The 72,089-nt window shown below is 46.2% G+C and overlaps 1 long non-coding RNA gene across 2 annotated transcripts; it reads right to left on the bottom strand.

The window, feature by feature from the left end:
• Window positions 1-47,210: 47,210 nt before the first annotated feature.
• Window positions 47,211-48,627, bottom strand: LOC119289914. Of its 2 annotated transcripts, none has more exons than XR_005141656.1 (2): window positions 48,511-48,627; window positions 47,211-47,561 (listed from the first exon to the last, which is right to left on the bottom strand). It is a non-coding gene; the product is annotated as an uncharacterized LOC119289914 (long non-coding RNA). The 2 variants fall into 2 exon arrangements; XR_005141655.1 differs by having other exon boundaries at window positions 47,211-47,557; window positions 48,511-48,621.
• Window positions 48,628-72,089: the final 23,462 nt, after the last annotated feature.

Genomic DNA, 72,089 nt, shown 5'->3' with positions numbered 1-72,089 from the left:
CAGTACCCATCATAATAATTTTCAACGCGTTCCGAAACAATTCCGGTTTTAGTGATTTTCATCTGCGAAACGCATCTAAAGTGGCTCCGGCAGCTCTGGAACATTTCCGGTTTTTATCTCAGAAAATTCCAAAATGCTTCCAGAATGATTCTGGCACCATTCAAGAATTATCAGGCATTTGCCGAAACCAAATTGACTTAATGGTATATACCGAAACAACTTTTCGGTATCATCGAAACTCATCCGATGACCTCTCTCTACAGTACGATTCCGCTGTCCGAAACTTTTCCGGTGTCCGAAACTTTTCCGGTGATTTTCTCTCAGACTCCTTGTCTAGTATTCAACAGATAGATGACCCTTAAGCGTGTGACCCTATAGGTTCAGTGAAGTATAGACATGACCCGGAACCCCTTCCGATCAATGATCAACATCAGAGCCGTGGACACCCATATTGACCCCTATACCCACACGAATGAATATTTGAGTGAACCTCCAGTTGCCGTGTGCTATTCCTGTTGCTTCGCGATATGTTACAAAGACCCGAGGTGAGATTTACTTGCATCCCCGTGGATCAACAATTTGTCCACTATGCTAGTTACCTCGTTACTGGTTTTGTTCTCTTTTCTCGTTTCCGTGTTACGGCATCCCTGTGATCAAATCACACTGTGTCTGGCCAGACGATGATGGATACCGTAACACCGAGAGGGCCCGAGAATATCTCTCCATGGTTGGAGGAGCAAATCCCAATCTTGAGCTATCAAGTTACTTGACACACTTTTCCATGAACCCGTAAGCCACCATAATAGCCACCCATTTACGGATGACGTTTAACAAACCCCAAAGTTCATGAAGCAAGCATGAAGAAACTCGATACTCTCATGGTCTAAGGAATCATGCAAACGTTAACCATCTCTGTGTTATTTACCATTAACTTGTGACGAATGAATCTCATAGCATAACATCAAACCGGGTCGATTCAACACAAATGTTCTCTTAACATTGTGCCCTCAAAGTTGCTGGCATAGACATGCCCATGATCAGGAAAACGGAACCATCATGCAACACTTGAGCTAGTCTTAGAGGCCAAACTAGGAATACTTCTTACCGTTTATCATTCCACACGTGCATATGAGTCTTCCTTCGAGCCTCGTGGATATTGCAGACTCGAGAATCATTGCAGTTATAGCATGGAACATAAACATAATTATGAACTCAGAGATAAATAATCTCATTTATTATTGCCTCTAGGGCATATCTCCTACATTCGCCCAGCCAACCGCTTCAACCTTGTGAGAACATAAGAGCCATGGCACATTGCAAGGGCCATGATTAGCTAAGGACCACTGATGGAACCACACATCTTGGTCGACTATCTTACCACATGTTTTATCTTCCTATGGAAAACACATTGATGAAGAATTAGTGCACATTTGGCAAACTAGGTTTCTTGTGGTTGATACCTTCCGTTATTTGGCAGCTTAATTCCAATGTAGTTGTACATCAAGTATGCACTTTTGGTCGACTATCTTACTACATGTTTTATCTTCCTATGGAAAACACATTGATGAAGAATTAGTGCACATTTGGCAACCTAGGTTTCTTGTGGTTGATACCTTCCGTTATTTGGCAGCTTAATTCCAATGTAGTTGTACATCAAGTATGCATTTTTGGTCTCTCGTGCTTGTGTATTTGTATTTAGTGTACCTTGTCATTTCGTATTATTTTAGTAGTCTCCTACACTCGAGTACCTTTTTTGTGCAGAAGATATTACTTTATTAGTTACTATGATAACTTATGAATGTGTTCCACTATTAATTTTTTGTAATAATATCTTATATATTGCTTTCAATATATAATAGATAGATATGATGAACATACATTCCACCGATTAACATAGAAGTTTCGCCAAAAATGTTCTAACATTTGTTTTACATTGTGTATTGCTATTTACAAATATCTACATCATTGTGTCTTAGTGGAACAAACACGCAACATGGAACCATGTAGTTGTTCAATTTTAGAGAATTTCACTACTAATATAACCAAGTGTTTTAGTGTCATAATGGAAATCTTAAGAAGAGTCATACTCAACATAACCACCATGCTAAATTTTACTTCGTTTTGAAAGCAAGGCCATGCAGTCAGAAATTCTGATGCTTCCCAGTCCTAGGATGATTGTGAGTTCCGACAACATTGCAAAAGAAGTTCTATTAATCCAAGTCCTCTATGACGCATGATGGTTTTGTTCCAGTTATGATCCAGATCCATCGGTCATTTCATGCTTAATTAGGGACACAATTACAGTTCATTTCATACCATGCATGTGGTGCAACAACAATGAGAGGGATATTTTGATGCAAGCAGTGCAATACTGCCATAAGGAGCCAATGGATATTTTTGTGTTCTTGTGATCATCCTCTCCCTTAATGTAGTACATTTCTACAGAGCTAGGGCTAGCTGTTAACGACATAGAATCTGAGGAACATCACAACATTATAAATATTATTACATCACCCTTCCACAAAATTAACCACAACAAAAGATCCATTTCAGTTCTACATTGATCCATATTGTACCATATTCTGATTCATGCTATGAGAAATATGACATGTTGATTCTAAGGAAATTGGTGACATGGCTATCGGCAATGTTGCCATCAGACCATCTCATACAATTGTGAGGACGTACATATTCTTCATGATGGCAGACCCAAGGCTGCTCGCCATCTACTCAGTTACAGCCAGCATTACTTGGTCTTGTCAGAGGTCTGGAACTTCTTATCCATCTCCTTGACCTTCTCATTGACCACTTTAGTACCCAAGGTGAATTTTTTTTGCTAAGCTCAATCTTCTTGTTTATGGGGGTCACCTTGGCCCCAGTAGTGGATGTGAAGCCATCCTTCTCCTTGAAAGCATTCGCCCTGCCAACCGCTTCAACCTTGTGAGAACATAAGAGCCATGGCACATTGCAAGGGCCATGATTAGCTAAGGACCACTGATGGAACCACACATCTTGGTCGACTATCTTACTACATGATTTATCTTCCTATGGAAAACACATTGATGAAGAATTAGTGCACATTTGGCAACCTAGGTTTCTTGTGGTTGATACCTTCCGTTATTTGGCAGCTTAATTCCAATGTAGCTGTACATCAAGAATGCATTTTTGGTCTCTCGTGCTTGTTTATTTGTATTTAGTGTACCTTGTCATTTCGTATTATTTTCGTAGTCTCCTACACTCGAGTACCTTTTTTGTGCATAAGATATTACTTTATTAGTTACTATGATAACTTATGAATGTTTTCCATTATTAATTTTTTGTAATAATATCTTAAATATAAATTCCACTTGTTAAAAAAATATCATTTATAATGCTCTCATAGTCGTGGATATTATTGATTGCCAACATACAACAATGAACTGACTATTACCAAATGTTTAGTGTGTCTTAACAGAATTAAATAGAGTGAAGGAGACTGAGGTTATTCCACTTTGTAGATACTAAGAGGGTGCTTGGATACAAGGGACTATTTTTAGTCAGACTAAAAGTAGTCTCTTTTAGAGGCTAAAGTTCCAAGCACCCCTGACTAAAAAGAGGCTAGGACTAGTCTTGAGGCTAAAATTTTTAGTCATGGGAAACCTACTAAAATATGTATTAGCTCTCTCTCTCCTCATTTAATTCCTCTCCTTAGTTCTGGATTGGAGGGTTTGGAGGATAATAAATGCTCAATAACTAGATTTTAGTCTCTTTAGTATTTGGATCCAAGCATGGGTGAGACTAGCAAGTTTTAGTCCCACTACTTTTAGTCATGGGACTAAAACGTATCCAAGCATGCTCTAAGTAGCACTTAAATCAAGTGTGCTTGTTCTATGATGGTGCACACAAGAATTGTATTTATGAAGATAACCACGAAAGTGAATATGTCTTTGTCTAGAAAGCAAGGTCATGCAGTCAGAAATTCCGATGCTTCCAAGTCCAATGATGTTTGCGTGTTTCGACAACATTACAATCGAAATTCCAAGAGGGTGCTAAAATCACGTCCATTGCATATGCATGTGGTCTACATGTTTATATGCGGCATATCAGTACCTATTCCAACTAAATGTAAAGCATGTGTGCATTGCATATGTGGTGTATGCTACTATGAACCTAAAACTGACTATTTACGCCTTGCTTGCCTTTAGGTACACAAAATGGCTTTGTGGAGATCTATCATCATGTTTCGTCTCTCCTCTCAATGCTTAAATAGAAACATTATTGCATTACCATTTGATAGACACAACAACCATTCGGCGGATGCTTTCATGCATGCAATTCAATTTGGGCATAAGGAGCACATGGGTATTTTTTACTGATGACCATCCCCTCACTGAGTATAGTGCATTTCTACCGAGGCAGCGCCATTGTCAAAAAACACAATGCTAGCAACGGATCATCCCTACCCGCCGGCACGCAAGCAATCGACGAACCGCACCTAACCGCTAATCTCGTTAGCCAAGGACAACTCTAAGATGATGCCCCCAACGGGGAACACAATTCCTAGCGCCGCCATCATTCAATCTGCATGGACCCAGACCTAGGGTTTCCCCTAAAGTATTATGGGAGGGCAATCAAGGACTAGATGTTGGTGCCTTCAGAAGGTAGCGATGCCCGTAGTCGAAGTCTGGCTTTAGATGGTCGTATTCGCCCCTCCACTAAATGAGCCTAGATGCACCGCCATGTCCACCATCGTTTCCATAGGACCACCACGGCAGGAGGACTGGATCCTTGTAGGCTGGACAATCACGAGGCCCATCCCGATGAGATCTAAATAAAATCAGGGACTATGCCACCCGAAAAATACGCCATGCCGGAGCAATGGGTTGCCATCGCCTCGAGCACGACATCATGTCGCTTCCACGTGACGCATATGGGCCTCCTAGCACTCCCGGCACCATGCCGCCGCCCGCCAATGAGCACGACATCTCCACCACTGTTTGCCCCTAGATCCAGCCAAGGCATCCTATGGGAAGCTGTTGCTGGGATTGGATGCCAAGGCATCCCATGGGGTGTCGCTTAAGGGATCCAAGCAAGGGGAAGGCCAGCGAAGGGGAATGTAAGGTTCTGGTTGTGAATCACTCCATTACATAGAGATCAAGCTTAGACACAAGAGGTTGAGGAGGAGGAATGAGGAATACAAAGAGTACAAGAGGTTGGAGATGATAAGCCAAAGATGAAGATGTCGTTGCCATTCGTGATCCAAGCCCAGATGGATGTTCGCTATAGTTGGTTTGGATACTAGTAGTCTGTCCTCCTTCGATCACCCAGCCAGGCCCGACCAACAAACTGATGGGCTTGCTGCTTGGGCTGCCCGTGGTGGAAATTGGGTCGCTGACAGGGAACGCCCTGCTCCCGCCGTCCCTGGACCTGCTCGGTGTTTGCCGGTAGGGCCTTAGGTGGCAGCGCTATGGGATCATCCCTGCGCCACCAGAGAGAGCGATGCAGGAGGTCGTCGCCTGTTAGGAGCATTGGGACGCCAATGCACCAGTATCTGTAGCTTTGATTTACACTATATGAGAGTGACATGATGAATTTGAATGCTATTGGGCAGTTAAAATGGTCTATATACGTTTGTAGCATGCACTTGTTATTGCAGAATCTCTATATATGGCCCAATACACTAACACTACTGAACATTTCTGATTTTCTATGACATGTCCTCCTACACTATGGTGAATAGTTCATACAAAAAGCCTTAAACAACTCAAACTTAACATGCAGTTCATTCGATGAATAAAACAAGAACCCAAATGGCTAACTCAAGCTTAAATGGCTACACCGCATCTTTGCGTTAATTAGAGTCTTAACTTAATCTAATGCATCTACCTTAACATATGGGAAGATACTTGTTCTCACATCTTTCATATGATACTGCATTGCTTGAAAATTGTCTGAATCAGCGAGAATTAACAACATCCATGATCTATCGTGACTGCATTGGCTAATTATTATAATATTGAGTAGTATAGTCAGTATACAGAATCTGATAAACAAACCGGACCAAATCTTTGCATGATCCAATTGTTCACCACATGTCATTGTTAGGTTGTTACAGTTTGGTCACGATTGTGTCCAAGTTTGCACTACTTCACTTATGTGTTTGTGCTTATACTAGACACTAAATTAACAACCTAGACTGGGATTAATCGCAATTTGGGCATCACCACTAGTAGAAAATAGGGCTTTGGTTGAAGCCAGGATAAGGGCATTAATCCCGGTTCACTCACAAACCGGGACCAAAGTGTGCATTAGTCCCGGTTCGTGAGGCCAGGGCGCCGGCCAGGCCTCGGGGGCCATTGGTCCCGGTTTGTCTGACCCCTTTAGTCCCGGTTCTAGACACGAACCGAGACCAATGGGCCTCGCTCCTGGCCCAGCACCTTTAGTCCCGGTTGGTGCCTGGAACCGGGACCAAAGGTTGTCATTTAGTCCCGGTTTTAGCCACAAACCGGGACTAGAGAGAGGCCTATATATACCCCCGGCCCGGCCCGCGAACAGAGCCACTGCTCTGTTTTATTGCCCGGCCGTGGGAGAGGTTTGTGGTGCTCTAGCTCACCTCCTATGCACATGAGGTGTTCGATGAAATGTCCGAGCCACACTTAAGCTTTCAAATCTCGAAGCTCCGTGTCCAAACTCTGGTTTCTCAAGATTTGTCTAGGTTTGGCGGTCTGTCCTGTCCCGTCCCCGTCCTCACCGCCGTCGATAGCCGCGCTGATCTCGTCGCCGGCACCACCGTGGTGAGCCTCTTGTTCTGATCTTATTTCTAAAAGAAAAAAAATCTTACTTGTATTATTTAGATAGATACTTGTATAATTTTCATACTTTTATTATTGTTTGTTTTTATATAGTGCGATGGTTTTGGTATCCGCCTCCGTCGGCCCTCATCCTGTCTATGATTCGGATGTGGTATATATTATCTTTTATAACTATTTTTTTCATTTAGTGGTTATGACAATTATGCTGACCAATGTGACATAGATGTTTTTATCTAGGAGATATGTGAACCGGAAATTCCAACTGACCCTATTGTCGAGAGATTAAATTTAGTTGAAAAAGAAAACAATTACTTGAAGAAAAAATTGAAAAGAATTGAGGAGGAGGAGATGAAATTGGAGTTGCATGTTGCGGATGTCATCGATGATCACAAGATCAAGATGGATGCAACGCGCTTGAAGATTAGAAAGATTAAAAAATATGCCATTCATACTAAGGCTTGGTATCGTAAGCCGTTGGATCAATTGTTACCTTAGTTGCGATTATGATCGCATTTGTTGTTGCATTGAAATGTTTTACATAGTTTCTATGTATGGTTTAGATAGATGCTCTAGAGAGCTATATGTTGTTCAATGAGAACTATGTATGAACTTTACGTATTTATTTTTTCAGTAGTAACATTTGATCACTACTGTACTTTGGTTTTAATGTGATGATGAACTTCTATTAATTTGGTCACTTCTCTATTCATGATGTTCTGTAATGGTTTTTGACACACTTAATTATATATAGGGCCATTTGCATTTCTGCCCCTAACTCGAAGCACCTACTCAGATTTGCCCCTAATTTCAAAGCATGCTCAAATGTGCCCCTCTGCCGTTAAGTCACTACTCGGAAATGCCCTTCCGTCCAGTCAAAGGCCTTTGACCGTTAGAGGACCATGTGTACTGTAGCAGACGGAAAGTGCTACAGTATTGGATGGAAAGTGCTATAGTACTGTACGGAAGGGCATTTCTGAGTAGTGACTTAACGGCGGAGGGGCAAATTTGAGCATGCTTCAAAACTAGGGGCAAATATGAGTAGTGGGTTCGAGTTAGGGGCACAGATGTAAATGTGTTGAACCGACAATGGATGTACGGTGACGGACGCACCTCTGAGTACATGAAGGGCATGCATAATTTTCTCGAAGTGGCTGAGATAAACAAGCAGAATGGTTTGATGTGTTGTCCATGCCCTATTTGTGAGACTACGAAGTTTGACTCTAACCCGAAAATCCTTCACATCCGCCTGTTTGAAAAGGGTTTCATGCCACATTATAATGTTTGGACCAAGCACGGAGAAGGAGGGGTTATGATGGAAGACAACAAAGAAGAAGAGGATGACGACAACTATTTGCCCCTTGAATACGATGATGCAGCAATGGGGGAAGCTGGAGATCAAGAGGAACCAGACGATGTGCCCGATGATGATCTTCACCGGGTCATTGTTGATGCAAAGAGACAATGCCAAAGTGAAAAGGAGAAGTTGAAGTTTGATCGCATGTTAGAGGATCACAAAAAAGGATTGTACCCAAATTGCGAAGATGGCAGCACAAAGCTCGGTACCACACTAGAATTGCTGCAATGGAAGGTAGACGATGGTGTATCTGACAACGGATTTGAGAAGCTACTGAAAATATTGAAGAAGAAGCTTCCAAAGGATAACGAATTGCCCGCCAGTACGTACGGAGCAAAGAAGGTTCTATGTCCTCTAGGATTGGAGGTATAGAAGATACATGCATGCCCTAATGACTGGATGCTCTATCACGGTGCGTACGATGATTTGAACGCATGCCCGGTATGCGGTGAATTGCGGTATAAGATTAGACGAGATGACCTTGGTGATGTTGACGGCGAGCGCCATAGGAAGAGGGTTCCTGCCAAGGTGATGTGGTATGCTCCTATAATACCACGGTTGAAACGTCTGTTCGGAAACAAAGAGCATGCCAAGTTGATGCGATAGCACAAAGAGGACTGTAAGAAAGACCGGAAGTTGAGAGCACCTGCTGACGGGTCGCATTGGAGAAAAATCGAGAGAACGTGGGGGGGGGGGGACTTTGTAGTTGATGCAAGGAACGCATGGTTTGGTTTAAGAGCGGATGGCATTAATCCTTTTGGGGAGCAGAGCAGCAATCATAGAAGCTGGCCCGTGACTCTATGTATCTAAACCTTCCTCCTTGGTTGTGCATGAAGCGAAAGTTCATTATGATGCCAATGCTCATCCAAGGCCCTAAGCAACCCGGCAACGACATTGATGTGTACCTAAGGCAATTAGTTGAAGAACTTTTACAGCTATGGAATGGAAAAGGTGTACATGTGTGGGATCAGCACAGACAACATGAATTTGACCTACATGTGTTGCTGTTTGTAACCATCAATGATTGGCCTGCTCTCAGTAACCTTACAGGACAGACAAACAAGGGTTACCATCCATGCACACACCATTTAGATTACGCCAAAAATATATATTTGGACAAATGTAGGAAGAATGTATACCTGGGACATCGTCGATTTCTTCCGACCAACCATCAATGTCGAAAGAAAGGCAAGCATTTCAAAGGCGAGGCAGATCACCGGAAGAAGCTTGCCATCTGTACTCATGATCACATAGTTGCTATGGTCAATGATTTACATGTAATCTTCGGAAAGGGTCCCGGTGGGCTATCCGTTCCGAATGATGCTGAGGGACACACACCCATGTGGAAGAAGAAATCTATATTTTGGGACCTACCCTATTGGAAAGACCTAGAGGTTCACTCTGCAATTGACGTGATGCACGTGACAAAGAATCTTTGCGTGAACCTGCTAGGCTTCTTGGGCGTGTATGGTAAGACAAAAGATACATTGGAGGCACGGGAGGACCAGCAACGTGTGCACGAAAAAGATGACATGCCTCCAAAGCAGTATGAAGGTCATGCCAGCTACGCTCTTACCAAAGAAGAGAATGAAATCTTCTTTGAATGCCTGCTCAGTATGAATGTCCCGTTTGGCTTCTCATCGAATATAAAGGGAATAATAAATATGGCAGAGAAAAAGTTACAGAACCTAAAGTCTCATGACTGCCACGTGATTATGACGTAACTGCTTCCGGTTGCACTGAGGGGGCTTCTACCCAAAAATGTTTGATTAGCCATTGTGAAGCTATGCGCATTCCTCAATGCAATCTCTCAGAAGGTAATCGATCCAGAATTCCTACCAAGGTTAAAGAGTGATTTGGCGCAATGTCTTCTCAGTTTCGAACTAGTGTTCCAACCATCCTTCTTCAATATCATGACGCACGTCCTAGTTCATCTAGTCGACGAGATTGCCATTCTAGGCCTTGTATTTCTACACAATATGTTCCCCTTTGAGAGGTTCATGGGAGTCTTAAAGAAATATGTTCGTAGCCATGCTCGGCCAGAAGGAAGCATCTCCACGGGCCATCAAAGAGAATATTTCATTGGGTTTTGTGTTTACTTCCTTCCTGACTTTAAGAAGATTCGTCTCCCTCAATCGTGGTATGAGGGGAGACTGAGTGGAAAAGGCATGCTAGGAGGGGACTCAATAATATGTAGGGATGGGCATTCTTGGTCTCAAGCACACTACACAGTTCTACAAAATTCTACCTTGGTGACCCCGTATGTCAATGAACACAAGAATAATCTGCGCTCCAAACACCCGGAGTAGTGTGATGACTGGATTACATGTGAACACATCAAGACTTCCGGTAGTTGGTTGCAAACACATCTCATGGGTTACACCACTGTTTTTGATGAGTTGTACTCGCTGGCCAGGGGACCATCTTCGACTGTATTAACTTACAAAGGGTACGAGATAAATGGGAATACATTTTACATTGTCGCCCAAGATCAAAAGAGCACCAACCAAAACAGTGGTGTCCGCTTTGATGCAGCAACCAAGAGGGGAAATGACACATATTATGGTTACATAGTGGACATATGGGAACTTGACCATGGACATGATTTTAAGGTCCATTTATTTCAATGCAAATGGGTCAATCTGTCAGGAGGTGGGGTACAGGTAGACCCACAGTACGTAATGACAATAGTGGATTTGAACAATCTTGGGCACACAGCCGAACCATTCGTCCTAGCCAATGATGTGGCACAAGTTTTCATGGGAAGGACATGTCTACCAAACCGAGAAAAAGAAAAGATAAGGAAGCGAATACATCATACGATGAGCCAAAGCGCCACATAGTTCTTTCAGGGAAAAGAGACATCGTGGGAGTGGAGGGCAAGACAGACATATCTGAAGATTATGAAAAGTTTCATGAAATTCCTACCTTCAAAGTCAAGGCTGACCCCAGCACCCTGTTAAACGATGAATATTATCCATGGTTACGGTGCAATAAGCAAAGGACACATGCGAAGGAAAAGTGAAGACTTTCTCTCCACAACTATTATGATGATGCCTTTAATCTAGAATATCACTGCAGTTGTATGTCAAGTAATGAAATGCCTTTTGTAACAGATGAGTTTTTCGTTCGAAACCCCGATACTTCGAAAGAGATTGTCCATTTTTTACACGAAGTGCATCCAGTTTGTGCAGTAACCCTCTCAACTTTTTAGCACATGCTATGTGGGTGAAATGATGATGCCATGCAAACATTCAACCTTTTCAGACATCATTTCTAGTGCTTTTCAATTTCAGGGTCATTTAGCTAAAAAGATCAGTAAATGCATGACAAATACCAAATGAAGTCAGAAAGGGTTGAAAATTGATGATGTGGCTTTGAATGGTGCATTTTGAACACACAAAAAGTCTGCAGTTAAAATAAGTTCCAAAAATATGAAATCCCTTTGTAACAAATGAGTTTTCGTCCAAAACCCTGATACTTCGAAATATATTGTCCATTTTGTACACGAAGTGCATCCAGTTTTTACCGTAACCCTCTCAACTTTTTAGCACATGCTATATGGGCGAAATGATGATAGCATACCAACTTTCAACCTTTTCAGACTTCATTTGTAGTGCTTTTCAATTTCAGGGTCATTTAGCTCAAAAAATGTACTAATAGCAAAAAGAATGACCTAGAAAACTTTTATAAAACTCTAATAGCAAAAAGATGAACTAAAAATAATCAATTAAAATATTCTGTTATGATCAAACTAAACTATAATGTTCTTCAATAGAAAAAAGAATCAACTAAAAAGCTTTTATGAAACTCTAATAGCAAAAGGAATCAACTAAACAGAATCAATAAAAAATAAAATTAATGCAACTGAAATTATATAAAATTTATGCAACTAAAAAGAATCAATTAATATTTTTTATGATCAACTTAAACAAAACTATAATATTTTAAAGTAAAGTTATTCAAAAACTAGTGATTCACACAAATTTCATAGAATTCAAATTTAAACTATTCAAATTTGGAAACTAACGGCACTAACCGAGAGTTTATAATTTTTGTGACCTAAAGCAAAAAATAATCACTTAAAAACTCTGAAAAAATATTTAAAGCAAAAAAAATAATACTAAAAAGGTAAAAAAAACACTTATAGGGCCACCAGGGCCTGCATACGACTAGAAACCCAACTAGCTAGTTGGGCCAGGATGCAGGCCCGCGACAGACCCACTAGGCCCACAGGCCGAGGAGTGTGATTGGGCCCGTAGGCCTGCAGTTCAGAGGAGCTCGAGAGGGTTGGCGCAGGCCTCTCATCTAGCGAGGTGGCACTAAACAGCCAACCGCACCGCGGTTGTGCCAGGCACAGGCCTTTGGTCCCGGTTGGTGGCTCGAACCAGGAACAATGCCACCCTTTCGTCCCGGTTGGAGCCACCAACCGGGACCAATGCCACTCTTTTGTCCCGATTGGTTCCACCAACCGGGACTAAAGGTCTCTGCTTCCCGCCCTTTGGGCTGCTGAAAATTAACCTTTTAGTCCCGGCTGATGGCACAAACAGGGACTAAAGGTGGGCATTGGTCCCAGTTAGTGCAACGAACTAGGACCAATTCTTCGTGTATATAAGCAAACACTTAGAAATTTTCCAAAGGCATATGTGCAATTACTCCTCTCCTCCGACGGCACCTACAACGCCGCCAGGCTGGCCCGACGCCGTCCCCTGCTCCCGTCACCGCACCCTGTCCCGAGGTCGTTGTTGCAACCCTGTCCCGCTGTTGCCGTCGCCTCCCCGGGCCCTGCCTCGACATCAGCGTCGCCATCTACAGTCGACGACCTTGTATGTACCGTTACTGCGGTCGACATCTGCTCGTGGATCAGTGCAGGCTAGCTGTAGTGTGAAGAGCCACGACGTGCAATTTTCTTAGGATTCTGAATTTCAACAAGGTCGTCGCCCCTGACCACCTTCATCCTCTGTTGTAAATGAGATCCAGGACGGGTAGTAACTCACCGCGGCTTGGAGTTCACTGTTTTGTGTGTTTTCAGATTTTTGTTGTTGATCTAGTGAATTCATTGTAGTGAATTTTCTAATGTTGTTCGATTCCTTCGTGCAGTTCGCCGGATGATGTGTGCCTCGCACTGCTCGTCCCACATGAGTCCCCCTCTGTTTCACTTCCTCCGCCATGGAGCACTACATACAAAAATCGCAGGAGACGTACGAGGGAAGAGCGGTTCTATAGAGCTTTCCGGCGGCGCGGCATGCAGTGCACAACAAGTGGTTTGGCAGACACGTTATGTGCAGTGCGTTGGCATGGTCTTGCAGTGCGGGCATGTGTTCATAATGTGCACCCATGTTTCCTGTAATGGACGAGCACCCCGTCGGCCGAACCCGTGCGTGCTCATCTTAATGGCGAAAGCAGTACCAGATCTTTATTCTGGGCAGTACGAGATTATTGCAGAATTTTAATCTATCATCGATTGTAACTGATAGATTAATATTCTGCAATAATCTCGTACTGCCTGGAATAAAGATCTGGTACCGCTTCCGCATAACACTACCGTACTTTTTTTTCGTAAAGTCGGTACTGCTCTTCTGTACTTGCATAGTAATTCACTAATAAATTCTAAACCGCTTTGCTTCCTCTGCTTCTAAGCCCGAGCTTCCTATGCTTCTACGATTCCCTTTCAAAACCCTCTCCCCTTTCGCTTGCTAGGCTGCTAGCCACCCCTACCAGCCCACCACCACCAAATCGACCACCGCCGACTCCTCCAGCAAGATGCTTCTCCCGCTCCGTCGCCTCTTGGCCCCCCTCCGCCGCTCCCTCTCCACCGCCGCGTCGCGCATCACCTGGGCGATGGTCTACCGGATCTCCATGGCGGAGGAGTCCGCGGTCGAGCGGCGCGCGTCCGTCGTGCTCGCCCCGCCCCCGCTCGCCTTCCGCGTCTCCGTCCCCAGGCACGCCTTCGGCCTGGACCCGCTCCCAGACACGGCCAGCGCTGACGGCCGGCCGCCCGTCAACTTCTTCAGCTTCGGCGCCCCGGCCCGCGAGCGGGGCTCCAACCTGCCGGCGAGCTCCGGACACAACCTCATCAACGTCTTCGGCAGCGGCGTGCTCGCCGCGAGCGGCGACGGCCTCCTCCTGCTCGGCACTTTCAGGAACCGCGCCAGCGCCGCCAGCATCTTCCAGCACCAGGTCCCGTCCCCCGCCCCATTCGAGGTCCTCGACCAAGCGTACGCGCGCTCCTCCTGCTCCTTCTGTACTTGCCCAGAATAAAGAAGTTTTTGTACTGCTCAAAATGATTAAATTGTACTGCCCATAATTTCTTCCAGAGAACTCTAATTCCCTTCACATGTACCTTGTACTTCCGTGGAATGAGTTTCGTACTGCTTGATAATAATAATAATAATTGTACTGCTCAAAGTGAATAAATTGTACTGCTCGGATTTATTTTAAAAGAACACAAATTTGCCTTGTACTTCTGTGGAATACGGGTTTCATAATGCCCCGCAATAAAAAAGTTTTTGTACTGCTCAAAATGATTAAATTGTACTGCCCATAATTTCTTCCAGAGAACTCAAATTCCCTTCACATGTACCTTGTACTTCGGTGGAATATGAGTTTCGTACTGCCCGATAATAATAATAATAATAATAATAATAATAATAATAATAATAATAATTGTACTGCTCAAAGTGAATAAATTGTACTGCTCAGATTTATTTTAAAAGAACACAAATTTGCCTTGTACTTCTGTGGAATACGGGTTTCGTACTGCCCGGCAATAAAGCAGTTTTAGTACTGCTCAAAATGATTAAATTGTACTGCCCATAATTTCTTCCAGAGAACTCAAATTCCCTTCACATGTACCTTGTTCTTCCATGGAATATGAGTTTTGTACTGCCCGATAATAATAATAATAATAATTGTACTGCCCAAAGTGAATAAATTGTACTGCTCGGATTTATTTTAAAAGAACAGAAATTTGCCTTGTACTGCCTGGTAATAAAATGATTAAATATAAGTTTCGTACTGCCTGGTAATAAAATGTTTTTGTACTGGATAAAATACATGAATTGTATTGCCTAGAGTGATTCAATAGTACCACCATGTAATAACAATGTTTTGTATTGCTCAAGTTATATAAACGATACTGCTCATAATGAATCAGTAGTACTTCCCATAATTGTTTTATGGCACTGCCTGATAATAAAAATAAACATGTTATTTAATCGCTTCTTTTAACCCTCGGATAATTGTTGATAAATGTTGATACTACAATGGGTTGCCCCCAAAATGAATAAATAGTAATACTGCATCTTTTTTTAAATATGTAGTTTGTACTTCTTTATATATATGTTATGCACTATTGATGGCAATATATTTTGTATTTCTTTCTATGAGGTTCTTGTACTGCTTATGATTTACTTATAACAAGTATAAAAGAATATAGGAGCTTGTGCAGGTACGATGCCGATAGGGCAGGTACGATGTTTTTGTGTTGGCCGTCCTCTCGCCGCCGGGGCCGCGGCTCCGGGCTTGCTGTAGAAGAGCCTGTGCGTGGTGGCCATGTCCATCTCTGTCGGAGCGGCGACCGCCCCCTTCTTCTTGCTCTGCTTCTACTGCGGCTGCGCCTGTGTTTTCTTGGCGGCGCGCTTGTCTCCTCCGGTGGCGGCGCATAATGCGCTGGTCCTGGGCTTGGGCTTGGCAGGGGTCGGCTGGAGGAAGAGGAACTTCTCCTTGCCGTCGTTGTGGGAGCGGCCGCCGGAGCAGAGGATGTCGCGCAGGCGGAACCGGAGCGCGGCCTTGCCCGTGCCCATGGACGCGCTCTTGGGGAAGGCGGCCGGCTCGCGCGCGGGCGACTTCGGCTGTATGTGTTCGGCGAGGGCGGCGCCGTCGCGGAGGTGGCCGAGGCCGAGGCGTCGTAGTCGTGGGCCTAGCGACGGTGGAAGACCGGTTTAGGCCGGGAGGATGCGGCCGTGCGCGAAGAGGTCGTCGGCCAGCGCCTCCCCGCCCGCCGGCGCCAGCGGCTGCGCGAACACAAACTCGAAGCTATCGCCGCTGGCATCCGACGTCGCGTCGTCGTCGTCGTCATGTTTTTGCTGGTAGTCCTCCTGTGCCTCCGGGAAGGCACCGGCGCCCTCCTTGGTGTGGTCCCCGAAGCTCAGGATGGTGGCGAGGCACGCCATTGATGCGGCTGTGGGCTGCATGGCGGTGGCGCTGGACTAGCTAGCTGGTGGTGGCGAACAGCGGGCCGAGGAGGGAGAGTACGGGATCGGGGTGGGGAGGTGGCGGCGGGATCGGGGGATCTGTTTTCGGGATCTTTATATAGGGGCTTGCCTATTGTAGAATATTATTCTACAATCAATTGTAGAATAGACCCACCATATATATAGCCGGTCTATTCTACTAATATTAGCAGAATAACTATTCTGATAACACTTCCGCACTGCATGCTTAACGCAAGTGCACGTCATTGTTTGAAGCAAGTGTGCTGCAGTACTCAGGCGAGTGAACTTCCCGTCATAAAAAACTGCACGCAGTGTTTTTTCGGTACTGTTTTTGCTCTAGTTTTTAACCGTTAATCAAAACGAGGCGTGTAATATACTGTTGAAAAGATGTGGATTAGGCGCAACTTCGCAATGTTGAACACTTTTCGAGATTTCTCGCGATTTAAGAGCAGTTTCAAAAACGGTGCGGCGAACAACGAGTGGCAGCGAGCGTATTTTCGCGATTTTTTCTAAATTGCTTGTCGAAATAAAGTAAATGATACGCCGTTGGAAAGATATCGTCGAGCTGCATCTTTTGCATATCTATTTTACCATGAATTGCAATGTTTAGTCAGTCCTTGATCTTTAAAGTTGCTCTGCATTTATATTTTGCGGTCTCGGAAATGACTAGCGAGATACCATTTTTTTATATCATGTTATAATTGTTTTTGAGAAAGTGTTGTCATCTGAGTTTTATTATTATGGCTCGTTAGCTGATTATGCTATTGATATGAGTAATTGTGGGACCTAAGAGTTATTGTGAGTATGGTTATTTCATAATATTTGCTGAAACCTGAATGATGGCTTTGCATGTTTACAACAACAAGAGCAAATAGAGTTTGTATAAGTTTTTCTTTACCACTTTCAGTTTATCAACTGAATTGCTTGAGCACATGGAAAGGTTTAAGCTTGGGGGAGTTGATACGTCTCCAACGTATCTACTTTTCCAAACACTTTTTCCCTTGTTTTGGACTCGAACTTACATGATTTGAATGAAACTAACCCGGACTGACGCTGTTTTCAGCCGAACTACCATGATGTTGTTTTATGTGTAGAAAACAAAAGTTTCTCGGAATGTCCCGAAAATCCACGGAGGCACTTTTTGGAAAATATAAAAAATACTGACGGAAGATACAAGACCAGGAGGCCCACACCCTGTCCACAAGGGTGGGGGGGGCGCCCTCCCCCTGGGCATGCCCCCCTGTCTCGTGGGCCCTCTGAGGCTCCGCCGACCTCAACTCCAACTCCATATATTTCGTCTCGCGGAGAAAAAAATCAGAGAGAAAGTTTCATCGCGTTTTACGATACGGAGCCGCCGCCAAGCCCTAATCTCTCTCGGGAGGGCTGATCTGGAATCCGTTCGGGGCTTCGGAGAGGGGGATTCGTCGCCGTCGTCATCATCAACCATCCTCCATCACCAATTTTATGATGCTCACCGCCGTGCATGAGTAATTCCATCGTAGGCTTGCTAGACGGTGATGGGTTGGATAAGATTTACCATGTAATCCAGTTAGTTTTGTTAGGGTTTGATCCCTAGTATCCACTATGTTCTGAGATTGATGTTGCTATGACTTTGCTATGCTTAATGCTTGTCACTAGGGCCCGAGTGCCATGATTTCAGATCTGAGCTTAATATGTTTTCATGAATATATGTGAGTTCTTGATCCTATGTTGCAAGTCTATAGTCACCTATTATGTGTTATGATTCGACAACCCCGAAGTGACAATAATCGGGATACTTCTCGGTGATGACCGTAGTTTGAGGAGTTCATGTATTAACTATGTGCTAATGCTTTGTTCCCATTCTCTATTAAAAGGAGGCCTTAATATCCCTTAATTTCCACTAGGACCCCGCTGCCACGGGATGGTAGGACAAAAGATGTCATGCAAGTTCTTTTCCATAAGCACGTATGACTATTTACGGAATACATGCCTACATTACATTGATGAATTGGAGCTAGTTCTGTGTCACCCTATGTTATAACTATTACATGAGGAATCGCATCCGACATAATTATCCATCACTGATCCATTGCCTACGAGCTTTTCACATATTGTGCTTCGCTTATTTAATTTTCCGTTTCTATTGTTACAATCACTACAAAGCCCAAAAACATTACTTTTGCTACTGTTACCTTTATTATCATACTACTTTGCTACTAAATACTTTGCTGCAGATATTAAGTTATCTAGGTGTGATTGAATTGAAAACTCAACTGCTAATACTCAAGAATATACTTTGGCTCCCCTTATGTCGAATCAATAAATTTGGGTTGAATACTTTACCCTCAAAAGCTATTGCGATCCCCTAGACTTGTGGGTTATCAATCCATCCCTTTGATAAGAGATGAGAATTGCCGTTATCACTTAACGTATATAAAAAGAAGATACTCATAAAATCAAACTAGTAAGTTGTTGTAGTATAGTGGAAAGTATTCCCGCCTGTCACCCGGGTGACCCGGGCTCGATCCCCGGCAATGGCGTATTCTCTCATATTTTGCCTCAAACGTATTGTTTTCTTTCTTGCCGTTCTTGTAGATTCATGGAGCTAATCATTGGCACTATTATTCAACAATCATCACAAACTGTCTTAAATCTGCGCTGACACATACACCCTCCGATCCTATTTAGTCGCTGCATAAGTTTTTCCTGGTTTCCCCTTATTACTCTACGTGTTTCGCTCTTTCCTTGCTACTTTCCAGCCGTGCCCCGCTTTGGCTGCAGTAAATTAGCCTGCCTTTGGCAGTGGCAGCACAGCGCCAACCAATCAGTCGCGCCATGCAGTGCTTCCATGTTGTGCGTGTGGGGTACAGAAGAGGAGACGCAAGGGACCGGCGAATGAACTGCATGCAGCAATTAAAACACCATGCCTCTTTCCATGCATGCACAGGGGTAAAAGGTCAAAAAAAACCAGCCAGGCCCTCCTTGGTATCTGTGATGCTCCTTATACGCAGACTAAATAGGATCGGAGGGAGTAACGAAGAGGAGTAACTTTTCCCAGCAGCAGTGCTACCTTCATCCTCCATCCACAACTGAGCTTCCCTTGCAAGCCATCACAAATGGCATCACCACCTAACCTAACAACTTAGCTTTTTTTTTAGAAAAGGAGGATGACCCCCGGCCTCTGCATCTGGGAGATGCATATGGCCATTTTATTGATTATTCTCGAGGACCTTACAAAGTAGTACAACAATATGCCTGAATCCGCCATCTTGGCAACATCTGCCACTACTCCTATCCATATGATGAAGGGGGTGCAAGCTGGACCAAATACCCAGACCTCTCACCTAAGCCTAACATCTAAAGCCGGAGGCCCCGACCGAGCCACATACCGGGTTCGGGGCACAATCCGGTCTGACGCACTCACATGTGTCGTCGCCGCCATCTTCCACTAGTCCATCTTCAGAGCAGATTGAGGTGCCAACCTTGGTAGTATCCTCCGCCATCGACGCCATCAAGGCGCCAAACGACGACCACCATCTACGCTAGTCCATTTCCAAGCAGAAGGAGCGCTACCACAGGACGAAGACCGGCGGAGAATAGGTTAAACGCTGCACACAATGCCGCCGCCAAACACCTCACACGCACCACAAAGCGCCCACCATGCTTCCGAGGACCCCAGGCGACGCCTTCAAGAAGGAGCGCGACGAGGGTACGACACCGTCGCCCGCAAGGGGAACTAGAGCTTTCGCCCAAAGGAAGATCACGGTGAAAGACGGGAAAGGACCTCGACAAGGCCTCCAAGAAGGGGACCGACGCCCAGCAAAGACGCCGCCATTGTCGTGGCCTCCGCCGACGGCCAAGGGTTTCCCCCGGTCCCGCCCCCATCCCATCCACCCAGCCAAAGACTGGCCAGTGGAGCGCACGCAGCCGGAGAAAGCGTTGGACTTCATCGCAGCAGGCACGCCGGGTGATGGGGCACCCCAGCCCACTGTAGTAGACGTCCACCGAGACCTCGCCGCCCGCACGGCCGAAGTCGCGGACCACCAGCACCCACGACCGTCGCCCGCCGAAGAGGCAACGCCGTCCACACCGCCCGAGGCCGCCGCCCCAGCATCCACCCAACGCACACATCCTGTCGAAACATGGAGAACGACCCACACCACCGCCACCAGGGAGCACCACACCGCGATCATCCAAGCCGGGCAGGACGAGGCAAGGCCACGCCGGCCAGATCTGGCGGATCCGGCAAACTGCGGCCCACCAGCCGCCAGATCGAGCAAGGCGACCGGATCTGATGGGCAGAGCCATCCCCGGCGATAGACGCAGGGTGACAACGCCAGCGGCAGCCGCCGCAGCGGGCCGGCCTCGGCGGCCACCAGGGAAAGCGGGCGGCGGCGCCCGATGCGGGGTGGGGGGCGGGCTCTCCAGAGGTCGAGGCAGGTGCGCGGGGAAGCCCCCGCCGCCGCCTACCGCCGCGCGGGCAAGCCCGACGACGGCTGCCGGCGGCGGCGGGGAGGGAGGAGAAGGGGAGGCGGGGGACCGGCGGCGCCTAGGGTTTCGCCCCCGGGTCGCCCGAGAGCGGACGACGCGGGGGGACGCGGACGACCGACCTAACAACTTAGCTAGCTGTTAAATAAACCAATCACCATCATCCATGTGTTTGATTGGATCACAACGCAAGCCTCTCCATCTCTATTTCAGTGTCCTGCTTGTTACTGCTCAGAGTGACAACACAAGCTAGAGGAAAAGAATCCAGAGTGTCTCATTGACAAGAACCTTCCTCTTTTTTTTCTTAGGTTCAGACGGGAACCTGCAGGCAGCACTATTGCTAGTCAGCCAAGGATACACATCACTGTCAAGTTTGCCATGCGTCTCAACTATGCCTTTGACTCCCAATCCACATACAATAGTGCCAAGTTGCTGCTTGCTAAAGAGGCTACATGCCTACTGTCTTTGTGCTACGCTGTCTACATGCCTATTTAATTTGTATATAAATAATGAAGAGAACAGGATTTGGTTTGTATCGGACCAGATTCTGAAGCAACATTTCTCATTGGCTCTTCTGTGCAGCCTGATGGATTATACTACATTTCTCCTAGCTAACTAGATTAGATTAATGCAACAAACTAAGGTAGATTGCACAAGCTTTCACAGGCCGCAACTCCGGCCCGTTTATTGCTATGGCATGACACCGAGGGATACCACGTATGCATTGAAATTATGCCTAGGCTCATTGGTCGATATAACCCTATCTTTCAAGTAAGTTTTTGTTTTGCGAGGGAACTGCCCGGTTTAACTGTTCTTTACCTAGATCACACTAGTAGAAAACAGGGAACTAGTCCCAGTTCCAGAGGGCCTTTTGACCCGGTTCTGGAATTAGGACAAAAGGGTCGGGACTAAAGCCTAGAACCTTTAGTCCTGGTTCACTTACGAACCGCACAGAAGGGGCTTCACGTGGCCGTTGCGGGGCGCCCAAGCAGGAGGACCTTTAGTCCCAGTTGGTAACACCAACTGGGACCAAAAGACAGCCACGCGTCAGCAGCTCGCAGGCGCTGGGGTTTTTGTTTTTTTAAAGGGGGGTTTAGGGCATTTGGAGGGTTAATTTGGGGGTTTGATCATATTGTGTTAGCTAGATAATAGAGAGAAGTGACGTCTCTTTCTCCGTGCTTGGTCGATGCTAGCGACTATACATAGAGGGAGAGCTCGACACGCTAGCTAGTAAGCAAATGAAGGAACCCTTAATTACACAAGATCATCATGAACATATACGTACAGAGAGAAGTGACCTCTCTTTCTCCGAGATTGGTTGAACAACAAGTTTTCGTATATCTATCCGACGCTACTACACATATACAATATAACATATCTTACAATCCCTAACATCTAAATTCATGTCAACTTCCACATGGCATTCTCCGTCTTTATGTATGACGTGGTCAAGAAAGAATCCCGCCAATTCCTCTAGAATTGCAAGTATGCGATAATGTGGTAGGAGTTCATCCCGCATCTGCCACAACTAATTTAAAGAAGGGGGTCAATACATATATATGAATGAAACTCAACATAATTGATGGTAACAAAATAAAATTGTGAATATTTTTTGCGTACTTCATATTGTTCATCAGAGTAGCCCCACTGAGATGTCGAGTTATAGAAGAACTCGCAAACGTAGTATCCACATAAATTATTCATGTCTTCCTGCCACAAGCACTTTGCGAGAAATAGAGTTCAGTCAAACTGATAATCAAGCATGATAAATGGTATTGATGAAACTAGAATCAATGAGAGATGCACGGAACTAGCTAGTACTACTAACTTTGGGGTATGTAAATCGCAGCTCCCTCCGCATACCCGGAACCATTCCAGTGAACTTTTTCCAAACCCTGCCAGGCAAAGGAAATGATTACTTGATATCAGCAAATAAACGAAAGTTGTCGATATGGTGCGATGAGCATTGCAGTCATGTTCGCATAATCCGGAGGATCTTTACGTCTCGAGTCTAAGACAGTTACTATTCCCCCGTCAAGCTTAATCTCTAGCAGAATAATGTGGAAGCTGCGCACGCATAACTCATGAATTACATTACTATAACCTCGAGTAAGCGAAACTGAATATGCACAAGATAGTGATACTCACTTGAAGTTGTAAGGAAAGAGTATTTTAGCTTTGTTTTGATGTCGAGTAGCAAGTTGTCCTCAGTATCTTTGACTCTCTTTTTAACCAACCATTCATTTATGGTACTTGGGTTAATGAACCCAATGTCATAGATTTGTCCTTTTTTGTATTCGATAATCTTCAATCTGCATAATATAGTGAGGATAATTATATATACATGCAATGAAAGAGCTGAGCTATAGAGACTTAATTACAGAAGTAATACTTACATGCAGTAGCAAGTCATGAGTTGTTTGTCAAGGGCGTCTTGATTGAATAACTGAAATAACTCCACAAATTCAACAGGCAGCAACTCAACTCTAATGAGGTCATACTCATCTTTAATTCTCACCATCGTACTATCCTTCCCAGACTTCCTGCAGGTATCCATGTACCATTCATGCAATCCTCGCATCATCGTTGTTAGAGGAGGATGATCAGGTTTGACAAGAGGCTTCCCATACTCGTATCTGAAGATCTCTATTGCCTCTAAAGTTTCAAACTCTACGTCATCGATCAGGAAATCACCAGGATTGGTACCGGGAAATAGCCCCAGATGATTAGCGATGATATCGCTAGACACCTTGAGCGGGGGGGGGGGCACGACTGCTTCGCTTTGTTGTGCTAATCTTGAATCACTAGAAGTACTTCCCGACCGCCGCACAACTTCATATGTCTTTTTCATACTGCGGACATAGTTGGAATCTGGCGGAGGCGGTGGTGGTCGCTTTAGGCCATCCACAGTGTGCTTCGCTTTCACCGGATCTACTGTTTCCTCCGGAGGTGGAGGTTTCCGTTCAAAATGGGCCTCCACTTCGGCTGCCACGATGTCATCGGTTTCCTTGTCAGCCCTCTCATATGGTAACTTTTCCGGAGCCTTGAAACATGGACCGTATTTGAATGGCTTCCCGCCTCTGCTTGTACTGCTAGCCGCTGGAGCGACGGCGTCTCTCTTCCGTCGTTGCTGACACAGCGGAGTGCGTTGACACGTGGGAGGAGGTGGAGGAGGAGGCGGAGTGCTCCGACGCGCCGGAGGAGGTGGAGGTGGAGGCAAAGTGCCCTCACACGCCGGAGGAGGTGGAGGACGAGGCGGAGTGCCCTGATCACTTGCCGGAGGAGGAGGGGGTGGAGGAGGAGGAGACGAAGTGCCGTGACTCACCGGAGGAGTTGGAAGAGGAGGCGTCCAGTTTGGAAGCTTGATGCACTCCTTCCTCCATAGACAGGTATTCCTTAAGGCAGCTCCCAGATGAATGGCGCCTTCACCTATAGGGAAGTCAAGCTTCAGCGCCTCAAATCCCTCCATTATTCAATCCACTGTCACAACAGCATAGCCATGTGGAATCAGACGGTAATGAAAAGTTCCCTCAGTTTGAGGAGGTATAACAGAGCCGACCGCCGCCTTCAAAGACAGGTTCTGGCATTTTGTCATTAGCTCGCAAGTTTCAGCCTCCGTCATATTATCCACGGGGTAGTGAGGAGCCATGAAATCAGGCTGAATGAGTTCCGTGGAGGCCACGCTGGTTCTCTGCTGAGATGGCGGGGTAGCTTCTGGGGCAGCCTCGAAGCAAGGATCTTCGTGCTGCTGGGATGGTTGGCCAGTAGCTCGCTGGCTCTCAAGTTCCTCTACCTTTGCTATTCTTCCATTGAGCTTCACCATTTCACTCCCTCCCACTTTCCTCTTTCTCTCTCGGCTTCTGTAACCACCGCTGTCAGGAAACCAATGCACCCACGTAATGAAGCCTGGTGTGCCTCGTGTTCGTCCAGGGTGCTCAGGATTCCCGAGAGCCTCTGTCAGCTTGTCCTTCTCTCTGTCGGGATGAACGACCGTTCCTGCGCTGCCTTGATATATTTCCGAAGCTTCTTGATGGGTATTGCAAGTTGCTCGTCCGTCCAACGACATTCCCCTGTTTCTGGTTCCAAAGTTCCCCCAACCCCGAAGAACCAAGTCCTTGAACGATCTGGCCAGTTCAATGTCGCTGGTTGGACCCCTTTAGCAAGCAGGTCTTGCTCAACTTTTTCCCACAATGGCTGGGCTTTGTAGTAGCCACCTGATCCCGTGTGAGGGTGATACTTCTTCTTTGTAGCATTATTCTTGTTTGTCAGTGACCTTTTCATACCCTTCTCCGATTTCTTGTAGACCATAAATGCGGGCCAGTGATCTCTTATGTTCTCATATTGGCCGGTGAATTCTAGAGTCTTCCCTTTGTCAACAAACTTTGTGTTCAACTCTTTCTTCCAGTTTATGAATAGATCTGCCATCTTCTTAAGAGAAAATGCCTTGACCTTTGGCTCTATAACTGGGTTATTTGGATTCTCCTCTAGCGGCAGGCTGAAAATTTTCATGAGCGAGGTCCAAAGATCACCTTTCAGGCTATCCTAGACATAATAAACTTCAGGGTCGTCCTTACTCTTATTCCATTGCTGGACGCTGATCGGGATGCTCTCCCTAACAACAGCTCCACACTGATGTACAAATGAGCCCATGGTCCGCTTGGGAGCAACCGGTTGGCCATCGTCCGCGACTTCAGTGATCATGAACCTTTCATCCTGGCACAACCTCTTCGTCGGGCCTCGTCTCCTTACGAAAGTTTGGCTCGATCCGGAGGCCTATAAAAGAAGAAAGAAGCGTTAATATATGTACATACCAAAACAATTAATGCATCAAGTCAGCACAGGCTTAATTAATATATATACCTTGCCTGACTTTGCAACAGCTCCCTCCTCCTTCGGTCACCAGAGCCATCATCATGATCTCCTTCCTCCGGCATTCGGTCACCGGATCCGTCATGACCCCCTTCCTCCTCCATTGTTCGATCATCGGAGCCGTCATCCTCTCCTTCCCGACCATCGATGTTGTTGACAAACGACAAGGGATCACCTCCGTCGCGGATCATATCCCCTAACAACTCTTCTTGTTCTAAGTCTCCGTCCATAGTTTCTGCAAATATTACACCATGGCAATATACAAACATGAGAGATGGATATATTAGTGGCAAACGTAGACCTAGCTAATTAATAACAACAAGGAATCCTATGCATGCATTATGAGTAATGGATTAGTTGCGGACCGCATCTCTCATGCATGTCCGACGTCCCCCCTCATGTCGAAGTTATCGAGGTTATACTTTTAGGAGATGACACTTTGCAAAAAATAATCGCTATGCCTCGACAACGCTCTTTTAACTTGGTAAATTTGGGTGGCCTCGACAACGCTTCTAGGATTTGGAGTGGCCTCGAAAACGCTCTTTTAACTTGGTAAATTTGGGTGGCCTCGACAATGCATCTAGGGTTTGGGCTAGCCTCGAGAATGCTCATTTAACTCATCTAACTTGGTAAATTTTGGTTTGTCTCGACAACTCTTCTAGGGTTTGGGGTGGCCTCGACAATGCTTTTTTAGTCCCGGTTTGGATGGACCCAAGAGTTGGTCGGGCGAGAGGGGGTTGATCGACATCCCTCCTCATGTCAAAGTTACCGGAGTTTTCTATAAACAAAAAAAACTGGTCAGGCAGGGACGACGTCGGTGGCCATGTTTTCATACATCATCATATCATCATCATCATCATATACTACATGAAAAATTGACCAAGTTTTCATATATACACTACAGAAAAAATAGCTAACAAAATTACAACGGAAAAAATCATCATCATCATCATATCATCTATATATCATCATCATCAAATCATCACTTCATCAAAGAAATTATATCATCGAAGGAATTCATATCATCTCTATCTCTCTCTCTCTCTCTCTCTCTCTATATATATATATATATATATATATATATATATATATATATATACACACACACACATATATAGGGAAAATCCATCCTGCCACCCGGTAGTAGTTACCCCACATATCTCATATACTACCATGTGGTACTATATATACTATTTTATTATTTTAAATATGTTCATATACTATATCTAAGATATTTCAAAGCAAGTTACATGAAAAAATTGCATATGAGCCCATAGTTTTTGTTATATTTGTGAAATACGTACATATTTGTACGTAAAAAAGAGCATACTCAAAACATGGTACATACTACCTAAAAATTAGTATAGATACGTGGCCTAACGGCGACGCGACCGTCCGGTGATACTCTCCCAACCCGACAGCAATGCCTTCGATGCACGGCCCATCCCAACCTGCGGCGAGCTAATCCATCCGGGACTCCGGCGAGAGCGGCTGCCATCCAAAAATCCGGGACTCTGGGCTAGTGCTAAAAATTGGAGTTTGCCATCCAAGTACGTGCTCCATCCGGGACTCCGGCGGCGAGACGTAAGAGACACTCTTGTGTTATTTTCTATAAGCATTCATGTTAACTCCATGCATTCATTTCGGCTCATTGTTGCATGTCACAATAGTTCCTAAGGAGAAAAGAGATCCTCGAGAATGAGTGTCCCTACGGCTCTCGTGCGACTGGGCGACCAGGGAGGCGATTCCGCGGGCGCCGGCGGGGGGTTACCCGTGGTGCCAGAGGAGGGATGGACGGCGGTGCGCACGGCGGTGGGGCGCGCCCGGTGCTGCGTCTCGCCCGGCGGGAGGCCCCCTGGCCCGTTCCCCTCTGGCAGCCGGTTTTGGGCGTTGGGGGTGGCGACTCCGACGACGAAGAGGAGGAGGAGCCCGTTCAGGTAAGTGGTCAGGTGAGTGATGGTGATGAGCCGAGGCCGTCGTCGACGTGCTCGGTGGGTGACTTTGTCGCCCGCGCGGAGGAGCTGGGGGGCTCTTTCGTGGCCGGTCGCCGGCGCGCGTTCGCCCCTGGTGGTCGTGGCGGGCGCTGCCTCGCGCCGCGGATCTGGCGACCGCCGAGGGGTGTGGATGAGGGCCCTGAGGGCCGCTCGTGTGCCCTGCCGGAGGTGGGGCGCCAGGAGCTGGCGCTGGTTGTGCCGCTTTCGGGCTCGGCAAGCTTGCCGGAGTCGACAGGGGTCGACGATGCGGTCCATGGCTAGGGTTTCGGTGCCGCCGCCACCCGGGCCGGCCCCCTTGCTGGGCCTATTGGACTGGCCCAGTCTGCCAATGCGTGGGCTGGGGGGCCCATTGGCTGACCCATCCTCGCCCGTGCCAGTGGGGACGCAGGGGCGCTCCTCGGTGCGTGGGCCTGGTCAGCCTGGCCCGGTTGCTTTGCGCCCGCAAGTGACTAGGCCCGAGCCCGTCGCGCTGGTGGAGGTGCGGCCGCCTTTGCCTATAAGTAGGTGGCTGTGGCTGCCGAAGGGTGCCCTAGATCTGTCGCTAGGGTTTCCCGCATCCCACTCGCAGGTGCGGCAATTCGGGCACCTCGCGCGCCGTCTGCGTCGCTCCCTTCCTCCCCCCACTCACTTGCTCGTTCGCAACTGCGGTGCGGATGGGATCCCTCCGCGTGGAGAAGCCACCGATGTCGCCCCCGATCCCGGCGGCCGAGCGTCAACGCGAGCAAGATCTAAGGGCGAAGGCGCTTTCCAAGGTGCCGGCGCCTCAGGCGGAGGAGGCGGGTGGGGGCCGCCGCCTCCTTGGTGGCTCGCGGAGCAAGAGTGGAAGAAGATGGAGGAGCGCGAGCGCAAAAAGAAGAAGAAGGAGGAATATCGGTGTCGTGGGCTCGAGCAGAAGAAAGAGCTCAAGAGGAAAGTATCTCTTCTTCCTTCGAGCGGCGAGCGGGCTGGGGATCCACTTGCCAAGAAGCAGAAGCAGAAGGGGGCTGGCCCGGCGCTACTGCTGCTGGCGGCCGGGCCGTCGGCGTCGAAGGGGTCGGCTGATGCCCCGATCCCAGTGGAGGAGTCCGACGGGCCAGAGTGCTTCAAGTGTGGTCGGGTGGGCCACTACCAGAACATGTGTCACTACAAGCCCCTGTGAGTCGTCTGCCATGAGGAGGGACACGCGTCGGCGCACTGCCCCTCTCGCGGGCGGCCATTGCTGCTGCAAATCATGGGCAACGCCATCCCCGGCGAGGGCTTTTTCTGCCTCCCCTACATGGAGACGGAGGGCGAGGAGATCCGGGCCCCGGTGGTGGCGGACGCGGCGTTCATCTCGGCGGCGCCTGGCCAGCTTTCGATTCCCATATTGGAGGCAGAGCTCCCTCACCTCTTCGAAGGGGAATGGGATTGGCAGGTGTCGGCCGTCGGAGCTGACACGTTCTCCTTGTCTTCCCCAACCATGCCATGCTGCGGATGGCGACGCGAAGCGGCAAACTCTATCTATCCCTCAACGACATCATGGCGAAAATCAAGGAAGCGACTCAGGAAGAGCCCAAGGCCGAAATCATGCCGGATGTGTGGGTTAGGCTTTGGGGAGTGCCACCCAAGCACCGTCGCGTGGACCGTCTCATGGCAGGGACTGTGATGACCGGACGCCCGATGGAGGTGGACAAGGCGTCGCTGGCGGGGCTGGGTCCAGTGCGGATGCGTTTTGCGTGCCGATCCCCGGCCAAGCTCAAAGGCTACGTCCAAGTGTGGTTCAACAGTGAGGGCTTCACCTTCCGTCTGGAGGCCGAGTCGGGTGGCAATCAGGGTGATGCCCCCCTCCCACCCCCCGGCAACCATGGACAAGTGGCCGGATGACATGGACAAGGACAAGGACACAAGTATGGGGGACGACTCCATAGACACCACGACCTGGGATAAGCTGGGCCTCAAGGACAAGGCTTCCGACGGCGTGGCCCCGGCTTCGGGGGCCGCAAAGGATCTGGAGGAGCGCCAAGTGGCCGTGGGCAGCAACGAGACGGGATTCAATCAATATGGCTCCAACTTGTCCCTCGGCCTCGACCTCGACAAGGGCATATCGTCTTTGTGCGATTCGGAGGGCCGCTCCATGCTCATCTCCCTGGTGGCTGCGGATGTGGGTGGGCTGCGCTGTCGCGCCGCATTCCCCCATGTCTGCGCGCAGTCCTGGTAGCGGCGGGGTGCGGCTCCACAAGAAGCCGGCAAGCCGCAAGACTCCTCTCGTGACGCCAGTGAGCCCACCATCGGTCCGTGCGGGCACGCCTGTCTCGCACCGGCCGGTGGTGATGGCGCTGGCCTCCCCTGGGGGTCCGGTCGGTGGGCCTTCGCTGTCGGCTCCCCCTCCCCCTTCGGTCGCGCTGCGGGCGGAGGTGACCAAGGCGGCGCCCATCTCCACGGCCAAATGCTCCAAGGCGGTGGTGACGACCCCGGTGGCACAAGAGCGGGCGAGCTCTCGCTCGAAGGGCGCCAAGGGCAACCTCCCTGCTCTTCAGTGCGCTCAGCTATTGGTGGCTCAGAAGAACATGGAGATCAAAGGTAACCCCCTACCCCGCTTTACGATTTTTGATGATTATTCAGAGGAGCGGCTCGGGGGTATTTTAGCGGATAGTGGGGTAGATCTGTCTGATGAGGGGGAGGAGCGAGAGCTCCTATCTCTCATCCGGGCTAAAGAAATTGCGCAGGCCGCGCTGGCCTAGGCAGCGGCGGCCCGCGTTGCGCCGGTAGCAGAAGAAGCAGGGGCTTCTCTGATGCCTGTTGTGCGGCCCGATCGGGGAGACACAGCAACAGGGGCTGCGCTGTCCCCCTCAGCCCGTGGTCCTGTCAGGACACGGCGAGTGGCCAAAGCGGTTACCGTTCGCGGTATCCGCCTCCGCAATCGCATAATCTAATGCGTTTCATTTTCTGGAACATCCGAGGCTTTGGCCACGTTGGGAGGCGGACCCAGCTAAAAGAATTCATTCGCGTTGAGGATATCGACGTTGTTGGCTTGCAGGAAACCATTAAAACTGAATTCTCTCACCGAGACCTGCTAGCCATCGATCCCCTCGAACGCTTCGTATGGCACTGGATGCCTGCGGTGGGACACTCGGGGGGCCTACTTCTTGGTGTCAGCCTGGTTTGCTGCGAGGTGGTGGCGTGGGATGCCGGCCGTTTCTTCGTGTCGGCATACGTTCGCCATCGCGCAACCCTTCGCGAGTGGGAGGTTATCGTGGTGTACGGCCCGGCTGACCACTCACACTCTCAGGAGTTCTTGGGGGAACTACAGGAGAAGGTTGCGGCCTTAGGTGCGTGCAACTTGCCGCTGATCGTCGGTGGGGACTTCAACTTAATCCGTTTGGGAGCGGACAAGAACAACGGGATTATTAACTGGACAAGGGTGTCCATGTTTAATAACGCGATAGCATCAATGGCCCTTAGGGAAGTGGCCCGCGTGGGCGCACGTTACACTTGGACAAACAAGCAGCTTACACCAGTTCGGTCTGTGCTTGACCGAGTGTTCATGTCCGCGGAGTGGGAAATGTTGTTTCCCATGTGCTCCCTACACGCTGAAACGAGGATCGGGTCGGATCACGTCCCTCTGATCCTTTCCTCGGGGGAGGATAGGTTAAAACGAAGCCCCCGGTTTTTCTTTAAGACTGCGTGGTTTGAGCACCCGGATTTCGAGCAAATCTTCCTCTCCAAATGGGAGACTTGTGTTGCCCGGATCGGGCACACACGTGGGCCCATGGAATTCTGGATCGCCGCAGGGGCGGGGATGCGTGCGGCTCTAAAAGGCTGGGGGGCAACCAGGGTCGTGAGGATAAGCTGCTCCGTGCGCGTTTGGTTGCGGACCTTGCCCGTATGGATGCATCTGCGGACTCTCGGGTCTTCTCGGAGCAAGACTGGGCCCAGCGTTACGCTGTAGAGGCTCAAGTAGAGGCCCTCCTTCGTGCTGAGGAGGAGTACTGGCGTAGGCGCGGTGGAATCAAGTGGACGCTCAAGGGGGACGCGAATACACATTATTTCCATGCCTATGCAAACGGCCGGCGCCGTAAATGCGCCATCCTAAGACTGCAATCTGAGCAGGGGCTCCTATTGCGTCAACAGGATATCGTTCGACATATTTACGACTTTTACATCCAGTTGATGGGCTCCAGGGAGGAGGCCCGGGCTCGGCTGCGGTCGGATGTTTGGGATCCCGTGTTGCGGGTCTCGGATGAGGAGAACGAAGGCTTGGGCCTCGCCTTCCTTCCCTAGGAGATCGACCAGGCCGCCCTTGGGATGAAATCTAACACCGCCCCGGGACCGAATGGGTGGCCGGTGGCGATGTTCAAAAGGTTTTGGCAAGTGCTCAAAGGTCTTATTTTCGACGTTTGTAACGGGTTTATGCGTGGTATAGTAGATATTTCCCGCCTTAACTTTGGGGTTCTTTCTCTTATCCCCAAAGTCCAGGGCGCGGACAACATTAGACTCTTCCGCCCAATAGCACTGATCAATGTCCCGTTTAAGATTTATTCTAAAGCTTGTTCGATGCGCTTATCTCCGGTAGCTCATTGTATTATTAGTAGGAATCAGTCGTCTTTTATCCGTGGTCGTAACATTTTGGAGGGGCCGCTGGCCCTCCAAGAAATCGTTCACTCTCTCAAACGCACTCTCCAGCCGGCGATTCTTTTAAAATTAGATTTTGAGAAGGCGTACGATCGAGTGAACTGGGAGTTCCTCCATCAAATCCTTTTGGATCGAGGATTTTCGTCGATTTGGGTTCACCGTACGATGCAATTGGTCTCGGGAGGCCAAACGGCGATAGCGGTGAATGGAGAAGTAGGGAACTTCTTCCGCAACAAGTGTGGGCTGCGTCAAGGGGACCCAGCCTCACCATTGTTTTTCAACTCTGTGGCGGACGCCCTGGGCGCCATGCTAGACAAAGCTCGCGCAGCTGGCCACATTAGGGGAGTGGTCGGTAACCTGATCCCAAGAGCCGTGTCACACTTGCAGTATGCGGATGACACCCTTCTCCTTTTTGAACCGGACGCTCACAGTATCACAACGGTTAAGGCCATCTTGCTGTGTTTTGAACTCATGTCCGGGCTAAAAATTAACTTCCAAAAGTGTGAAGTGGTGTCCATAGGGATGGACGCGGCCGAAAGTGAACGGGTTGCCAACTTGCTTAATTGCAAACTTGGGAAGTTTCTGTTTACCTACCTCGGCCTCCCAATCGCAAAGAAGAAATGCTCGATTGCCGATTGGGAGCCTCTCACCACTAAGGTGGCGGACCGGGTATGTCCGTGGAGAGGCCGATTTATGTCTTCAGGGGCAAGACTAATCCTTACCAACTCCAGCCTCTCATCCCTACCAATGTTTGCCATGGGTATGTTCTTGTTGGCTGATGGGGTCCACACGAAAATGGACACACCGCGAGCATGTTTCTTTTGGGAAGGAGTGGACCCTAAACGGAAGTACCACATGGTTAAGTGGCAAGCCGTTTGTAGACCAAAAGCCCAAGGGGCCTCGGGATCATCAACTCTAAGCTGATGAACATAGCGCTTATGTGTAAGTGGATCTGGAAGTTGTCCCAGGGAGGGACCGGCCTCTGGATTGACCTCCTTCGTGCCAAGTATTTCCCACAAGGGAATTTCTTTGAGGCAACTCCGCAGGGGTCCCCATTTTGGACCTCCATCCAAGCGCTCAAACCATACTTCGCCAGGGGTGCGAGGTTCACGGTTAATAACGGTCGCTCCACGCGTTTTTGGCACGACGTTTGGATAGGCCAGCAGCCTCTTTGGTCGGAGTTCACCCATCTCTATTCCATTGCGGTTGAGCCCAACCAACCGGTTGCTTCGGCCCTTAGTGCCACTCCGCCCCCTATACACTTTAGAAGAGAGCTTGTGGGCCCGGAGCTGGCAGATTGGGACCGCCTTCGGGCCCTGTTAGCAAATGTCCGTCTGTCGGACTCCGCAGACGTGGTCTCTTGGAGACTTTCGGGCTCTGGCAAGTTCACTGTCAAGTCCCTGTATTGCGAGTTATGTCGCGGACATGCTCCTATGGCAGCCACGGGGCTTTGGAAGGCGCGAATCCCGCTAAAGATTAAGGTCTTCCTATGGCAACTATGCCAAGATCGCCTTCCTACCTCTATCAATATAGCTAAGCGCAATGGCCCCGCTTCTGGCCCTTGTGCTTTGTGTGCTGACGCGGAAGAGCTGACCACGCGTTTTTCCGGTGTCCTTTGGCGCGCTTTGCTTGGAGTGCGGTCCGTGAGGCCGCTGGGGTGGATTGGGATCCACGCTCACGCTCTGAGCTCGTGTCTCTCTTGTCCTCGATCCAGGGCTCTCTGCGTCGGATCATGTGGACGTGTGCCGCGGCCATGTTATGGGCCTCATGAAACATTCGTAACAAGCTTACTATTGAGGGAGTGTTTCCCTCTCACCCCGCTGATGTTATATTCAAATGCATCTTATTCTTGCAGCAGTGGGCTCCGCTGGGACGGCAACAGGACTCTGATCTCCACCGACAAGCTATCGATCGACTTCGCTCCGTCTACTCCGCGTCCCGAGCTCCGTCTCCTTCGTCTGCTGCCTCATAGGGATGGGCAGTCCTTTTGGTGTTAGATCCCCCCGAGCCTGCGTGCTCGTTAGTTTGGCTGGTTAGGCCATGTACTGCACTTTATCTCGCCGTCGTGTCCTTTATGGCATGCCTTTGAACATAGTGACCTCCGTTTGTTTGGTTGTTCATTCCTGTACGTTGCCTATGTTGAGGGCTTTATTAATTTAAAGCCGGACGTCTATGACGTCTATGTTCTAAAAAAATAGTGAAATCAGGGCAGTCCAGGGGCTTCATGGTGAACATAGATCCGGTCAGCGGCGGCGCTCAACGGCTCGGCTCGATGACAGAGAGAAGATACGTGTGGCGGCGACACGATGACCTAGCATGACATGCAACCAGAAGCCTTTCCTCCACTGATCGGCCGGCGATACATCGGGCTTTATGTTGGCAGATGTAATATTAGCATCCTGCTACTCTTGTTAATTGCAAGGCAAATCAGTAGATCCATGCATGATAGCTACTATACATGTTGTCCGTTCATGGACTAATTTCTATGATGTATGATTAAATTATACTTGCATCCTACTACAAATTTATATTCGTGTGTATACATGATCAGATGGCATCGTCTGATCCAGCATGTGTATGCAATGCATACGCAGCAAGCATGCAAGGACAAGCGTGCTCTCCGATGTGATGTACATATACGTTTGTATTTTCTGTTGTGGTCCAATATAAATATTCGAAACAGCTCTACTTTTTTGTATTTAAATAATTATGCTACTAATTCTTGTAGTATACTCTTTCCATTAATTATAGTACACCAGTCTGATAGCTATTTGTAGTACATACTCCTTTGTAAACCAAGTGGCAAGTGGAATATACCGTTGATCTAGTATAGACATTGTAGTATATACTCCCTCCGACCCTTTTTACTCTGCACATTGGATTTGCCGAAAGTCAAACTTAGCTAAGTTTGACCAAATTTATATTAGAAATTATTAGCATCTATAATATCTAATAAATATAATATGAAAATATATTCCGAGATGAATCTAATGATATTGGTGTTGTTATGTAAATGTCAATAATTTTTTATATAAACTTGGTCAAAGTTGGATGAGAATGACTTCAGACAAACCTAATATGCAGAGTAAAAAGGACCGGAGGGAGTACTTCTTCCATCGCAAGAAAATATGGTATATCCTACATGGCAAAAAAAATGTGGTATATACTCAATCCTAAAAAAAGTGGCATATACTCCGTCACTAGAAAGTGGTATATACTCCCTCCGTCCCAAAATTCTTGTGTTGGATTCGTCTACATACGGATGTATCTATTCACATTTTAGTGTTAGATACATTCGTATCTAGATAAATCTAAGACAAGAATTTTGGGACGGAGGGAGTACTATATTGTGAAAAACAATCTGACATACACTTGACTTCAATAAATGTGTTATATATATATACCCATCTATAAAATATGGTACATACTCCACCAAAATTTAGTATACTACATTTGGAAAAGGTGGTACATATTGACACACGAGAAAATGGTTTATAGTCCATGAAAAAAATGTGATGTATGCTTCATTCCAAACAAAACTGTGGTATGTGCTCCATAAATTTTTTGATGCATACTCTATCAGGAAAATGTTTTGTATACTCCATTAAAAGTATATATGGCAGACTAATATTAATACATGGGGACTAAAAAATTAGCTAGCATAGACCTCATGTGCATGCACTGCTTTTTTTGATGGGAACGTGCACTCCTTTTTTTGATGGGAACGTGCATGCACTACTTCACTTCACCTATATACTCATATTTTAAACCTATATACTCATACATGCCAGGCGTGTGGTCAACCGGTTTCGAAGTTAAGATCCACAAGTACGGTCCCTTAATTCTAGGATCAGAGACCTACCCATGCGCACCACAACAGAAAAGTAGCTCAATTTCTTTTCTATTGATTGGTTGGTTGGTTAGATATTGGGTATATCCACTCAAAGGACCCGTTAAAGGGTGGGAGTATATATATATAGCCTCCACGTGTCCCTCAAGCGGTAGCACCAATTGGGTTGGTGGGTGCCAAAAAACCCGTTAGTGTTCAAGCCTAATTTAATCATTTGGTTAAAATGTTTTACCAGCCAACGTATTAGCAACAACCTGCTAATTTCAGGACTGCATGCAGCGGACCTCACCGAATGGATAAGTGCGAGTAGCTATCCACTAGGAGACATTGATTTTAAAACACTGCCCATACAAAGTACGTACACATGATGTAAAAAATGCTTATTATATGCGTGCTCCTTAAATCCAAAGAGATCATAGTTCTATATGCGCTCCAAAACTTAAAAGTATATATACAATATTTTTCCAGTGTTCTGATTGTCCATAATGTATACTCAAAAATTTAATCCTAAAATATATACTTGCTATTTAGATGGAGTATGAAGTTCTGGAGTATGGAGTATGGATTATGAAGTATCAGGATGCATGTACTTCATAGTAAATGAGTGTGCAAAAAAGTATGGAGTATGCCGAAGAGCCAATAATATAGTATGGAGTAACCCTAAAAAAATGTAGTATGGAGTATGAAGTACGTGGTATGTACTTCATAGAAAAAAATATAGTATGGAGTACCCCCGCAAAAATAAAATAACAGTATGGAGTATCATAAAAGAGGATAGTATGTCGTATATCTCATAGTACAAAATATGGAGTATATTTCTTTTAGAAAAGGAAATATGGAGTATGTACATATCAGTATGTCACATTGATGGATACGCTAAATCAAACACAATAACAGTCGCGCAATGTGTGCACTCTCGTGGCTTTGGGCGCACGGGGCGTGGGCGAGGCGTTGTGCACACCCGAGCGCTCGCGAGTGCCACTTCGTGTGCAGCGGTTGGGCGTAGTGATGGAAAAAAAACCATGACCTATTCAGGCTCTCCTCGCGACCCTCCTCTCCTTCCTAATCTCCTGCCGCCGCCACCCGGTCCTTCCTCCTCGCCTCTGCCATTCGATCTCCGCCGCTCGGTCTCCTCCCCTGCATGCGCTCCGTCCCTTCCTCCTCGTTGGCGCTCAACTGGCAGTGGATGAGCAGCGGCGGACGAGATCGGCACGTCACGAGAGCGGATACGGCAGCTGTCACGGGCAGAGCAGAGCGAAGCCAGCGCGGAGGCCGGGCGTGATCTGGAGAACTAGTGGGCGGTGGTGCCCGATATGGGCCGGTGCGACCTACGCAGCGGAGCGATCTGGATGAGATGACTGGTGCCGGTTTCCTCACCATGCTGCGACCAGTGCCTCGGCAGGTGAGTTGTGTTGTTGTCCTCTTCGACGACGGCGGCGAGCGGCACGCCCATCAGTGCCCGTGTGCCCCGGCCGGTGTGGACTGCTTGCGTTGGGCCACAGCAGCTGCTTGCTCAAGCCGGCGTGTGGACTGCCTGGTAAGCTCTATCAATCCACTCTGAATCTACTTGTTCTTGCGATCTTGCTCTGTCCAATTTGGGGTACGCTATGCAGGGTCGCGTCCAACCCACTACCAGTGAGTTTTATTCTTCTGAATTGATGTGTTGGAGTGATCGGCTGCCCCGCTGCCTAAAATATATGTGCCCTTAAGGCGTGGTGTCCATGGGGATAAGAAACTGAGTTGGGTTTCAAGTGGTACCTGAATGTCTACACCTTGACAAGCTTGACTAAACATTCCCCTACTAGATTTCACAAGAGAGCCTTCTATTGTCGTTTTTAGAACTGAATATATTTGATGCGTGGTTCAATAGAAATGTGGACACACGGATAGTGCCTTTTCACTATCAAACAGTCCCAACAAAAAGACCCTCTGCAAAATCAATTCTGGTGTCTTGTTTGTTGTTTTATTTGATGTGAGGTAATATTTTGTTGCAGTGTTTAGCATATTATATTTTTTTGTTTTTTGTTTGAAGAAAGATGTTTTTCTCCCTTAAGAAAATTTTATTTCGTAAATAGAACAATAGTCACCATACATGATCTTCCACCAAGTAGAAATTTTTGTGTGTGCAACTAAGATTGATTTCCAGGTCAATTTGTGAAGGTGCGGCCCCATTCCCCCACCCCTGTCTGGGTTTGCTAGGAGCGCGCCCACTGCCCACACCCGACCTCGCCACCGGGCCGCATCTTGGCGGAGCTAACACCGTAGGCCTCCATCTCTGCCGAAGAAGGGTTATTATCACATCCATCCCCACCCGAGAGCGCTCTAATCCTCTCGACAACAATGCTCACCACAGTTGCAGTTGCGGGCGCGGAAGCCGCTGTCCCATACTGATGACGTGCAGACTGCAGGCATGTTTTAGATTATGATTGTGAAAGGCAGACAATTATGGTCTGCGATACTTTTTTACCAGAAATACTGAACATATTCTGATTTTACTAGAAGATTCATGTGGGCATTCATGTTATTGAAGAATTTTTCAAAATGGAAAGCTGAAGGCTGAATGTTTTTCCATTAACATTCTACATGTGCTGCTATAGATTGGTCAATGAAGGCCTCAACCATTGGAGGCACAAAATTGTGAAGCTTAAGATTCCCCACCCTTGTTTCAATCTCCGAGGATTAATCAATGGTGAGCATTGCTTTTGTTTCCCTTGTCCTAATCTCTACCTCAAGATGCAATAGTTCTTATTGTACTACTTGGATTGTTATCTCATTGTAGTCTCTACTGATATTTAATATAGTAATAGTCCTATATTTCTCATGCAGGAGGGTTTGTTTAACACGGATAAGCCTTTTTACCTTATTCTTGCTCTACACACTACATATCAGTTAAATGAATTTCTGATATGATTGCTTCAATGATAATTTTTGCAGAAGCACATGCTGATGGTGCACTTGCCTTTGGAATAATTATTTTGCTCTACAACAGTATGAAGGGTAAGCTAATTCTATTGTCACTGTGCTTCACACTTCTCTGTCATGGTTTACAGATTCAGAGCTAGCAATTATGCTAAAGGCAGAGACAGAGAAGGGGATTAGTGGAGTGGATTTTCATTTTCAGTACTGGGTTTTACCATGACCCTGTAGTTGCCTCGTACTACAGCAACATATATGGTCAGTACTACATCTATGAGAATGGATATTACGTCTTATGGACTTCATATGCGGTACTTACAAGTTCATCTGGTTACTCGAAATTTCTCGATGTGTCATTTTCTTACAGATAAATACTTAATAGGTACAGAGCTGCTGAGAGAAGGGTAGACATATCTACAAAGTTACGTATTTCCTACAGTTATTTCTCTTTTGTGCGCTAAAATACGTTTTCTGAACCAAGGGTGATGAGCAATTATTAAAAATTAAGTACTCCCTCCGGTCAATTGACGCTGCATTGGTACAAAGTTAGTGCAACTTTGTACTAAACCACCGTCAATTAATACGGATCGGAGGGAATATAATATTTGGTGACGCATGTTTTTCATTGATAATCTATTTCTTAAAATAAATATTTTAATCCCTATTGATTTTGTTTTATTGCCACACTTGTTTAGGCGTGGCCCTTTGTAAAAGATTGTAGAACCTATACAGCCTACTATCTCCTAACATGGTCCTGATTTGGGATGGAATCAAATGACGTTTCTGTTCTCTGAACCCCATTTGTAGAGCTATGCTAAAGTGTTAAAAAGTGTACATATGCCATGTTCTACAATTAACTTATCTTACCTATGAATGCCCTCGCAGAAAACATGTTAATATTTGTTCCATTGTCTTTCAGGAGGGCCACAGGCCTATTATGATTTGTCAGAGAGACATCTACCCTCCCTGCCACAAATGATTGATCCTTTTAACCAGGTTTGGGAATAGAAACATTAGGGCTTTTGCTGAATGGATTGTAGCTTTTGTCTTGCACTGAACTTAACAAGTGCCTATGCAGTTTCAGAATCCGAACTTTCGTTTCATTAAACAAGAAAAGCGAGGTTGGTCATCCATGATGCATTTATAGGTCCGTTTGATGATGAATCCCATCCCATCTTGAATACCCCTCCCTTCATTTCAAAGGTACTAGACTACTAGCTAGCATTACCTTGTTTGTGTTTGCCGATTAAGTTTTGAGATGAATAGCTATTATTTTTATTCTAAATCTTTTATATATGACAACTTCTGTACATATTGATGTCCAGATAAATCAGCTATGTAATTTTGATATTTCATATATACCATCAATTTTTTCCTCAAGCAATGAGATTAAAATCAGTTCTGTGTTGTGCAACAAATATCATCAGACTGATCACTCCAAGATTTTAATATTGGTAATTATGTATGGTCCTAGCCATTTTTGGTAGCATACTGTAGCCAAGATATAGTATGTACTGTCATTTTTCTTTTTGTGGTTGAAAGATATGACAGTTCAGTTGTCCAACAAGAATTTTAGATGTTACTTCAGAACTTTGGGCCATTAGTTTGGAGAAACATTTTAGGCTTTCCCTCTTCTGCTGCTGTTCATGAGTTTATCCCTTTTTTAAAATTATTGCGTTAATTAAGAAAAGGCTATACCATGTTATTTGGAAATTTATCTCAGCTTTTTTGTTTGCAAATTGATTTGTTGAACTTTTGGTGTATGGAGATCAACTACCTCTTGCTTGCATTGCATGTTAAAACGCTTTGGTGAAGAAATATGTAATATAAGAGGTATTCTCCTCTTCAGTTCGACTTCTTGACAAATGAAATAAAAGTGAATTCTTAATGGAAATACACCCGATCCTTTCTATATGGCAATGACAGTTCTACGATTAGTAGTTCTACTTAATATTATATTTCTTATTATTTGTTGTCAAATACACCTAAAGGCACCATAGTATTTATTTTTGTTAATAATCATTGACTTGATATTAGAGCTTTATCGTCTCAGTTTATATTTTTCCAAATGGATTTGCTTATCAAATGGTTGTCTCTTGGGTAATGTGTGCACTTAATTCAAGCCAAGTTATGAAGTGGAATGCATTTGCAGGCAGAGGAGCGTGTCCGGCTGTTGTCATACGAGAAGAAGCTAGTGTGTGCAGCTGAGGACCCAGGATGCTAACTGTGTAGAGCCGTTCACCATCGAGAGGACCAGGGCTTCCATCATGGTCCTCCGGACCAAGCTCAACATATCCGCCGCCTTCGTCGACGACTTGTCCTGGAGGATTGTTGCCATCTGCAACGACTCACCTGAATGTACGCCTGTGATGGCATTTTAGTTTGTTCCCCACGTGATGCATCAATACAATAAGTCTATCAAGAATTGCATGAATGTGCTATCCAGATCCAAAAAGAAAATGAAGTTGTCGTTCCCCTACCTGGCACTGCCCAGTCCATTTTAGTCTTATTGTTTCACTCAGCAACTTTACAGCTACTTCCATATTCCTCTGCTTAGTCTTAGACAAATGCAGATAAGTGAGCATTCTGTTGGCGCCGCCTCCTCGCAGCGCCGCTCCTTCTTCTACCTCGAGTTGCCTCTCACAACTCTCTTCTCCCTCTCACACAATTCTCTTGTGTTTTCTCTCAAGAACTTTCTCATGAACACACACACACACACACGCATGGACCAAGGAGGAGCACGAAAGCTTTGCCATAGGCTCTTCTCCTTGGCGAACACACAAGCTACATATTTTCTGCTGGCCCTCACGGCTTCTTTTCTTGATTACTCCACTGAAACATATATATACAAGGACCATACACGCACTGGCCAGCCACCTCTCTCGGCAACTAATCCCACTAATCTATGCATGCACTAACAGCCTTATCCTACTCCTGAAATCACTCCAACGGCCACACGACTCGGCCATATCTAAAACTAGCTCCACGTCTCAACGTGGCCTACTACTTCATGCACGAAGCTAGCTAGCTACAACCAATCAGCACACTCTAACTAACTACGGCTTGGCCAAATCACTCGGCTCAACCTGAATGAGCAGCCCATCATCCTCCAGCTTCGTCGCGTCTCGCTGCTTCTCACAGCCTCGCCGTATCGCACGACATCATCGGCATCTTGCCGTGCTCACCGCATCGCACGGCAGCCCGACATCTCGCTTTCTTCACGCGCGTAGCTGAAGTATCATTGGCCTACATACACTGCCCTAGATCATCTAAACTACATGCAAACTCAAAACTAAACATGCATGCTGGTACATCATGACAAGATTAGTGCTAACACATTCCTCTGCTTAATCTGATCCATTAACAATACTTGGTATAGACAAGAAAGTGAAAGGGGCGCACCCCACCTGGCACCGCCCCAGCTTCCTTTCAGGCGACGCACCAAGGGTGCGCCCCAACCACTAGTACAAATACATTCATGGCTTCATGGACTCCTCAGCGTTTAGACGTATATTATTGAAACACCATATACACATGTTGTTTCCATCAATGCACATACGCATGTTCTTCCTTCTCATACATCGCCATCTCTCACGATGGAGTATATACTGTGAGTATATGTACATCGCCGTCGCCATCGCCGCCGCCGCCGTGCTGGAGCAGTCACATGTCGGCCATAAACAGTATTGCGGCGCAGCCGCCGCTCGCCTCGCCGATCAGCCATCCGAGATGTGCAGTAGTATGTAGTCGTCTCTACCTCATAGAGTAGTCGCTCGTCCGCGTGTGCAGCCGTAAATCGTTGTCACCGTCGCCGCACCATAACAATCTTATATTGGTGGTCGTTGCGCATCGCAGTCTTGCACGACGGATGTGTTTTCATAGATGCATGGTTGATGTATCGGCTAGATGAACGCCTTGGAACATGGTCCTAATCCACGATCATAAAAAATCTGTTTATATTAGAAATCGACTAGGAGGAATATTAAAGATTGGGTCCTCTGGATGAATACGATTGGAACATACATCCATGCTCCTAATCCCATCAGCCATCAACGTTGCCCGTGACCCCTGTATAAGAATGGAAATTAGGAACAATTACCAATCAATTTACAAGATGTGTGTGTAGATGCATGTTGCATACCTTCTGTCTCTAATGATTTTTTCCGATCCAGCTTCACGTGAAGATTTTGACCGTGAAACACGGAGAGAGAGAAAGAGCGCTCTGAGAGAGAGAAAGGGATTGGGCGACGCTAGGCGCCGGCGCACCGGCCGAACGGTTGGGCCGGTCCAGCCCTGGCCGCCCGATCCAGCGGTAAACACCATTCAGATCTGTTCCCCGCTTCGTCCTCCTCGCAGTCGCCCCCCTCCCCCTTCCCCACGATGAAATTTGGAATGCCCTCGAGCGCCGCCGACGCCCCGCCACACCCCCGCGAGAGAAACGACCGAGCTTGAAGCACCACCGCGGCGCCCTCGTCGCCGGTCGCCGTCCTCGTCGCGGTCGCCGCCCTCGCTGGCCGTCCTCGTCACCGGTCGACGCCCTCGTCCCCCAGCTCCACCCATGCAACAGCTGCACCCTCTAGTTGCAGCTTCGCGTGGCGATGGCAGTAGCTCGCTGGCAATACAACACCGCCCATGCCGTCGACTGCCATGCCAGGTTGAAGCTTTTTTTCCATGGCCGTTGAAGCTTTTTCCAAGGTTGAAGCTTTTCACAAACCGGTTGAAGCATTTTCACACATCGGTTGAAGCTTTTTCCCCGCCGCTCGAAGATATTTTTTCACCGTTGAAGCTTTTTATACACGATTTTGTTGCAAACGGCACGACGAAAATGCTACAAACCAATGGCCATTTTTGCTACAACCAAGGAGACGACGAAAGTGTGGCCGGCGACGACCGCCGGTGGTTGTAGCAAAAATTACCGCCGGTGGTAGCTTTCTTCGCTGCTGGTTGAAGCTTTTTCCCCTTACAGTAGAAGCTTGTTGAAACTTTTTTCGTTTTGAGCAACGCCTGGGTGAAATCTTCCTCTATCGTTCGGTTGAAGCTTTTTTCATCGAAGGTTGTAGCATTGCTGTAGACGGTTGTAGCTTTTCTCTATGGCACTGAATGCTTGCAGCTTTTTTTATATCCGGTTGAAGCTTTTCATCTAGAGTTCGAAGCTTTTTTTAGCGGTTGCAGCACACGGGGGGCTGTGCACAGGGTCTGCAGTGCCTCGCCTGCAGGTTCGCCGGGATACGGCGCCCCCAGCAGCGGCGGCCATGGGTGTCAGGACCGCGGCATCGTCATGGCCGTGGCCGAGGCCTGCGAGGAGTTGGCTTGTCACCGGAGGTAGCGGCCATGACGCAGAGGAGCTTCCTGCGGGGAAGAATGAAGGGATGAGGACGAACAGTTAAGAGGATAAGGTTGCGTAAAGAAAAAAACGATTCGTGGGCCTAGCTGTATGGAGCATGGAGGGATCGCGAGGCGTACGATTGAAAACAGATCCCGCGGCTCGCGTTCGACCGGCGCTACGTTCGGCCGGTGCGCCGAACGCAAACGCTTTCCAAAGGGATTAGCGTTGCATGGCTTTATGTCAAGCGATATACGGGGCTAGCGCAAGAATATAGGAAGGTGGAGATCCGAGCGGATAAATATATCCTGCTTTATTTTACCAGCAACCCCTTAGGAGCCGCACACATCTCAAGCAATCAGACGGCAAAAAATATGAAGGTGGTAGTTACCTTCATATTTTTTGCCGTCTGATTGCTTGAGATGTGTGCGGCTCCTAAGGGGTTGCTGGTAAAATAAAGCAGGATATATTTATCCGCTCGGATCTCCACCTTCCTATTTTTTTGCGCTAGCCCCGTATATCGCTTGACATAAAGCCATGCAACGCTAATCCCTTTGGGAAACGTTTGTGTTCGGCGCATCGGCCGAACGCAGCGTCGGTCGAACGCGAGCCGCGGGATCTGTTTTCCATCGTACGCCTCGCGATCCCTCCATGCTCCATACAGCTAGGACCACGAATTGTTTTTTTCTTTACGCAACCTTATCCTCTTAACTGTTCGTCCTCATCCCTTCCTTCTTCCCCGCAGGAAGCTCCTCTGCGTCATGGCCGCTACCTCCGGTGACAAGCCAACTCCTCGCAGGCCTCGGCCACGGCCATGACGATGCCGCGGTCCTGACACCCATGGCCGCCGCTGCTGGGGGCGCCGTATCCCGGCGAACCTGCAGGCGAGGCACTGCGTACCCCGTGCACAGCCCCCCGTATGCTGCAACCGCTAAAAAAAAGCTTCGAACTCTAGATGAAAAGCTTCAACCGGATATGAAAAAAGCTGCAAGCGTTCAGTGTCATAGAGAAAAGCTACAACCGTCTAGAGAAATGCTACAACCTTTGATGAAAAAAGCTTCAACCGAACGATAGAGGAAGATTTCACCCAGGCGTTGCTCAAAACGAAAAAAGTTTCAACAAGCTTCTACCGTAAGGGGAAAAATCTTCAACCAGCAGCGAAAAAAGCTACCACCGGCGGTAATTTTTGCTACAACCACCGGCGGTCGTCGCCGGCCACACTTTCGTCGTCTCCTTGGTTGTAGCAAAAATGGCCATTGGTTTGTAGCATTTTCGTCGTGCCGTTTGCAGCAAAATCCTGTATAAAAAGCTTCCACCGTGAAAAAATATCTTCGAGCGGCGGGAAAAAAGCTTCAACCGATGATGAAAATGCTTCAACCGGTTTGTGAAAAGCTTCAACCTTGGAAAAAGCTTCAACGGCTATGGAAAAAAAGCTTCAACCTGTCATGGCAGTCGACGGCATGGGCGGTGTTGTATTGCCAGCGAGCTACAGCCATCGCCACGCGGAGCTGCAACTAGAGGGTGCAGCTGTTGCATGGGTGGAGCTGGGGGACGAGGGCGGCGACCGGTGACGAGGACGGCCGGCGAGGGCGGCGACCGCGACGAGGACGGCGACCGGCGACGAGGGCGCCGCGGTGGTGCTTCAAGCTCAGTCGTTTCCCTCGCGGGGGTGTGGCGGGGCGTCGGCGACGCTCGAGGGCATTCCAAATTTCATCGTGGGGAAGGGGGAGGGGGGCGACTGCGACGAGGACGAAGCGGGGAACAGATCTGAATGGTGTTTACCGCTGGATCGGGCGGCCAGGGCTGGACCGGCCCAACCGTTCGGCCGGTGCGCCGGCGCCTAGCGTCGCCCAATCCCTTTCTCTCTCTCAGAGCGCTCTTTCTCTCTCTCCGTGTTTCACGGTCAAAATCTTCACGTGAAGCTGGATCGGAAAAAATCATTAGAGACCGAAGGTATGCGACATGCATCTCCACACACATCTTGTAAATTGATTGGTAATTGTTCCTAATTTCCATTCTTATACAGGGGTCGCGGGCAACGTTGATGGCTGATGGGATTAGGAGCATGGATGTATGTTCCAATCGTATTCATCCAGAGGACCCAATCTTTAATATTCCTCCTAGTCGATTTATAATATAAACAGATTTTTTATGATCATGGATTAGGACCATGTTCCAAGGCGTTCATCTAGCCGATACATCAACCATGCATCTATAAAAACACATCCGTCGTGCAAGACTGGGATGCGCAACGACTACCAATATAAGATTGTTATGGTGCGGCGATGGTAACAACGATTTACGGCTGCACACGCCGACGAGCGACTACTCTATGAGGTAGAGACGACTACATACTACTGCACATCTCGGATGGCTGATCGGCGAGGCGAGCGGCGGCTGCGCCGCAATACTGTTTATGGCCGACATGTGACTGCTCCAGCACGGCGGCGGCAACGATGACGACGGCGATGTACATATACTCACAGTATATACTCCATCGTGAGAGATGGCGATGTATGAGAAGGAAAAACATGCGTACGTGCATTGATGGAAACAGCATGTGTATATGGTGTTTCAATAATATACGTCCAACCGCTCAGGAGTCCATGAAGCCATGAATGTATTTGTATTAGTGGTTGGGGCGCATCCTTGGTGCGTCGCCTGAAAGGAAGCTGGGGCGGTGCCAGGTGGGGTGCGCCCCTTTCACTTTCTTGTCTATACTAAGTATTGTTAATGGATCAGATTAAGCAGAGGAATGCTCACTTATCTGCATTTGTCTAAGACTAAGCAGAGGAATATGGAAGTAGCTGTAAAGTTGCTGAGTGAAACAATAAGACTAAAATGGACTGGGCAGTGCCAGGTAGGGGAACGACACCTTCATTTTCTTTTTGGATCTGGATAGCACATTCATGCAATTCTTGATAAACTTATTGTATTGATGCATCACGTGGGGAAGAAACTAAAATGCCATCACAGGCGTACATTCAGGTGAGTCGTTGCAGACGGCAACGATCCTCCAGGACAAGTCGTCGACGAAGGCGGCGGATATGTTGAGCTTGGTCCGGAGGACCATGATGGAAGCCCTGGTCCTCTTGATGGTGAACGGCTCTACACAGTTAGCATCCTGGGTCCTCAGCTGCACACACTAGCTTCTTCTCGTACGACAACAGCCGGACACGCTCCTCTGCCTGCAAATGCATTCCACTTCATAACATGGCTTGAATTAAGTGCACACATTACCCAAGAGGCAACCAATTGATAAGCAAATCCATTTGGAAAAATATAAACTGAGACGATAAAGCTCTAATATCAAGTCAATGATCATTAACAAAAATAAATACTATGGTGCCTTTAGGTGTATTTGACAACAAATAATAAGAAATATAATATTAAGTAGAACTACTAATCGTAGAACTGTCATTGCCATATAGAAAGGATCGGGTGTATTTCCATTAAGAATTCACTTTTATTTCATTTGTCAAGAAGTCGAACTGAAGGGGAGAATACCTCTTATATTACATATTTCTTCACCAAAGCGTTTTAACATTCAATGCAAGCAAGAGGTAGTTGATCTCCTTACACCAAAAGTTCAACAAATCAATTTGCAAACAAAAAAGCTGAGATAAATTTTCAAATAACATGGTATAGCCTTTTCTTAATTAACGCAATAATTTTAAAAAAGGGATAAACTCATGAACAGCAGCAGAAGAATGAAAGCCTAAAATGTTTCTCCAAACTAATGACCCAAAGTTCTGAAGTAACCTCTAAAATTCTTGTTGGACAACTGAACTGTCATATCTTTCAACCACAAAAAGAAAAATGACAGTACATACTATATCTTGGCTACAGTATGCTACCAAAAATGGCTAGGACCATACATAATTACCAATATTAAAATCTTGGAGTGATCACTCTGATGATATTTGTTGCACAACACAGAACTGATTTTAATCTCATTGCTTGAGGAAAAAATTGATGGTATATATGAAATATCAAAACTACATAGCTGATTTATCTGGACATCAATATGTACAGAAGTTGTCATATATAAAAGATTCAGAATAAAAATAATAGCTATTCATCTCAAAACTTAATCGGCAAACACAAACAAGGTAATGCTAGCTAGTAGTCTAGTACCTTTGAAATGAAGGGAGGGGTATTCAAGATGGGATGGGATTCATCATCAAACGGATCTATAAATGCATCATGGATGACCAACCTCGCTTTTCTTGTTTAATGAAACGAAAGTTCGGATTCTAAAACTGCATAGGCACTTGTTAAGTTCAGTGCAAGACAAAAGCTACAATCCATTCAGCAAAAGCCCTAATGTTTCTATTCCCAAACCTGGTTAAAAGGATCAATAATTTGTGGCAGGGAGGGTAGATGTCTCTCTGACAAATCATAATAGGCCTGTGGCCCTCCTGAAAGACAATGGAACAAATATTAACATGTTTTCTGCGAGGGCATTCATAGGTAAGATAAGTTAATTGTAGAACATGGCATATGTACACTTTTTAACACTTTAGCATAGCTCTACAAATGGGGTTCAGAGAACAGAAACGTCATTTGATTCCATCCCAAATCAGGACCATGTTTGTAGATAGTAGGCTGTATAGGTTCTACAATCTTTTACAAAGGGCCGCGCCTAAACAAGTGTGGCAATAAAACAAAATCAATAGGGAATTAAAATATTTATTTTAAGAAATAGATTATCAATGAAAAACATGCGTTACCAAATATTATATTCCCTCCGATCCGTATTAATTGACGGTGGTTTAGTACAAAGTTGCACTAACTTTGTACTAATGCAGCGTCAATTGACCGGAGGGAGTACTTAATTTTTAATAATTGCTCATCACCCTTGGTTCAGAAAACGTATTTTAGCACACAAAAGAGAAATAACTGTAGGAAATACGTAACTTTGTAGATATGTCTACCCTTCTCTCAGCAGCTCTGTACCTATTAAGTATTTATCTGTAAGAAAATGACACATCGAGAAATTTCGAGTAACCAGATGAACTTGTAAGTACCGCATATGAAGTCCATAAGACGTAATATCCATTCTCATAGATGTAGTACTGACCATATATGTTGCTGTAGTACGAGGCAACTACAGGGTCATGGTAAAACCCAGTACTGAAAATGAAAATCCACTCCACTAATCGCCTTCTCTGTCTCTGCCTTTAGCATAATTGCTAGCTCTGAATCTGTAAACTATGACAGAGAAGTGTGAAGCACAGTGACAATAGAATTAGCTTACCCTTCATACTGTTGTAGAGCAAAGTAATTATTCCAAAGGCAAGTGCACCATCAGCATGTGCTTCTGCAAAAATTATCATTGAAGCAATCATATCAGAAATTCATTTAACTGATATGTAGTGTGTAGAGCAAGAATAAGGTAAAAAGGCTTATCCGTGTTAAATAAACCCTCCTGCATGAGAAATATAGGACTATTACTATATTCAATAACAGTAGAGACTACAATGAGATAACAATCCAAGTAGTACAATAAGAACTATTGCATCTTGAGGTAGAGATTAGGACAAGGGAAACAAAAGCAATGCTTACCATTGATTAATCCTCGGAGATTGAAACAAGGGTGGGGAATCTTAAGCTTCACAATTTTGTGCCTCCAATGGTTGAGGCCTTGATTGACCAATCTATAGCAGCACATGTAGAATGTTAATGGAAAAACATTCAGCCTTCAGCTTTCCATTTCGAAAAATTCTTCAATAACATGAATGCCCACATGAATCTTCTAGTAAAATCAGAACATGTTCAGTATTTCTGGTAAAAAAGTATCGCAGACCATAATTGTAAGTCTTTCACAATCATAATCTAAAACATGCCTGCAGTCTGCACGTCATCAGTATGGGACAGCGGCTTCCGCGCCCGCAACTGCAACTGTGGTGAGCATTGTTGTCGAGAGGATTAGAGCGCTCTCGGGTGGGGATGGATGTGATAATAACCCTTGTTCGGCAGAGATGGAGGCCTACGGTGTTAGCTCCGCCAAGATGCGGCCCGGTGGCGAGGTCGGGTGTGGGCAGTGGGCGCGCTCCTAGCAAACCCAGACAGGGGTGGGGGAATGGGGCCGCACCTTCACAAATTGACCTAGAAATCAATCTTAGTTGCACACACAAAAATTTCTACTTGGTGGAAGATCATGCATGGTGACTATTGTTCTATTTACGAAATAAAATTTTCTTAAGGAAGAAAAACATCTTTCTTCAAACAAAAAACGAAAAGATAAAATATGCTAAACACTGGAACAAAATATTACCTCACATCAAATAAAACAACAAACAAGACACCAGAATTGATTTTGCAGAGGGTCTTTTTGTTGGGACTGTTTGATAGTGAAAAGGCACTATCCGTGTGTCCACATTTCTATTGAACCACGCATCAAATATATTCAGTTCTAAAAACGACAATAGAAGGCTCTCTTGTGAAATCTAGTAGGGGAATGTTTAGTCAAGCTTGTCAAGGTGTAGACATTCAGGTACCACTTGAAACCCAACTCAGTTTCTTATCCCCATGGACACCACGCCTTAAGGGCACATATATTTTAGGCAGCGGGGCAGCCGATCACTCCAACACATCAATTCAAAAGAATAAAATTCACTGGTAGTGGGTTGGACGTGACCCTGCATAGCGTACCCCAAATTGGACAGAGCAAGATTGCAAGAACAAGTAGATTCAGAGTGGATTGATAGAGCTTACCAGGCAGTCCACATGCCGGCTTGAGCAAGCAGCTGCTGTGGCCCAACGCAAGCAGACCACACCGGCCGGGGCACACGGGCACTGATGGGCGTGCCGCCCACCGCCGTTGTCGAAGAGGACAACAACACAACTCACCTGCCGAGGCACTGGTCGCAGCATGGTGAGGAAACCGGCACCAGTCATCTCATCCAGATTGCTCCGCTGCGTAGGTCGCACCGGCCCATATCGGGCACCACCGCCCACTAGTTCTCCAGATCACGCCCGGCCTCCGCGCCGGCTTCGCTCTGCTCTGCCCGTGACAGCTGCCGTATCCGCTCTCGTGACGCGCCGATCTCGTCCGCCGCTGCTCATCCACTGCCAGTTGAGCGCCAACGAGGAGGAAGGGACGGAGCGCATGCAGGGGAGGAGACCGAGCGGCGGAGATCGAATGGCAGAGGCGAGGAGGAAGGACCGGGTGGCGGCGGCAGGAGATTAGGAAGGAGAGGAGGGTGGCGAGGAGAGCCTGAATAGGTCATGGTTTTTTTTCCATCGCTACGCCCAACCGCTGCACACGAAGTGGCACTCGCGAGCGCTCGGGTGTGCACAACGCCTCGCCCACGCCCCGTGCGCCCAAAGCCACGAGAGTGCGCACATTGCGCGACTGTTATTGTGTTTGATTTAGCGTATCCATCAATGTGACATACTGATATGTACATACTCCATATTTCCTTTTCTAAAAGAAATATACTCCATATTTTGTACTATGAGATATACGACATACTATCCTCTTTTATGATACTCCATACTGTTATTTTATTTTTGCGGGGTACTTCATACTATATTTTTTTCTATGAAGTACATACCACGTACTTCATACTCCATATTATATTTTTTTTAGGGTTACTCCATACTATATTATTGGCTCTTCGGCATACTCCATACTTTTTTGCACACTCATTTACTATGAAGTACATGCATCCTGATACTTCATAATCCATACTCCATACTCCAGAACTTCATACTCCATCTAAATAGCAAGTATATATTCTAGGATTAAATTTTTGAGTATACATTATGGACAATCAGAACACTGGAAAATATTGTATATATACTTTTAAGTTTTGGAGCACATATAGAACTATGATCTCTTTGGATTTAAGGAGCACGCATATAATAAGCATTTTTTTACATCATGTGTACATACTTTGTATGGGCAGTGTTTTAAAATCAATGTCTCCTAGTGGATAGCTACTCGCACTTATCCATTCGGTGAGGTCCGCTGCATGCAGCCCTGAAATTAGCAGGTTGTTGCTAATACGTTGGCTGGTAAAATATTTTAACCAAATGATTAAATTAGGCTTGAACACTAACAGGTTTTTTGGCACCCACCAACCCAATTGGTGCTACGGCTTGAGGGACACGTGGAGGCTATATATATACTCCCACCCTTTAACGGGTCCTTTGAGTGGATATACCCAATATCTAACCAACCAACCAATCAATAGAAAAGAAATTGAGCTACTTTTCTGTTGTGGTGCGCATGGGTAGGTCTTTGATCCTAGAATTAAGGGACCGTGCTTGTGGATCTCAACTTCGAAACCGGTTGACCACCACTGGTGGAAAAAGGGCCTTTGGTCGCGGTTCGCAACTGCCATTAGTCGCGGTTGCGCAACCGCGACCGAACGGGCGCGACTAAAGTCCCCCCCTTTAGTCGCGGTTGCTTAAGAACCGCGACTAAAGGCCCGTCCACGTGGGCGCCAGGTGGCCGTCGGGGCGGAGGACCTTTAGTCGCGGTTCTTCTGGCCAACCGCGACTAAAGGCCGCCGCAGGTTTAGGGTTTTAGCCCCCCCCTTAAACCTGTTTTCTGTTTAATTTGTATTGTTTTATTTCTTTTGTGCTTTATTTTAATTTTGAAGGAGGCCTATGAATGTATTCTACGGTACTACATACATACATGCATATGAATGTACAATTTCAAATAAATTTGAAATTAGAACCAAAAAGAATTCAAGAGGAATATACAATATATATTCAATATCATCGGATGACCATATACAATTTTGAACAAGTTTCCATACATGATTTAATGCATATAAAGTTCTACGTCCTCGTAATAGTGTTCTCCTTTAGGATGGAGGACTTCCCTGCTGAACCATCCAGCTAGTTCCTCTTGAAGTGGTCGGAAGCGAGCTTCTGGACTAAGCATCCACCGGAGGTTATTCCTCTGAGCATTGGTATCACTCGGAACCCGCTCAGAGGTGTATCTCCGGATCATCTCACAGACATAGTATCCACATAGATTGGTCTCCGGTGGCTGAATATCCCCAGCATTCTTAGCCTTTAACATTTTGAATTCTAGCTCTTTTTTGAATTCACCGACCTTTGTATCTACGAACCGTCTCCAAACCCTACGAGGCAAAGAAAATTAAATGAACAAGAGAGTTATTAATTAGTTACTTGATATTAGGAAATGAACGAAATAGGCCGATCGATATAGAGCGCAAATGAATGAAAATAATTACTTCTGCAGCATTCTTCTCATGCCGCCCCAAAGCTTTGGATCCATATTCACAGAGTCATGGACGAGACATTCTGAGGTGTTAACTTTAATTACTAGCAGAATCCAGTGGAACCTGCAGACACGATACATGCACAGTACGTCATGCATAACTCATCGATTAGCCGGCCACATACCATGCATGGAGTAAACAAAAGAGAATGTGCTCAAGACAGAAACACTCACTCAAAATGGTAAGGAAATAGAATATCACTTTTGAGTTCCTGCTTTGTAAGAAACTGCCACAGGTCTGCCTCCACGTCGGCGGGGTAACGCTCCAACACATGTCCATTAACGATGTGTGGGTCAATGAACCCAACATCATGGATGTTCCTTACTCTGCATTCCTTAATCTTCATTATGCATGTATAATAGCAGACACAACAATATAGTTAGGACATATATATAGTGCAGGCAATATGAACGAGATGGGGGAGAAATTAATAAATCACTTACAGAACGTAGCAACTGATGATAGATTTATCGAGCTCGCGCAGATTGAAAAGCTGGAACAATTCACTCAGTTCAATTTGTACATAGTAATGTTTGAAGTGATGCTCATGTCTAACTTCCGCATAAATATATTCTTTGGCGTTTTTATTTTTTATGTAACCCTTGTACCATTTCAGCAGACCTTTCATTTGTGGAGGTAGATCCTTTTCCTGCGCAGGCTCGACGAGAGGCCCATTCTTGACATATGTAATTACTACCTCCTTCACTGGCGCCTCATCAAGGCCTAACAGTTCACGAAGAGTAATACCTAAGTTGGCCGCTTGTTCTCTGGCACTCGTTACAGTCAATCCCTGTGCTGCCGCAGCTTGTATGATCTCGGGGGCATCCGGACAGAAGGCTTCCACTATAAGCGGGGCAATCGATTGTTTACTTTGTTCCCCGAGCTGGGCAACTTGTTTCCCGCTTTTTTTACTTTCGACCTTCTCCCGCTCTTTGTTCTCCTTGAACATGAGTGCCTGCCTGCGAAGTTCACGTGCATAGTCGTTAGGCAGATTCTTCGCGGCTTGGGACGGTGTGCTCAAAAATGACTTAGCCCACTTCTTTTGCTCATCAGAAAATACTGGCTTGGGCTCGGGCTCTCTTTTCTTCTTGCAGTCCGCCTTCCATTTCTCCAAATCAGCAGCCGCGGCCGCGTCGACTTCCTCGGCACTACGTTCCCAAGGCCTTGTGGGGAGAGGCTTCAGTGATGGCTCCGGTACCTTTGTGGTCTTAGGTACATAAGGGTCCGGGTTAATAATCCAGGACTGCTTCTGCTTCTTTGCCGGAGGTGGATTGGGGGGCGGCGTCTGATCACCCGCCGGACGAGGACTGGGGGGCGGCGGCTGATCACCCGCCGGACGTTGTGGACTGGGGGGCGGCGTCGGCTGACGTGACGGAGGTGTAGGTGAACCGCCACCACCACCACCACCACCACCACCGCCACCGCCACCACCACTACCGTAGGGGGGTGGACTTGTTGTCCTTGGCGCCTCGCCTGGAAACTTGATAAACTTCTTTTGCCATAGAATGAAATGGCGCTTGACATCTCCAAGTCTTTTCTCCCCTTCAGGTGTAGCAATATCAATCTCCAGGTCCTCAAACCCTTGGACTATGTCCTCCACCGTGACACGAGCATAGCCATCTTGAATGGGGTTATTGTGGTGGAGTGCTCCAGGTAAACATGGTAAAGCACTGCCGATGGCTACCTTCATGGACATGTTCCCGATAGGATAATACAGATGACATTCTTTCATCTCCTTTATATCGTCCACGGGGTAGCGAGGAGGCTCCGGTGAAGTAATTTCGACCACCAGAGGCTCCGGTGCAGTAATTTCGACCACCAGAGGCTCCGGTGCAGTAATTTCGATCGTCGGTGCATCTGCACCAGTCGGTGGGGCCTCCGTGGAAGCCACGCTGCTTCTCCGCTGCTGGCTTCCGAGATCCGCTGGATGATCTTCATGCTGCACCCGAGCTGCATCTCTTTCGGCTACTAGTACACTCATGGTTTTCTTCATCACATCCATTTCCGATGCCAACCGCGCCACAACATCTGCTTCCCGATCCATCTTTCTCTTACGGCTTCTGTAACCGTACGGGTCATCGTTCTGGGGGAACCCTATTTTCCACGGAATGTGCCCCATGCCTCGTACACGTCCTCCGTGTTCAGGATTCCCGAGGGCTTTTGTCAGCGCGTTGTTCTCTCTGTTGAACTTGATCTTCCCCTGTTGAGCATCCCTCATTGCGTTAATAAGGGCTTGGGTGGGTTTAATTAATTTGCCCTGGTAAACACACTCCCCTGTCTCCGGGTTCAGCGTTCCCCCATGCCCGTACCACCAGCTTTTGGCCCTTGGGTCCCATCCCTCCGTACCTGGACGGATTCCTCGCGCCCTCAGCTCGTTCTCCATCTTCTCCAACCTAGGCACCCAAATGCGATACCCTCCTGGCCCCATAACATGATTGTACTCCTTCTTAGCCGCATTTTCCTTATTTTTTTCGATATTTGAATGAACTGCTCCGATTTCTTTTGCTTCACAAATTCTGGCCAATCATGTTTCAGTTTCTCATATTGTCCTTTGAAATCCGGAGTCTTGTTCTGCTTGACAAAGTCATGGGCTAGATTTTGCTTGAATTTCCGGAATGCGTCGGCCATCTTATGAAGAGCGAACTGTTTGACTAGCCTCCTCATCTCCTTGTTTTCCTCAATCTTGTTACCCTCCTCATCGAATTTGTTGTATTCCGGAGGTAGAACGAAATGTTCCATAAGCTTCTTGAAGCAATCTTTTTTTGTTCTCTTATCGACAAAAGTGAAACCATCAATTCGTGCCTTCTTTGGCTCATTCCACTCCTGGACGGTGATCGAGACGTTGTCTCTAACAATGGCTCCGCATTGGCTGACAAACTTGGTGGCGTTCTTGCGGGGCTCCAGCGGCCTGCCGGTTGCACTGTCGACAACCTCGATGGTGCATGTTTCTCCTTGTTTCATCGTCTTGGTTGCGCCACGCTTTGACGACGTACTCGATTGTTTCGACGATCCGGCCGAGGGCTAAAATAAGAAAGAGTCGCGCGCGTTAGTACACACATATTTATTCAAATTAGTTAGTTTGTATCACCAGAGGCTCAATGTATATATATACCTCGACGCCGGAGGTGGTTGCTACTTCCATTTGAAGATCGTCGTTTATCGACGTTTGTTCGGCATCATCTTGCTGACGGCGCCCTTCATCTTCACCGTCAAGGTTCAGATAAGAAGAGATATCATCTTCTTCTTCTCCGGTCGGCACATATAGAATATCGCCGTTTATGATGCCGAACATATGTGCTTCACCGTCCGGATCATAGTTGTCCATAATCGGGTCAGCTCTATCGTCCGCCATTATGTCAGTCCTGAAAACATGTAGTAAAAACAAATTAATTAAGTGAAGAAGGGGGGCGGTGGCGGTGGCGAAAGGGCGGTGGCGAAAGGAGGGGGCGAGGAAGGGGTGGGAGAGGGTGTCGCGGTAGAGCGCGAGACGGGGCGGCAGACGACGGCGTCACGGAGAGGGGAGGCGAGGACAACACATTTATAACCCTCGCCGTCCCCTCTCGATCCCTAAAAAAACACCGCGCGCATCGCCGCCCCCCTCGCCGCCCCTCTCCGTATAAACAAATTGTCCGAACAGAGCTTGGAGTAGACTGGCTAGGGTTTGGCCAGGGATGCGGATGGAGACGAATATATGTGGGGTCGGGATGGCCCATGTGCAGGGCGGGGGGTGCTGGCCACAAAAACATTGTGATTTTATAATTTTTTCACTGATTCATGACATATTCGTGAATTTAAAAATTATTCGTGTATTTCAAAAAATTGATTTTATTAGACACAAAAAATTCTTTCACGTATTTTCACGTATTTAATTTTAAAAATTCTTTCTTTTTTTCTTCTTCCTTTTTTTTCTTCTTTCTTTTTTTCTTCTGTTGTTTTCTTCCTTTTTCTTTTTTTCTTCCTTTTTCCTTTTTTCTTCCTTTTTCTTGTTTTTCTTCTGTTTTTCTTTTGTTTTCTTCTTCCTTCTTTCTTCTTCTTCCTTTTTCCTTTTTCTTTCTTCTTCTTCTTCCTTTTTCTTCTTCCTTCTTCTTCTTCTGCCGGCGCGCGGAGGACGGCAGGCAGGGCCAGCGGGCGGCGGGCGGCGGGCGGCGGGCGGCGGGCAAGGGCGCAAGGCACGGGCGGCGGGCAAGGGCAGGGCACGGGCGGAGGCGGCGCTCACTGGGGACGGGGGCGGCGACGCGCAGGGCTTCGGCGTCGGCGTCGGCGTCGGGGCAGGGCTTCGGCGTCGGCGTCGGGGCAGCGCTTCGGCGTCGAGAGAGAGGAGAATGGGAAGTGGCAAAACTGCTAAGTGCAGTATTTATAGACGCACCTTTAGTCGCGGTTGGAGAGGCGGACCGCGACTAAAGGTACCCTTTAGTTGCGGTCCGCCTCCCCAACCGGGACTAAAGGATTTTGGCGCCGCTTCCGTTCCCGCGCAGAAAGACCCTTTAGTCGCAGTTGGGGACAACAACCGTGACTAAAGGGTACCCTTTAGTCGCGGTCCGCCTCCCCAACCGGGACTAAAGGTCTGTGCTAGAACTGGCGCGGTGCGGTGGGATGTTTAGTCCCACCTCGCTAGCCGAGAGGCTTCGACAGTGGTTTATAAGCGCGGCTGCGCTCACCACTTCGAGCTCCTCTCAAATGCAGGCTTACGGGCCTATTCTGTCACTATGTGCCTGTGGGCCTACTCGGCCTTCTGCGGGCCTGAATCCTGGCCCTTTAATGGGTTTCTAGTCGTATTCAGGCCGTGGTGGCCCAGTAGGTGGCATATTTCCTTTTTTCCTTTTTCCTTTTTTCTTCTGTTTTTTTCTTCTGTTTTTTTCTTATGTTTTTCTTCTGTTTGTTTTTTTCTTCTGTTTTTCCTTTTTTCTTCTGTTTTTTTCTTCTGTTTTTTTCTTCCTTTTTCCTTCTTTCTTCTTCTTCCTTTTTCCTTTTAAAATCAAAAACATAAAACTAATTCATTTTAAAATCTTAAAAATACAATTATATATCAAAAAAATCAGAAAAATAAAACTAATTCATTTTAAAACCCCTTGAAGGTTTGACAAAAGGTTTGATACATCATTCAGTTCATCGACCAAATACAAAGTTTGGTACAATAAATTATTACATATCAATTCTTCCCTTGTGTCCCTGCTTGCTTACGATTGTGCCGTATCCATGGAGCATCCTCATCATTTAACTTAATGCTTGGGTCAATGTTCACTTTGAAGGGCGGAATTTCACCAAACATATTATAATCTTCTGACATGTCTGTCTTGTCCTCCACTCCCACGATGTTTCTTTTCCCTGAAAGAACAATGTGGCGCTTTGGATCATCGCATGATGTACTGATCGTTTTCTTATCTTTCCGTTTCCTCGGTTTGCTACTCATGTCCTTCAAATAAAAAACCTGAGCGACATCTTTGGCAAGGACGAATGGTTCGTCAAGGTAACCAAGATTGTTGAAATCCACCATTGTCATTCCGTATTGCTCGTCCACCTTTACCCCACCTCCTGTTAGCTTGAACCATTTGCACCGGAACAAAGGGACCTTAAAGGAGGGTCCATAGTCAAGTTCCCATATCTCCTCTATGTAACCATAATATGTGACCTTTTGCCCATTCTCGGTTGCTGCATCAAAGCGGACACCACTGTTTTGGTTGGTGCTCTTTTTATCTTGGACGATCATGTAAAATGTATTCCCATTTATCTCGTACCCTTGGAAAGTCGTTATAGTCGAAGATGGTGTCTTGGCCAACATGTACAGCTGATCTACAACAACATTGTCATTCATTAAATGTTTTCTCAACCAACTGCCGAAAGTCTCCATGTGGGCCTTCCTAATCCAGGATTCAGGCTTCCCCGGGTTGTCCGAGCGTAAAATATTCTTGTGTTTCTCAAAGTACGGAGCCACCAAGCTGGAATTGGTCAGTACAGTGTGGTGTGCTTCAGTCAGAGAATGGCCGTCCATACATATCGTTGATTTCCTTCCGATCGTGCCTTTTCCACTTAGTCTCCCCTCGTGCCGCGATCGAGGAAGACCAATCGGCTTAAGGTCAGGAACAAAGTCAACACAAAACTCAATTACCTCCTCATTTCCATAGCCCTTGGCGATGCTTCCTTCTGGCCTAGCACGGTTACGAACATATTTCTTTAATACTCCCATGAACCTCTCGAAGGGGAACATATTGTGTAGAAATACAGGACCGAGAACGAAAATCTCTTCGACTAGGTAAACCAGGAGGTGCGTCATAATATTGAAGAAGGATGGCGGGAACACCAACTCGAAACTGACAAGACATTGGATCACATCGTTCTGTAACCGTGGTAGAACTTCTGGATTGATTACCTTCTGAGAGATTGCATTGAGGAATGCACATAGCTTCACAATGGCTACTCGAACATTTTCCGGCAGGAGCCCCCTCAAAGCAATCGGAAGCAATTGCGTCATAATCACGTGGCAGTCGTGAGACTTCAGGTTTTGGAACTTTTTCTCCGCCATGTTTATTATTCCCTTTATATTGGACGAGAATCCAGACGGGACCTTCATACTGCTCAGGCATTCAAAAAAGATGACCTTCTCTTCTTTGGTCAGAGCGTAGCTGGCACGACCTTGAAACCATTCCGGATGCCGGTCATCAGGGTCTTTCAAACGTTGCTGGTCTTGCCGTGCTTCCTTTGTATCATTTGTCTTCCCATACACGCCCAAGAAGCTTAGGAGGTTCACGCAAATATTCTTCGTAACGTGCATCACGTCGATTGCAGAGCGGACATCTAGGACTTTCCAATATTCTAGCTCCCAGAATATAGATTTCTTCTTCCACATGGCTGCGTGCCCGTCAGCTCCCTTCGGAACTGATTGTCTGCCAGGACCCTTTCCAAAGATGACTTTCAAATCCTTGACCATATCAAATACCTCAGCACGAGTGCGTTCCGCAGGCTTCGGCCGGTGATCTGCCTTGCCGTTGTAATGCTTGCCCTTCTTTCTTACTGGATGAATTTTCGGAAGAAATCGACGATGCCCAAGGTACACGTTCTTCTTACAATTTGGCAAATGTACACTTTCAGTCTCATGTAAGCAGTGCGTGCATGCATTGTATCCCTTATTTGACAGTCCCGAAAGGTTACTAAGAGCAGGCCAATCGTTGATGGTTACGAAAAGCAACGCTCGTAGGTCAAATTCCTCTTGTTTGTGCTCATCCCACACACGGACACCACCCCACAGCTGTAAAAGTTCATCAACTAATGGCCTTAGGTACACATCGATGTCGTTGCCGGGTTGCTTCGGACCTTGGATGAGCACTGGCATCATAATGAACTTCCGCTTCATGCACAACCACGGAGGAAGGTTGTAGATGCATAGAGTCACGGGCCAGGTGCTATGGCTGGAGCTCTGCTCGCCAAAAGGATTCATGCCATCCGTACTTAGAGCAAATCTTATGTTCCTTGCGTCAGCTGCAAAATCTTTGAACCATCTGTCGATCTTTCTCCATTGCGTTCCATCTGCGGTGTGTCTCAACTCCCCGTCCGACTTACGGTCCTCTTTGTGCCATCGCAACAACTTGGCATGCTCTTTGTTCCTGAACAGACGTTTCAACCGTGGTATTATAGGAGCATACCACATCACCTTGGCGGGAACCCTCTTCCTGGGTTTCTGGCCCTCAACATCGTCACCAGGGTCATCGCCTCTGATCTTATAACGCAATGCAGTGCATACCGGGCATTCATTCAAATTCTCGTATTCACCGCGGTAGAGGATGCAGTCGTTGATGCATGCATGTATCTTCAGAACCTCTAAACCTAGAGGGCAGACAACCTTCTTTGCTTCGTACGTACTGGCGGGCAACTCGTTATCCTTCGGAAACATATTCTTCAACATTTTCAGCAAGTTTTCAAATGCCGAGTCAGCTACACCTACCTCTGCCTTCCATTTCAGCAAATCCAGTGTGCAGCCCAGCTTTTTCAGACCATCATCGCATCCGGGGTACAGCGCCTTTCTGTGATCCTCTAACATGCGATCCAAATTCTCCCTCTCCTTTTCAGTTTCGCAGCGTCTCCGTGCATCAGCAATGGTCCGACCAAGATCATCAACGGGATCATCACGTGCCTCTTCTTCACCTTCCCCTTCACCTTCAGCATCCTCCATGAAAGTATCACCGAAATGAGCAAGATAGCTTTCATCGATGAAATCATCCCCTTCTTCATCTTCTTCCATTATAACCCCTCTTTCTCCATGCTTGGTCCAACAATTATAGCTTGGCATGAAACCGTGCCGAAGCAGATGCATGTGAACATCTCTTGAGGAAGAGTAACCCTTCTGATTCTTACAGATAACACATGGACAGATAACAAAACCCCCCTACTTGTTCGCATTAGCCACTACGAGGAAATCTTTCAAACCCGTAGTGAACTCGCCGGAGAGTCGGTTACCGTACATCCATTGCCGATTCATCTGCATTATTATAATATAAAATATATAATTAACCATCATGCATTTGTTAAACTAACTAGCTACAAACAATATAAATTAAACAATGAACTGCACACATGCATATTTTATCAATGACACACATGCATGAAAGGTTCAAGTTGCTAACCGCGATCGAGGAGGAAAAAATAAATGAGGAACCTCAAGTGTGGCTCCAACACTTCATATCATGTTTGTTTCACCCTCTTAGGGCATTTCATCAAACACCTTGTGTGCATAAGAGGAACCAAAAGCAAACCTACCCCCCCTTGTGAAGCTTGTGAAGAGAAGTGGCACCAAATGGCTAAGTGAGCGTGCTGAATTGGTATATATAGGGGAGGAGCTTTAGTCGCGGTTGGCCTGGCCAACCGCGACTAAAGGCCTTTGCGCACCTTTAGTCGCGGTTGGCTTGGCCAACCGCGACTAAAGCCCCTCACGTGCACCAGCTGGCCACCGAGCGCCCTGGGCCCAGGCCTTTGGTCGCGGTTCGTCTGCCGAACCGCGACTAAAGACTTCATTAGTCGCGGTTCCTACAGTTTCGCGACTAATGGGGCTGGACGGAAGCCTCTTTTTCTACCAGTGCACACGCCTGGCATGTATGAGTATATAGGTTTAAAAAATGAGTATATAAGTGAAGTGAAGTAGTGCATGCACGTTCCCATCAAAAAAAGGAGTGCACGTTCCCATCAAAAAAAGCAGTGCATGCGCATGAGGTCTATGCTAGCTAATTTTTTAGTCCCCATGTATTAATATTAGTCTGCCATATATACTTTTAATGGAGTATACAAAACATTTTCCTGATAGAGTATGCATCAAAAAATTTATGGAGCACATACCACAGTTTTGTTTGGAATGAAGCATACATCACATTTTTTTCATGGACTATAAACCATTTTCTCGTGTGTCAATATGTACCACCTTTTCCAAATGTAGTATACTAAATTTTGGTGGAGTATGTACCATATTTTATAGATGGGTATATATATACCACATTTATTGAGGTCAAGTGTATGTCAGATTGTTTTTCACAATATAGTACTCCCTCCGTCCCAAAATTCTTGTCTTAGATTTATCTAGATACGAATGTATCTAACACTAAAATGTGAATAGATACATCCGTATGTAGACGAATCCAACACAAGAATTTTGGGACGGAGGGAGTATATACCACTTTCTAGTGACGGAGTATATGCCACTTTTTTTAGGATTGAGTATATACCACATTTTTTTTGCCATGTAGGATGTACCATATTTTTTTGCGATGGAAGAAGTACTCCCTCTGGTCCTTTTTACTCTGCATATTAGGTTTGTCTGAAGTCATTCTCATCCAACTTTGACCAAGTTTATATAAAAAATTATTGTCATTTACATAACAACATCAATATCATTAGATTCATCTCGGAATATATTTTCATATTATATTTATTAGATATTATAGATGTTAATAATTTCTAATATAAATTTGGTCAAACTTAGCTGAGTTTGACTTTCGGCAAATCCAATGTGCAGAGTAAAAAGGATCGGAGGGAGTATATACTACAATGTCTATACCAGATCAATGGTATATACCACTTGCCACTTGGTTTACAAAGGAGTATGTACTACAAATAGCTATCAGACTGGTGTACTATAATTAATGGAAAGAGTATACTACAAGAATTAGTAGCATAATTATTTAAATACAAAAAAGTAGAGCTGTTTCGAATATTTATATTGGACCACAACAGAAAATACAAACGTATATGTACATAACATCGGAGAGCACGCTTGTCCTTGCATGCTTGCTGCGTATGCATGTTGCATACACATGCTGGATCAGACGATGCCATCTGATCATGTATACACACGAATATAAATTTGTAGTAGGATGCAAGTATAATTTAATCATACATCATAGAAATTAATCCATGAACGGACAACATGTATAGTAGCTATCATGCATGGATCTACTGATTTGCCTTGCAATTAACAAGAGTAGCAGGATGCTAATATTACATCTGCCAACATAAAGCCCGATGTATCGCCGGCCGATCAGTGGAGAAAAGGCTTCTGGTTGCATGTCATGCTAGGTCATCGTGTCGCCGCCACATGTGGATCGCCTTTTCAGTTTTAAAAAAAATAAAAGAAAATGATGGAAATGTCAAAAAAATAAAAGAAAATAAGTTTCCCATGTAATATGTGGTCTAGTTGTTGGGAAAATTTACAAATATGAATTTCGACTTTGTTTGCAAAATCGCTGTGGAAATTTGTAAAATGGGCATAACTTTTGCATACGAACTCGGATGAAAAAGTTTTTTATATGAAAAATCATCTACTCGAAAAGTTACATCCAAATTTAACCGGGGGACCCCGTTAAACATTTTCAAAATCCCCAAAAACCTAACAGAAAAAAAGTTACGGGGCTTTCAAGATCTAGAGGCAAAAAAATTCAAAAAAATTCAAACTTACTAATGGCGCACCTGCCCATGGTGCGCCATTACTATCTTCCGGCCTTCAAAATTCAAAAAAAAAATAAGTTACTAATGGCGCACCTGCCCGTGGTGCGCCATTAGTATCTTCCCGCCTTCAAAATTCAAAATAAATAAAAAAAAGTTACTAATGGCGCACCTGCCCATGGTGCGCCATTAGTATCTTCCCGCCTTCACAATTCAAAATAAATAAAAAAATAAAAAAAAAGTTACTAATGGCGCACCTGCCCGCGGTGCGCCATTACTATGCCGTATATATGGCTGGGCGTGTCCTCTCCTCCTTACCTCTTCATTCTTCTCCTCCACTCCACCTCTCCTCCACTCCTCCACTCCATCTTCCCTTCTCTCCTCCACCATACTACCCTCCTCCTCTCTGGCGACCTCCTCCTCCTCCTCCTCCTCTCCGGCGACCTCCTCCACCTCTCCTCTCCTCCCCTCCCCTCCCCTCACGGTTTCTCCTTCCTCCTCTCCGGTGAGCTCCTCCTCCCTCATCTCCAGTGAGCTCCTCCTCCCTCATCTCCGGTGAGCTCCTCCTCCCTCCTCTCCGGTGAGCTCCTCCTCCCTCATCTTCGGTGAGCTCCTCCTGCCTCCTCTCCGATGAGCTCCTCCTCCCTTCTCTCCTCCCATCCCCTCATGGTTTCTCCTTCCTCCTCTCCGATGCTCTGGTGAACTCCTCTCCGGCGACCTGGTCCTCCTCTCCGGCGATGTAGGCGAGCGCCTCTGCGGTCACCTCCTCCTCCTCTTCGGCGAACTCCTCTCCGGCGAACTCCTCTCCGGCAAAAGAACACGGCAAAAGAACGTACAAGATCCAAAAACAGGAACATAATTTGAAATAATATCGTGCAAAAAAGCGAGCAAAAAAACGAGCAAAAAATGGGCAAAAAAATCGCGATCCAGATCCAAATTCAAAATTCAAAAATAGCAATGGCGCACGGTGGGGGTTAGACGGTGCGCCACTACTATTTTGACGCCTTCAAAATTCAGAAATACTAATGGCGCACCGTGGCCTATACTAATGGCGCACTAGTGGCCTATACTAATGGCGCACCGTGGGCTATTCTAATGGCGCACCAGCTGGTGCGCCATTAGTATACCAGATACTAATGGCGCACCAGTGGTGCGCCATTAGTAAAATATACTAATGGCGTCACACTAATGGCGCACCACTAATGCGCCATTAATGGCCAAATTAGGTGCGCCATTAGTAGGCCTTTTCCTTGTAGTGTGACTTTCATTCTTTTTCTATCTTCTGCCGTGGTCGGGTTTTGAGTCTTACTCAATTTCACACCTTGTAACACAGGCAAGAACTCTTTCTTTGATTGTTCCATTTTGAACTACTTCAAAATCTTGTCAAGGTATGTACTCATTGAAAAAACTTATCAAGCGTCTTGATCTATCTCTATAGATCTTGATGCTCAATATGTAAGCAGCTTCACCGAGGTCTTTCTTTGAAAAACTCCTTTCAAACACTCCTTTATGCTTTGTAGAATAATTCTACATTATTTCCGATCTACAATATGTCATTCACATATACTTATCAGAAATGTTGTAGTGCTCCCACTCACTTTCTAGTAAATACAGGCTTCACCGCAAGTCTGTATAAAACTATATGCTTTGATCAACTTATCAAAGCGTATATTCCAACTCCGAGATGCTTGCACCAGTCCATAGATGGATTGCTGGAGCTTGCGTATTTTGTCAGCACCTTTAGGATTGACAAAACCTTCTGGTTGCATCATATACAACTCTTCTTTAAATCCATTAAGGAATGTAGTTTTCTTTATCCATTTGCCAGATTTCATCAAAGTCCATACTTTGTTCTCATACATGGATCATATTTCAGATTTCATGGCCTCAAACCATTTTGCAGAATCTGGGCTCATCATCGCTTCCTCATAGTTCGCAGGTTCGTCATGGTCTAGTAACATAACTTTCAGAACAAGATTACCGTACCACTCTGGTATGGATCTCACTCTGGTTGATCTACGAAGTTCTGTAGTAACTTGATCTGAAGTTACATGATCATCATCATTAGTTTCCTCACTAATTGGTGTAGGATTCCCAGGAACAGATTTCTGTGATGAACTACTTTCCAATTCGGGAGTAGGTACAGTTACCTCATCAAGTTCTACTTTCCTCCCACTCACTTCTTTCGAGAGAAACTCCTTCACTAGAAAGGATCCATTCTTAGCAACGAATATCTTGCCTTCGGATCTGTGATAGAAGGTGTACCCAACAGTTTCCTTTGGGTATTCTATGAAGACGCATTTCTCTAATTTGGGTTTGAGCTTATCAAGATGAAACTTTTTCACATAAGCATCGCAGCCCCAAACTTTAAGAAACGACAACTTGGGTTTCTTGCTAAACCACAGTTCATATGGTGTCGTCTCAACGGATTTAGATGGTGCCCTATTAAACGTGAATGCAACTGTCTCTAATGCATGATCCCAAAATGATATTGGTAAATCGGTAAGAAACGTCATAGATTGTACTATATCCAATAAAGTACGGTTATGACGTTCGGACACACCATTATGATGTGGTGTTCCAGGTGGCATGAATTTGTGAAACTATTCCACATTGTTTTAATTGAAGACCAAACTCGTAACTCAAATATTTGTCTCCGCGATCGGATCGTAGAAACCTTTTTCTTGTCACGATGATTTTCCACTTCACTATGAAATTCTTTGAACTTTTCAAATGTTTCAGACTTATGTTTCGTCAAGTAGATATACCCATATCTGCTCAAATCATCTGTAAAGGTCAGAAAATAACGATACCTGCCACGAGCCTTAACACTCATCGGATCGCATACATCAGTATGTATTATTTCCAATAAGTCAGTTGCTTGCTCCACTGTTCCGAAGAACGGAGTCTTTGTCATCTTGCCCATGAGGCATGGTTCGCAAGCATCAAGTGATTCATAATCAAGTGATTCGAAAATCCCATCAGCATGGAGTTTCTTCATGCGCTTTACATCAATATGACCTAAACGGCAGTGCCACAAATAAGTTGTACTATCATTATTAACTTCGCATCTTTTGGTTTCATTGGGTGTGTAACCATATAAGGTTTTATTCATGTAATCAGAACAACAGTTTATTCTCTTACTTAAATGAATAACCGTATTGCGATAAACACGATCAAATCATATTCATGCTCAACGCAAACACCAAATAACATTTATTTAGGTTCAACACTAATCCCGAAAGTATAGGGAGTGTGCGATGATGATCATATCAATCTTGAAACTACTTTCAACACACATCGTCACTTCACCCTTAACTAGTTTCTGTTTATTCTGCAACTCCCGTTTCGAGTTACTACTCTTAGCCACTGAACTAGTACCAAGTACCGAGGGGTTGCTATAAACACTAGTAAAGTACACATCAATAACATGTATATCAAATATACTTATGTTCACTTTGCCATCCTTCTTATCCGCCAATCACTTGGGGTAGTTCCGCTTCCAGTGACCAATCCCTTTGCAGTAGAAGCACTTAGTCTCAGGCTTAGGACCAGACTTGGGCTTCTTCACTTGAGCAGCAACTCGCTTGCCGTTCTTCTTGAAGTTCCCCTTCTTCCCTTTGCCCTTTTCTTGAAACTAGTGGTCTTGTCTACCATCAACACTTGATGTTTTTCTTGATTTCTACCTTCTTTGATTTTAGCATCACGAAGAGCTTGGGAATCGTTTCCGTTATCCCTTGCATTATAGTTCATCACGAAGTTCTACTAACTTGGTGGTGGTGACTAGAGAATTCTGTCAATCACTATCTTATCCGAAAGATTAACTCCCACTTGATTCAAGCGATTGTAGTACCCAGACAATCTGAGCACATGCTCACTAGTTGAGCGATTCTCCTCCATCTTTTAGCAATAGAACTTGTTGGAGACTTCATATCTCTCAACTCGGGTATTTGCTTGAAATATTAACTTCAATTCCTGGAACATCTCATATGGTCCATGACGTTCAAAACGTCTTTGAAGTCCGGATTCTAAGCCGTTAAGCATGGTGCACTAAACTATCAAGTAGTCATCATATTGAGCTAGCCAAACGTTCATAACGTCTGCATCTGCTCCTGCAAAAGGTTTGTCACCTAGCGGTGCATCAAGGACATAATTCTTCCGTGCAGCAATGTGGATAAACCTCAGATCACGGATCCAATCCGCATCATTGCTACTAACATTTTTCAACACAATTTTCTCTAGGAACATATCAAAATAAACATATGAAAGCAACAACGCAAGCTATTGATCTAGAAGATAATTTGCAAAATACTACCAGGACTAAGTTCATGATAAATTTAAGTTCCATTAATCATATTACTTAAGAACTCCCACTTACAAAGACATCCCTCTAATCCTCTAAGTGATCACGTGATCCAAATCAACTAAACCATAACCGATCATCACGTGAAATGGAGTAGCTTTCAATGGTGAACATCATTATGTTGATCATATCTACTATATGATTCACGCTCGACCTTTCAGTCTCCGTGTTCCGAGGCCATATCTGCATATGCTAGGCTCGTCAAGTTTAACCTGAGTATTCCGCGTGTGCAAAACTGGCCTGCACCCGTTGTAGATGGACGTAGAGCTTATCACACCCGATCATCACGTGGTGTCTGGGCACGACGAACTTTGGCAACGGTGCATACTTAGGGAGAACACTTCTTGATAATTAGTGAGAGATTATCTTAAAATGCTACCGTCAATCAAAGCAAGAATAAGATGTATAATAGATAAACATCATATGCAATCAAAATATGTGACATGATATGGCCATGATCATCTTGCGCCTTTGATCTCCATCTCCAAAGTAATGTCATGATCTCTATCGTCACCGGCACGACACCATGATCTTCATCATCTTGATCTATATCAATATGTCGTCACATGGTCGTCTCGCCAACTATTGCTCTTGCAACTATTGCTATCGCATAGCGATAAAGTAAAGCAATTATTTGGCACTTGCATCTTATGCAACAAAGAGACAACCATAGAGCTTCTGCCAGTTGCCAATAACTTCAACAAAACATGATCATCTCATACAACAACTTATATCGCATCACGTCTTGACCATATCACATCACAACATGCCCTGCAAAAACAAGTTAGACGTCCTCTACTTTGTTGTTGCAAATTTTACGTGGCTGCTACGGGTTGAGCAAGAACCGTTCTTACCTATGCATCAAAACCACAACGATAGTTCGTCAAGTTGGTGCTGTTTTAACCTTCGCAAGGACCGGGCGTAGCCACACTCGGTTCAACTAAAGTTGGAGAAACTGACACCCGCTAGTCACCTGTGTGCAAAGCACGACGGTAAAACCAGTCTCGCGTAAGCGTACGCGTAATGTCGGTCCGGGCCGCTTCATCCAACAATACCGCCGAACCAAAGTATGACATGCTGGTAAGCAGTATGACTTATATCGCCCACAACTCACTTGTGTTCTACTCGTGCATATAACATCAAACCATAAAACCAGGCTCGGATGCCACTGTTGGGGAACGTAGTAATTTCAAAAAAATTCCTACGCACATGCAAGATCATGGTGATGCATAGCAACGAGAGGGGAGAGTGTTGTCTACGTACCCTCGTAGACCGAAGCGGAAGCGTTGACGCAATGTAGAGGAAGTAGTCGTACGTCTTCCCGGTCCAACCGATCCAAGCACCGTTACTACGACACCTCCGAGTTCTTGACACACGTACAGCTCGATGACGCACCCCGAGCTCCGATCCAGCAAACCTTCGGGGAGAAGTTCCGTCAGCACGACGGCGTGGTGACGATCTTGATGTTCAACTGTCGTAGGGCTTCGCCTAAGCACCGCTACAATATGACCGAGGTGTAATATCGTGGAGGGGGGCACCGCACACGGCGAAGGAACGATCACAAAGATCAACTTGTGTGTCCATGGGGTGCCCCCTGCCCCCGTATATAAAGGAGTGGAGGAGGGGAGGGCCGGCCCTCTCTATGGCACGCCCTAGGGGAGTCCTACTCCCACCGGGAGTAGGATTCCCCCTTTCCTAGTCCAACTAGGAGTCCTTCCATGTAGTAGGAGTAGGAGACAAGTAAGGGGAAGAGAGAAGGGAAGGAAGAAGGGGGTGCGGCCCCTCCCCCTAGTCCAATTCGGACTAGGCCATGGGGGGGGGCCGCGGCCTGCCCTAGGCAGCCCCTCTCTCTTTCCCGTATGGCCCAATAAGGCCCAATACTTCTCCCCGGCGAATTCCCGTAACTCTCCGGTACTCCGATAAATACCCGAATCACTCGGAACCTTTCCGAACTCCGAATATAGTCGTCCAATATATCGATCTTTACGTCTCGACCATTTCGAGACTCCTCGTCATGTCCCCGATCTCATCCGGGACTCCGAACTCCTTCGGTACATCAAAACTCATAAACTCATAATATAACTGTCATCGAAACCTTAAGCCTGCGGACCCTACGGTTCGAGAACAATGTAGACATGACCGAGACACGTCTCCGGTCAATAACCAATAGCGGGACCTGGATGCCCATATTGGTTCCTACATATTCTACGAAGATCTTTATCGGTCAGACCGCATAACAACATACGTTGTTCCCTTTGTCATCGGTATGTTACTTGCCCGAGATTCGATCGTCGGTATCCAATACCTAGTTCAATATCGTTACCGGCAAGTCTCTTTACTCGTTCCGTAATACATCATCTCGCAACTAACTCATTAGTTGCATTGCTTGCAAGGCTTATGTGATGTGCATTACCGAGAGGGCCCAGAGATACCTCTCCGACATTCGGAGTGACAAATCCTAATCTCGAAATACACCAACCCAACAAGTACCTTTGGAGACACCTGTAGAGCACCTTTATAATCACCTAGTTACGTTGTGACGTTTGGTAGCACACAAAGTGTTCCTCCGGTAAACGGGAGTTGCATAATCTCATAGTCATAGGAACATGTATAAGTCATGAAGAAAGCAATAGCAACATACTAAACGATCGGGTGCTAAGCTAATTAAATGGGTCATGTCAATCAGATCATTCATCTAATGATGTGATCCCGTTAATCAAATAACAACTCTTTGTCCATGGTTAGGAAACATAACCATCTTTGATTAACGAGCTAGTCAAGTAGAGGCATACTAGTGACACTCTGTTTGTCTATGTATTCACACATGTATTATGTTTCCGGTTAATACAATTATAGCATGAATAATAAACATTTATCATGAAATAAGGAAATAAATAATAACTTTATTATTGCCTCTAGGGCATATTTCCTTCAGAGACCAACCCAAATTTACCAAGTTAGATGAGTTAAATGAGCGTTCTCGAGGCCAGCCCAAACCCTAGATGCATTGTCGAGGCCACCCAAATTTACCAAGTTAAAAGAGCGTTGTTGAGGCCACTCCAAATCCTAGAAGCGTTGTCGAGGCCACCCAAATTTACCAAGTTAAAAGAGCATTGTCGAGGCATAGCGATTATTTTTTGCAAAGTGTCATCTCCTAAAAGTAT

This window comes from Triticum dicoccoides, chromosome 4A (assembly GCF_002162155.2).
Source record: "Triticum dicoccoides isolate Atlit2015 ecotype Zavitan chromosome 4A, WEW_v2.0, whole genome shotgun sequence".
Classification (NCBI taxonomy): domain Eukaryota; kingdom Viridiplantae; phylum Streptophyta; class Magnoliopsida; order Poales; family Poaceae; genus Triticum; species Triticum dicoccoides.
Note: the sequence above shows the minus strand (reverse complement) of the source record. Positions and strands in the feature narration are given on the sequence as shown.